We start from the raw sequence: 72089 nt of genomic DNA, 5'->3' as shown, positions 1-72089 counted from the left end.
CCTTGTGGGACACCTCCGATGGAGCTAGCTAATGCATCGAGACCTCAATTGTCAAATTGGGACCTTGAGCTTGCAAGTTGATCCTCGTAGGGACGACTGGTACCTTACATTATGGGGTGGACTTTGGGAAACCTAGATGATAGACCCTGTGCATTCTCGTGAGTGTCAAGAGAAGTTGTCTAGAATAGTTTCCCGATATGAACCACTAAAATGTGCTGCTAGGAAATTGTTAGGTAGGCATGTGACAGCAAATATGCCTATTGATGGGCTAAAATTACAGGATATAGAGGGTGTGCTCTAGAATGAAGAGGTTAGTAGAAAGAATATCAATGCTTCCTATACCTTTTATGCTTTGACAATCATAGGAAATAAATAATGGTAGGAGTGGTAATGACCTCCATGGGAGGGACTCTCAAAAGTCTAATTTTTAGTCACATAGAAAATCTCGCAGTAAGTCCCATGGCCGTAAGTCTGCACTAAGTTGTTACTAATGTGAGAAGAAGGGTCATATTTAGCCACCCACAGTGCCATAAAATGCATGATGACAAGCACAAAGAAAAGGGAAAGGATAAAGTGTAGGGAAAGAATGATGATGATAATATTATCCCTAACAAGTCCAATGTCAAGATTGAAGAGATTAATATTGTGCATACTGATTTTGATGATGACTACATACTTGTAGCTTTTTCTCTTGATGCTTTGTAGTTGATTGATGCCTCTCTACTATACTCAGTATTGGCTGCTTGATTTAGGGGGCTTCATTTCATGTCACCCTTCATTGAGAGTGGTTCCACTCCTATCGCAGCATGATCAAATCTATTAGATTCGGTGTAATGACCTGGCCTTGGATATTATTGGTATTGGAGACGTTAAGTTATAGTTTCCTTCAGGTAGTATCTTTAGTTTATATGATGTACACCATGTATTGGCTTTGAACAAAAGCTTGCTTTTGGTTGGATAGTTGGATGATACATGTTATAGTGTATCTTTTGGTGAATTCTCATGGAAGCTTACCCATAGGAATCTTGTCCTGGCATGAGGTGCCAAGTCTATCACTCTTTATCCTTACTTGTATCTTGGTCTATCAACCATGTTTTGGCAGTGTGGATGTTGTACCACATGCACCATTATGGCATTGTTGCCTTGGAAACATGTTATTAAAGGGAATGGAAATGCTTATCCATTTGTAGTATCTTCTATCCCTTGACTATAATTGTTTTGATTCTTGTGATCATTGTCTTTATGATAGGTAAACCCGTAACTTGCATAAGAAGTCTAGCATTACACACGTGGGTGAGCCTCTAGCTCTTGTTCATTTCATTTTGATGTTTGTGGATCTATACATTGCAAGTTGTTACATGGTGGTAAGTATTGATGACTACTCGCATAAGGTCTGGACATACCTCATAAAGAAAAATTTCAAAGTCTTGGCTATCCTTTTAGCATTGGCTTTCTTTTATTGAGAACTAGTTTGGGTATAGGCTGAAATGCCTATGATTTAACAATGGGGGTGAGCAAGTATCTAAAGTCTTTGAGAAGTTTTGTGATATGAGGAGTATGAAGTATTAGTTGACCACCCCGTACACCCCACCCCAAAATGGTATGGCCAAGCATATTTCAGGAGCGAGTTCATTGTATGCTTAGCCAAGTAGACTTACAATTACACTTTTAAATTTATGTAGTTACTATTGCCATACATTTGATTAATTGATTCCCATGCACTAATCTTGACTATCAAGTTATAGAGGAGGTATGGTTTGCAAAATCTTCATCATATGCTCATTTGCGTGTCTTTGGTTGTGAGGATTTTTGCCATGTTTCCAAGGATAAGCACAATAAGCTAAATCTTAAGTTCGTGAAATGCATTTTTCTTGGTTATGGGGATGTAGGTGAGATGGGATATTTCCTATGGAATCCACAGGCTTAGAAGGTCATTTGCAACCATGATGTTGTTATCCATGAGGATAAAATGCATAAGTATCATTAGTAAGTCATTGAGGTACATAGGGTAATATTTTAGGAGAAGCCTCTTGTTACTGTATAGCTAGCTAGATAGACTGTAGAACTTGATGCTCTAGTGGCCTAGGACTATGATGTTAGCTAGGAGGTATATGCCCCACAACCTATTTTGTGGTGGTCTACTAGAGTTAGATGTAGCCTAATCTATTTATGCTCTATGGATTATGTTATGGGGATAGATGCTAGTGAGCCTCTTATATATGATGAGGCCATGTGCAAAGGTAATAGTCACTCTTAGGAGAGGGCCATATGGTCAGAGTATGTCTCAATACATAAAAATCATATGTGGAATATGGTTCCTTTTCCCAGTGGAAAATATGCTTTGCCATGCAAATGTATATATAAGTTGAAGAGTAGCCTTGGATGCCCCAATACAGCCTATAAGGCTAGATTGGTTGCTACTAAGGGGATTAAGTAGTAGCATGGTGTTGACTTTGATGAATTCTTCTCTCCTATCATCAAGATGATTACCCTATGCGTGGTTTTGGCTTTGGTTACACAACTTGATCTCGACCTCTATCAGATGGATGTTAAGACATATTTCTTACATGGGGACTTGCATAATGAGATTTATATGTAGTAGCCTAAGGGCTTTGAGGGAAAGGGCAAGAATCACCTAGTATGCAAGATGACAAAGAGCCTTTATGGCCTTAAGTAGGCATCTAGGGAATGGTACCACAAGTTTAATGCTTTCAATATTCTTGGGATACGTATCACACATGATCACTCTAAGAGTCTTCTTTACTTGTCACAAAAAGATTACATCCAGAGGTTATTGAGGGGTTTCATATGGAGGATATTAAGTCAATTGGCTATCTTTTTCCTTCTCATGTGAAGATTAGTCAGGTAATTTGTCCACAAGGCCTACAAGGAGGCTCTCTGCTTAGGCTATTTGGTTGTAGACCTTGGTATCACTAATGTGGTCCCTATATTGGATTCAAATTCTATGAGTATTATTCAATTGGCCAAGAATTTGGTTTTCCATGTGAAGACAAAGCACGTCGATATGCGCTATCACTTTATCAAGGAGGTAGTAGAGGACAAGTTTGTTGAGCTTGTTAAGATTTTGATTTATGAAAATCCTATAGATCAATATACTAAAAGTCTCTCAATAGAATAGTTTTCCTTCCTTAGGAAGATAATGGGGGTAGGATGAGATGATGTATATTCCTCATCCTATTGTACTTTGTCAAATTTTTTCTTATTCTCTCCTTACTAATGGCACATTAACCTTTCAATGGGAGATTGTTGGGGTATTGCGAGTGAAAAAAGACTGACATTTTGATTGATTTTTGTTATTTTTGATGCATGAATGGTATATCTTCTCTCTAAAGCATGGATTGATGTTTGATGAAGGTTGATGTATTTTAAAAGCTTATTGAATACTTTTTAATATTTTGGGTTGGTTTTAGTATGAGTTATGAGGTTTTGATGTTCTCTGATAACCCTCTGTAACCTTTTGTAAAGCCTCTGTTTCTGTTCTGTTCTATTCTGTAGATCTTCTGTAAGTGTTCTGTAGAATGTATATGTGACTTTGGGAAAATTTTCTAACTTTTGGAAAGGATGAATCTAAGTTAAAAAGAGCTAAAATAAATGGAAGAAGTAGCTGCCCAGGACTGAAGAGAAAACTGAAGTGAAGTGACAGTAGTGAGCTATGAAGAGACACTGTAGTGGCTCTAGTGCCTTTTCATATCAGACATGCCTCTTGGGAGGTGCATCCACGACCTAAGAAGTATTATTGAGAGTGATTATTGAGTATTGTAGTAAGGAGATGATGTACTATTGAGAGAGAGAGAGAGAGATAGAGAGAGAGAGAGAGAGAGAGAGAATCAGAGATAGCCAATTCTATCAAAACAATGCCTCTATCTATGAGCAATTGAGAGAGAGAGAACTATGAAGACAATGAAGATGAATACTATGTGATTATTTACATTAAAAAATGGTATATTCTTTTGTGTTTCTTATTCTATTGATGGATTCTATGAAGATGTTGAAGATTATGGTTGATTCTATCAAATCCGTGGGAGATATTTAATATGATGCTGTGTAAAGATTTGTTCTTTTCCTTGTTGTGTTCTCAAAAGAATGAATCAAAAGCTGGTTGATGTTACAAGATAGATTTTCTTGCAATAGAAAACCCTTTTCCTTGGTGTTCCTCTTGAGGCTCCATATTTTTTGTGCGCAGCCGGGGAAACTTGCCATCAACAAGCATTAGAAGAGGCTGAAAATGAAGGAAATGGCAAGCCACGGGATAAATGAACTCAGCTTCTAGAAGTTTTAGTAGTTCAACCTTCACTAGAGTAGAATAATTGGGATTCATATGCCTCTGTCTTTGCCTTACAGGGTTGGCATTAGGCTTTAGGTCAATGTGATGTTGGCATATTGTGGGCTCAATCCCCTTTAGATATTTATATGACCAAGCAAACACGTTTAAGTTATCCTTTAGTAGGTCTCGCAGAACCACTAGTTTGTCTTCTTGAAGTTTTAGGCCTACTTTCATGTGATGTTCAGTACCGTCAGCATCCACGAACATCAATTGCCTTTCACCTTCCACTTCACGGATAAAAGTCCCATGGATTGCATCTAGATAGAGATCCGACTTCTTCAAGGGAGTAGTGTCATCATTTGATGTTCCACTAGAACCAGTATTCTCCTTTTGAACAAATAACTCATTTGTCTATTGAGATTTTTGGAAGGGTAATAGAGCTTTGTTCTCCTCTGTGTGAGTGGTGATTTCTTCTAGACTTAGGGATTCATCTTCAAAGGATGCGCCCAGGAATGTCACATAGCATGGACCTTCTATAAGCCATGGCTCTGATGGCTTTGGCTTCTGTTGACAAGGGGCATCATCATCATCTTTTCTCCAGCATGAATGGTCAGGGCAACAAGAGCCACTGGTGAACTTAATTTTTATACCTTTGATCCATTTCTTATGCAGATTCTGCATGCTTTGTGATCCACTGGTCAATCCAAATGGAACCATGGTCATTCTTGATATATGAGAGCTAAATTTTGGGACCTGTTTTTGAAGTGCAGTAGGTGTCAAAGACCAAATTTTCATGCAAAATTGAATGGTGCACTCCCATTTAATCCCCGCAGGGTTTCGCATTATGAAGCAACTACATGATTTGGGAGCCGAAAAGTAGTCATGGGGCCTAGGTTTATAGATTTTGACGTCACGTGACAATCAGAGTTGCATAACCATTGCCAAAAATCCAGTGTTTCATGCGTGCACCAAACATATAGAGATCCAATATCACTATGTGCATGATTTGATTAAGGATGGGATAGTGGAACTGGTCTACTGTCCATGGTCTACTGTCCAATAGAAGAGAATGGAATGGATATCTTCACCAAAGCACTTACGAAGGATTTGCTTCAAGTTCATCTTCAAAGACTCAGCATTGGGCTGATGAGATAGTTCACCTGCGGGTGGACATTGAGGGGGGGTGTTAGATATGCTCAATGCCCCACCCTTAAAAGGTGCCACCAATGATCCATGGTGCTCAAAGTTATAAGGCCCCCATTATGAGGAGAAGCCATATGTGAGCTCAGATATTTGTGGAGGCCTAACTTGTATGTCAGATGAGGTCTATGACCGGATGGCAAAAAAGTTCTCGTTGTGAGTCTAATCTTTGGGTTATACAGAGTAGTTAAGATGGTAGCAACTTGAGGCACATTGCATTGAGTTGTAGGGTAAGCGAGTTAAAACGGGTCCCTATTTTGGGGTCTGGGGGCTATAGAAGTGGCCCCCTTGGTAGGGGTCCATGGGTAGCGCCCTTGGCTAGACAATAAAGAAAATATTCCCTGGCCGACTAGTGGAGGCTCATATGGTAGGTCGGTCAAGCCAACCTAACCACCTTTGCAGGATATAAAAGCTAAAACCCTTCACAACCATCAATAATATATCTTTCACCCAATCAACGTTGTTCCAGCTAGCCTTAAGCTCTTCACCTACCTTCTGTCTAGATCGCCATCTAAGCTTCATAGTGAAAGTGCACAGCAAAGCATATTTGTATCAGTTGTTTGGAGCTAAAGAATTTAACTTATTCTCCTTTTTGTTGTTATGTACTCTCTATCTCTTTCTCAGATTCTATTTGCTGCACTGTGTAATTTTTACATTGACATATGAGAGGATACCTAAAGGCTTGATTCTACTCTAATCAACTAGTCTAATGAGCCACTAAGTGGGTTGCATGCCTTCTAGGCCTAGATCTTTCATTGTTACATCCATCACAATGTTCATTAATGAGAAGAGCCTCCATCTATCAATGCACTTGTAATATAGCAACCTTCTATCCAAATGCCAGTCTCTTGTGTGCCAAGATCCAATAAGGCATCGATTATGTTTACTTCTTTTACAAGCTCTAGGACTCTGTTGGGTTTTTTAATAGTTATAGAGTTCTCAATCCTTAGATCACGTCATTGGATGAGAATACTTTTAAACCTTTTTCAATAACTAGGGAACAACATTAGTAGTTGACAAAATGTCAAGTTAGAATAAACGATGTCTAGGTCCTTCACCAAGTCATATTCCTTTATTGGATCCATTGGCTTTTCCAACTGACAAGGGAATTGTGCTTTTCCTACTTTCATTTTTCCTCTTCCTTCAAGCAAGGATTTCATCACTTCTTTTATCACAGGAGATGTACATCCATATCTTTTGTCTCTTAGACCTTTACCTTTGGTCCTGCTTCTATAATTGTCTTTGTATCCTTTAGTGGCACTGGAATACTCTATATTGTTCTACTGTGTGGCTCTATTGGGAGCTTGAACTTCACAGCTTTGATAGGGGGAACGTTCCCTTTTGGAACTGATGGTTCTCTTTTCTTGGCATATGTTACTCTACGAAAACTTCTAGTTCTACCAGATTTGAGGTAGGTTCTTGGGCCTATTGTTGGTTGTCAATGGTGTTGGCCTTCATAAGGGCTGGACTAGGTTTGTCCTTGGCAGTGTGGCCTTCTCCTTTGCATTGACTACATAAGGGCTTGTAGTCCACTAACCTTCTAGGGTTTGGATAATTTGAGGATATGTGACCCTTCTCTCCATATCTATAGCATTCCACTTATGATATATGTCCACCATCAAACTCTTATCCTTTGTAACTTTGGGCATGGAACCTCCTTTGACCAGAATTAGGGTCAAACTCTCCATGCTTTGGGTCAATATTTTGGGTTTTCATCTTGGATTCTAGTAGGTTGAATCTTTCTTCCTCATCTTTCTTCATTCTTTCATGCATCTCCTTCAGAGAGTAGATACCTTTATGTGGTTCTTTCCTAGGTTGTACAAACAGCAGGCTCCAAGAATAGTTGGTTTTTGGGTACATTCAATGGCTAAATGTCCTACTTGATGGCACTTTCTGCACCATTTGTTTGATTGCATCACATCTCTTCCGCCTCCTGCAGTATTGGATATGTTAGCAATATTCACTTTCAATATCTATAGCTATTCTATAATCACATCCATCAGCTCTTTATTGTTGCTTGCAACTAAATTGAACTAGTCCTTCAAATTTTCTCTTCTTGGAATACTTGCAATAGGGTTTGCAAAGTCTATGTAATCACTGCATAGACTAGTTGGGTTGGGCTAGTAGGTCCTCTGTTCTGATTTTGATTCAAATCTCCTATTGGGATTGTTGGTTGCTAGTTTAAGTTGGTAGGATTCTAGTGTTGAGTTGCTGGTTCAAGTTGCTAGTTCAAGTTGGTAGGATTGTTGAGTTGCCATTGGGAAAATGGTTTGAGGCCACTATTGTTGTGGAGGAACCATTATTTGAGGCACTACTATTTGCAGCCCCTATGGATTCGATGCACTATTTTGCGGTACTATTTGCATCTAAGGGTAGGGGTAGGGAATAGTCCTTGGGACTACATTTTGTGGATATACCATTTCTCACATGAAAGGAGGTAAGACTCCTCTTCTTGAGATCATCAACAACCTTGCTTCAACTTCATTATACAATCTTGCACCTTCCACACTGTAGCATTAGGAAAAAAATGAACTCACAAATGGGCCTTTTAGCCGCCCCTTCCTTAAAACAAGGAAAAGAGGAGAGAAGAATAGTAAAGTAATTCCCTTCTCTCTCCACTTTTGCAATCTTGTTTTACCTTTTTTATATTATCTACAAAGATATACTCATATTCCTTCTCTCTCATCATTTAAGAAGTCTTTTTCAAACAAATTTTATATTAAAAAAGGAGTTAGTTGCGGGAGTGTGGTGCTTCGTTTTTAATGCAAAATGATTAGTAGATACGAGGTAATTGATTTTTTAATCAAGAACAAGGAAAATGAAATTTCAGAAGTTCTTTTTAAGATATTTTGGGGATCTTTTATATTCTAGCTTTTGGTCAAAAAACAAACCAACTGGTCAAATTTCGTGTTTTTTGGAAATGTTTTTGGAGGTAAAATAGAATGTCTAAAATACAAAAAGTCTTGGATACCCCTACTCTCTGAACTATTTTCCCCCATATCTATACTCTCTCATGGCTCTATTGTGACCTCTTCTCTATGTTTATGCAAGCTTCCTTAACAGGGTGAATTGCTTACACCGTCCTTTGCATTGGCACCTTTGTGTGCCTCTCTGTGCATCTCCACTCTACCTCCTGGCACAACCAAGTAGACACCCCATTATTCAAAAGAACCCAGTGTACCAGTATCAACCCTCAAGTTCTGCAGAGCTACAGGAAAATGAGATTGAAACACATGGACTTGTGGGTTGATGGGGGAATCTACCCAATTGACCCCTTAAATAAATAGACCTCCAACTTTCTTAGGAATCACAAATTTGCTGAAGTATGTATGCGAGGGTGAAAATGGATTGCTCAATTACACTAGGCGGCTCAATGATCAGGCATTCAAAGTATTTACAACTTGCCAAGCAACCATAAAAATGTGTCATGATGTTATTGTTGTGCATCAACTTCATATACAACAAACCATAGGACAAGTGATACAGCTGAATGACACTATAGTTCAACAAAACAATCAAATTATTTCAATGCAGGACATTATCCATGACATTGGTATCTCATATGAGGAGGCAAAGGTAAAATTAGACAACCTAAGAAAGATCAACAACAAGCTAACACAAGAGCGCAAACAAAAGAATAAGCTAATTAATGAGTTAATTGTGAATAGCGGCTAGTGGAAGCAACGTATCAAAGCATGTAAGGTAGCTCAGAATGAGAACCTAGATGAGGGTGAGGTTGGATCATGTATTAGCAGATTACTAAAGCCACAATTGGAAAACCTAAGAAAGGTCAACAACAAGCTAACAAAAGAGCACAAATAAAATAATAAGCCAATCAATAAGTTAATAGTGAATCGCAGCTAGTGGAAGTGACGTATCAAAGCATGTAAGGTAGCTCAGAATGAGAACCTAGATGTAGGACATTATCCATGACATTGATATCTCATATGAGGAGGCAAAGGCACAATTGGACAACCTGAGAAAGATGAACAATAAGCTAACACAAGAGTGCGAACAAAAGAATAAGCCAATCAATGAGTTAATTGTAAATAGCGGCTAGTGGAAGCGACGTATCAAAGCATGTAAGGTAGCTCAGAATGAGAACCTAGATGAGGGTGAGGTCAGATCATGTATTAGTAGATTGCTGAAGGAAAGTAAATTGGAAAACACTTTGAGCAATCCTAAGTTTAAGGCTATGAAGGAAAAGGTGATTGAGTGCACATTAAAAGACATGTCAAATGATTTCTCAACTGTGGATACACAATCCATTTGTGACAGGGCCGGTATTAGCACAACAACTTACTCAAAGATATTCAAATGTGTGAAGGCTGGGTTTAGTCGTGTGCTGAAGAGAAATAGAATTGTGCCTCTTCCTCAACCTTCAAAGTTAATAAAGGCCTGACAGTAACTTAATACAAAGGTTTTGGAGCTGATAGGAGATCCCATGCATATTCAATGTGTGAAAATACTAAAAGTTGGGACCAAAATGCATATGAGGTGAAGTTCACCAAACTCAATGATTACTATTTAGATTTGTACAAGGTGCAGTCGAAAATGGTAATGTACTACAATATGTCTATCGAGGAGTGTAATGGTTAATTATAGTTTGTTATAAAATTGGATGAAAGTGAGGTCATCAAAGGAGCAAAGCTTGAAAGAGTTAGTGTAACTCTAATGAATAGAGCTTTACAATTTGACAAGAACAACCCAGGGAACTTTAGTGTTTAATCCAAGTGCCATGTGTGGTGGCTCATTGCATTTGAAGTTCTTAAGGAAACGTTTGAGGTGATGCAGTTGTTCTTTGCACACACAAGCATTCCAAGCATCATCGATCATTAGGAACATGGTGAGATGCGATTGGTTGAAGGATATGGTCAATACTTGGTTGAATGGAATCTTGCGGAAGACTTGAAAACTTTAAAATGCATGTGTGGAATCTCCACTAGTGCAAATACAAAGAATCCATGCCTATACTGCTTAACAAAGATGGTGGAAGGAAAGGATGGAAAGAAGAACTGACAAAGGGTGACAAGTGCTACACCGACGAGCAATAGAGAAGATCCCACTTGAAAGCCCATCTTCAACATTCCATTGGATCGTATTCACATTTTTTCATTACATGCTTTTGTCAGAATCATGGGTAAACTTGTATATGAATACATTTTATTTGCTTATAGGATGCAACTAGAAAAAGAAGCCATTGCAACATGTAGGAATGTGGAGCGAGTGCTATCAGAAATTAGGCTGCACAAGCATCAAGTGAAAATTGAAAAATATGAGAAGAGATAATGAAAATCTGGTAACTATCAAAAAAGCCTTACTTTGGAGGATCAAAGGCTAGGAAGTTTCTCTCAGTACCCATCAATGAGGAAGGGAATGTCATGGTTCGTAGGCCACAGGACTACGATGGGTGGAAAATGTTACATTCTACAGTTCCTGATCAAAGTAATGGAGAGAAAACAAGGTTGGCCAAAGCTAAGGTTTGGATAAGTCTTAACAAATTGGCTCCCTTACTTTGCAAGATGGTGTTTAACAATGAAGATAAGCAAGAATTTATCAATGTTGTGTATAACTTCTACGAAAACATGGTGGAAGCGTGGGGCAAAAGCTCTATCACACATTACATGGTGCATACTAAGTTAATATTTAAAATTGTATAAACTAATGAGCATAGTTTTACTCATGTGTGATATGTGTCTTTGTAGCATATCCTTGAGGCACATAGGCCATACTTTGCAGAAAAGGGAAGCATCGGAGTTTGGTCCACACAAGGGATGGAAAATTCACATTGGATAGCATGTGGTGCATACCAAAGAAAAATTGATCATGGTGGAGGGGTGAATGGTAGCAATCTAATGATCTAATTGCTATATTGGTGGTATAGGATTATAGTAGCGGATGAAGCTAAACTCTCACAAAAGAGAGAAAATGAAAGTTCTGATGAATCGGCTGCAGACATGATGAAATCACGTCATGTCACTAAGAGAGTGTGTTATGAAGCCTCAGGTGCCAAAGAAAACCATGCCAAGTGGCTAGAAACAAGGCTTCGACAAGGCAACAAATGGATTCGAAGAGAGCTAAGATAGTAAGATGAACAATATGCCCAGTGTGAATGCAATTCATAGTTTAAGAGAGAAAGAAAGAGTGTGCATCTATATGAATGAGTCTTACAATTTAGGGTTATACAAAAGAGGGTTTCACTTTCTATCTTATTCATTGAGTTCTTACATATCTTGTGCAGGAAAGATGGCTAGGCCTAAGATAGTTGCAAATAAGCTTCCGCTCAAAGCCCCATATCGTCTTCAACCCCTTGGAGCATCTACTATCTCAAATGCACCCCCTTCTTAGCCTAACCTAGCTTCCTGAAGCCGCCCTCACAAGGGTCCTCCTCAGCATCCCCACAAGAAACACAAGTGGAAGCCAGGTACAATGGCCCTGAGAGAAATTAGGAGGTATCAACGCTCTTTTGATCTCATCATTCTGAAGGTGAGCTTCTCGAGACTTATTCACAAGATTATGCAAGACCTCTACCACATAGAAAGCAAGATGTGGTTTTTGGCACAAGGTTAGGATAGACATGATCACTTCACAAAAGAATGTCTTCATACTCTACAGTGTGCTACAGATGCCTTTTTAGTTGACTTAATGACTGATGCTCATCATTGTGCAATACATGCGAAGCGCATCACTGTAACTCCCAAGGACTTCCAACTTGTAAGAAATCTTCAAGCAGTGAAAGATGCATTCATTCTAATGGAATGATCACAGTTTGTAATGTTATCATTTTTGGCAGAGTGTTCTCCTCATGCATTGGACATATGACTATGTCCCAGTGCAAAACTGTTGTACGCGCCCTTAAACTGTGAATTAAATTTTTACTCTTGTCCTTCACTCTCAATTTTGACTGTGCATCTTTGCTGTATTTTCAAGTTTTACTTATAGTTTTTGCTAGCATTATCAATTTCAATAGGAAAAACATGTAAAAATTTACTATTTCTTATGCAGACTTTACCCCTAATGCCTCTGTATTGTCTATGTGGTGCGAAGTTTCTAAGGGCGAGTAGTAGTCATGATGTTGATTTCTCGATTATCAATCCAGCCATAATTTTGGTGTGGGATGATTTTTAAAATACTAAACTGTATATCGAAATGTGATAAAACTTCACACATGCACTCGTTAGGTGGCCAAGAGCCCTTTTTTTGGGAAAAAAAGCATACAAAAAAGTGGCTCCAAACACCAGACTTTGAGAGGTCCGCATGCTTTTTTTTTTCCAAAAAAATAATTTGTACTATTGGCCATCTAACGAGTGTGCATGTGAAGTTTCGTTGCATTCCAATAAAAGGTTATGGATTTACGATCACACGATGGACAATGCGTATGAAGCTACATTAACCTAATTTTGGAGTTTAAATGGATTAAAAGTTCATTCTTCTTCTCATTTTCATATCTTGCTTTCTTTGCTTCCTCCATTCTCATACCCCCAATCTCTATCTCTTCTCCATCTTGCCCTCCTTAAGCTTGCATGGCATGCATCGAGCAAGCATGTCATCGTTTTGGCCACGAGAAGGCCTCACACCAAGGCCCACCACTTAGAGCACAGGGTGGAGCCTCCTCTAGTGCAGCAGTAGGTGCTCCCCATAGAGCACAACGACTACCACAAAAGAAGAGGAGATGGAAACCGAGCACTGTCTCCCTTCGAGAGATAAGGAGAATCCAACGCGGATACAAGTCTCTCATACCGAAAAGATCTTTTCATAAGGTTGTTTGAAAAGTCATGCAAGACTTGGAGCTGAAAGGGATGGGCAGATTTTGGAAACCAGTGTGGGATGGCCCACCAGCAGGAAGGTGGACTGCTGCAGCTATAGAAGCCTTGCAAACGGTTACAGAGGGGTTTCTCATCGACTTGTTTGATGATACATAGCTAGCGGCCATCCATGCAAAGCACGTCACAATCACAGATAAAGACATAAACTTTATCATTCGGCTTCGACACCGCAAGGGGACTCCTCTATAGGCTATGAGATTAATGATGCAAGGTTTTGTAATGAGTGTTATAGCACCATAGCATCTTGGAAGGCCCAAACATTTTGTATACTCTGCCACATTGGAATATTTATATATATATATATACATAATATCTCATGCGATGTGTGCTGAATTCAAATAATTGAGTAAAGTTGTTTTTGTTTTGTTTCTTGAAACGCATGACTCTTAATTTTTGTTTTATGTATGCACACATCAAAAACAGTAATACGTACGGATATGAGTTACATTATTGCCTATGCACAATTACAAGTGCAGTACTACGCATTGACATAATTAAATTGGATAATGTTAACAAATGTGAATGTGTCATTCATGTACTACACATTATCATCGCACTTACATGAACCACACATTTATTCAATAAATACTTATTAATAGGGACAAAGTAAAATATCTTATATTCATCAAGAAAAATACATGCGATGGTTGATAGTGATGGAAAATACAAAAAGCCAATGGCCAGTAAGAGATCTCATTCATTCCTTGTCTTTTTCATCAATGGAGAGGAGGGGCCAGCTTCCGATGAAAATAGAAGTTCCTTCTTTGCTTCAAAAATGACACGCTCCCCCTTCAGCTCTTTCTCCGGGAGAAGCGGATCTGACACTTTAGCAAGGTCACCTAATGTAGCAAGCACACACATTGCTCCACCACGTGTTTGGTCAAACAAGTAAAGAAGCTTTGACCGCTTGACTAGCACCACCTTCTCCAAGCTAGATGTCACAAGTATCACTCGAAAATGTCCAAACTTGGTCAAAGCACGAATTTTCATGATTGTTTCTTACCCTCATGGTGAGCACTTCTTATGGAAGACCACCAAGTCTGCAATGAGGTTGCCAATGTACTCCTTCAGAGTTGAATCCTTCCGTTGATCCACATGCCGAGTTCCTCCTTGCCTTGATGCAAACTCATCTATATATAATATGTCTTGAATGACAAAGTCAAATCAAACAATATATTTAGCAACTAACCTAAAGTTATCAAAAAGTGATGAAACTTGACGGTAGGGTGCGTCGAGTTCTCGGAAGTCCACCAATGAGATCTTGGCCAAGAAAGTGGTCCCAGATGCTAGACTTCAGATAGGGCAGCTGTAGGTATCATTTTTTGCCAAGATCTCACCGATGGACTCCGAGGGACCCGATGCATCCTACCATCAATTTTTGTCACATAAAAATATATGGTAGTTAGAAATCTCACCTTCTCCAAATCATCTTATATCTTGATTTCCTCATGTGCCAGTGAGGCACCTCTTTGGGCAGAGGGATCTATAAACTCCTTGGTAGGAAGCTGGGGTCTTAGTCTCGAACAGATCATGATGTAGTGCTTCAAATTCAGCATCCAACACAAGGTAATCTTCTTCAACCAAGGTAATATGCTCTTGTGCTACTATGATGGCACTCACTATATCTAAGCTTGTGTCATCATATCTTCTAATCTCTGCCATCGGATGCACATCCATGTAATCATAATCGATCAGGTCTTCCATCAAATCCCTAACTAGGATGGAAAATAACTCTTCTTTCTTCATTTCCAAGTATTGCAACACATCTGATAGAAGAAAGTATTGTACACCATCTACTTCAATGGATGTCAAGGAGGCAAGGTTGGGTTTGTCGACTTATGGCTGTTCTGAAGAAGATGGCACCATGAGAATCAACCCTTGCTTTGCCACCACCTGATGTTCCTCTTCAACATTTATGAGCTCTTCAATCGGCTCTTCTCCCGTGTATGTGATAGCAATAACATGTGGAGTTGTATCTTCATTGCTCTCCTCCTCTAGAGTGTATCCAATGCAAGGAGGTAAATTTCCAATGCACAATCACACTCCATGAGATCCAAAGGTATTGTACCTGGTGCACTGCCCATGGGAACAGTGCATACTCTGTGCACACCTATATAAACCCCCCTCCTTAAGCGAATGGGGATACCACCTCTTGCCCCCCCTTTTTTTGCTGCCGTGTGTGTGTGTGTGTGTGTGTGAGAGAGAGAGAGAGAGAGAGAGAGAGAGAGAGAGAGAGAGAGAGAGAGAGAGAGAGAGAGGAGAAGAAGAAGAAGAAGAGGGAGAGGGAGAGAGAGAGAAATGGAGAGAGGGAGTGACAAAGAGCAAGAGAGAGAACCTACCAAGAAGGTTCTCCTTTTCTTCCCCTCCTTAGAGGGTGACCACACACGTCCTTTCTTCTCCCATTGCATGTGAACCCATACCCCGTTTCTGCAAGATTATCCTTCAATCCTCCCCAACTAGCCCTCGCTAATCGAGTACAAGGCGCGGAAGTCTTGTGCAAAGTATCTCTAAAAGAGAAGAGATTGGGGATGGCACCCAAGCAGAAATTATCGCATGCAAATGGCAATCCCTCAACGAGCAACAAAGCCTCAAGAAAGGGCATCACCGCTAATCCAACTACCATAGCTGTCGTAAGTAATGTATTTCCAAATTAATAGATGCTTGTTTTGATTCTCGCATGAAGTACATTAGATACCACACGAGAATAGGTCATGGAAAGGGATAGGTTTCATCTCATACATTCGAAAGATAGAGTTGCAAAGCATGGGTATCAAGAAAAGTTAATTGTAACTAGATGCTATGCGACAAACTCGCACATAGCATAATAGCATTCCAAGGTATTGTCGACTCTCCTTTTTGTGAAAATAATAGATGGGTATTTCCCCACACTGAAAATATGTTGTAGCTTGCACACTTGAAAAATTGCATGATAAGTAATCTAACCTAGGGGAAATTCAATCTCAAATCTATTAGTTCATTGGGATCTTGATGGTGTGCGTACTTAACACAAACAATGACCATAAGGACTAAGACTAAGATGCCTTGAGATCTGTCCGATAGCGACTATGTTATCAATCCTATTTGGGGTTGGGCTAGGTGCAACAACAACTCCAGGGCAAATGAAGAGCTCAAGGAATTAGGAAACCCTAAGTTAAAGGAAAGACCGATGCTTTTGTACTTGTTGAAGAAGGCTAGGTTATCGATCAATGTAAGTGATTAATAGAACTTAGCTCTAGTACAGTGTTTGAAGCCTTAACATATGCCTTAGCCAAAAGAAGGGTGTGTTAAGTAAATCTTACATAGAACCACTCCTGATCCCAAGGGGGAGAGCGAATATGCGATGGAAGGTTATCGCGGCTATTCCTGCAATGTTGGAAAAGGGTATCATTGTTTTGTTGAATGATCTAACATCATCTTAAATGCTTTTTGCATTAAAATTATTGTTGGGATGTGATTTGGAAGATTATTCCATGTGCTTGTGCTTGATGGTAAATGCATGGCAGGGGTCTGTGATGACAAGTTGCCATGGGAATAAAGGAATGTTTTATTAGACAATGATATTAGGGCTAAATGCCTTGTTCATACTTGATTCCTAAATGGATTAATTAATGAAGGATATTTTGCATGGGTGGATGATCTCCAAGATCGCACCACGGATTGCCCCGAGAGGGTACTGCTTGACTCATGGGCCAAAGGTCAAGTGGTGAAAAGGCCAACCACAAAAATTGTGTTTCACTCCTAGGTCACTTGGGGTCACGTGGAGCTCTGGATACCCCTTTCCAGTCCAGAACGGAGTTAAAGGTTGCCGTGAGCCCAATGTCTAGGGCGTTGGAAGATCCTAATAATGGATGGAAATTATGGTGCCATGTGATTTAGACCAGGTACTTCTATTGGATAGAAGGGATACATAATTTCTCGTGTATGGGTAGGAGACAAAGATTAACTTGAAGATAAGTCAAGGAACTTGTTTGTCAAAAGGACTGCTTGCTCTATTTTTGTGTCTGTGTTGTAATTTACGCAAACAAACCATGTTTTCTAAAAGGCTTAATTAATGAAGCTAATTTTAAATATCACACGTAAATGTGATAAGACCTAATTAGATAATTAAAGAAAGCCTACCGAGGGAAGCATGTGGGTGGAACCCCCGACGGGTTTGTCCTATGGCAGGATAGTCTCAGAGAATTGGGAGGCTTCTCACAAGGTTCTACAGTCATATGACCTTTAGGTATTGTTAGGTTAGAGTTCTGATTTATGGCGTTTTAGGGGACCGGGATGGGACTATGCCCTACGGGCAAAGAGGTTGAGCAGCACATCCCTCTTGTTTCCCATTCTCTTTAAACCAAGTGTGGCATGGATCTGCTTTGACTTGGGTATCTCTGTGTAAAGTAGGATGTCCATAACCCGATGCTAGAATGTTGTTAGGAGACCCTGATGCCTAGGGTTGATCCTAGTGGGTTTGTCAGCCGCGAATATTCCGTTGCAAGGAGAGAATCGAGAAATCCTAGGTGACAAACCTTGGAACATTCCATGGGAGTGTTGGGCAGCGATGCTTAGATTCTTCTCGATGGACCGCCAAAATGTGCTTGGACAGCCGATAGGTGGGCATGTTACAATTGGTATCAAAGGGAAACTTTGTAATGATATGTGATAGATTAATGTATGGTTCATAAGCACATCCTAAACAGAATAATCTAAGTGGTATGGCTTGACTGTCAGGCCCCTTCTGCGCCCACGAATGTTGACATGCAAGAGAAGAAATTCCTTCTCAAGTAGATCAAGGCACCCAAGTTTAGATGGAGAAGGGATAGACATCACATTAGAGGCAGAGATATGGATTGAGTCGATGGATGACTATTTCTCTACTTCGGGAACTGCCTCTACCAATGAAGCAATGATATTCATGCTCGGATATGGTGGAAGCAATGGTGCAAAGATCAAGGTGTTTCTGAAGTAGTTGTCACTTGGGCTCAGCTTAAAGATGTTGTACACGGACAACACCTTCCGCCAACCTACAAGACTTTGAGAATGAATGAATTCTTCAAGCTCAAGCACTTGTAATTAACCTTGGAAGATTACTACTCAAAGTTTGTAACCCTACTAAAATATGCACCACCTATGGATATTGCGTAGCAAGTATCCAAGTTTTGCCATGGCCTGAACACTCCTCTGAACCACCGTCTTGGAGCAATGCATCCAACAGACTTGCAAGATGCATTAGTTTGAGCGGCTCCAATCATCCAAGAACTTAAATTGGGCAATTGTAGCAAAGATGATTCTCGAGATCAGGACAAGAGATGCCACATGTGTGGAGAGATAGGGCAAATACGTAGGAGATGTCCCAACCGTCGATGTTTCCATTGCAATGAGCTAAGGCACATCCAAGCACATTGCCCTAACTTAAGTCCAAAAGATATGGGGCCTCCAAGAAAATGAAGCTACACCAGTGCTGTCTTCCGATATATAGAGGAATCAAATGAAGATGAAGACTTAGAACCCACTACACCTCTTTAGGATGACTAGAAATCCTGAAAATTTAATCGACATGAAATACAACCTGTATTGGAATAAATTTTACTCTTGTAACTACAGTTTACCCGAGTCATATGAGTTGCATCAATTTTGAGCTTAGAACTTACAAGTGATTAGAGATACTATAGCAAGTATGACAGTTATAACTTACAATGAATTTCTCTTAAGTTGTTTCTTCTCAACTAATATAGATTAGGTCTTACTAGAATGTCGAAGCTTGGAAGTATTCTTTAGTATCACAAGCAAAGCCGATTGTCCATGGAGCTCAGCCCCAAACTAAGAAGAGGATGATCTAGGAACAGAGTTTCCAAGATAAAGGACCACTTCGATCTGCTAAAAGGATCCCAAGACAATTTGGTCTAAATAAGAAACTCATGCCAAGGACAACCAAGAATCTTGTGACCCCAAGTGATAAAGCTCCATGCTGTTCTTATTGCAGGGAGTTAGGTCATTTCAAAAGGGAATGTCAAAAAGCACCCTAAACACCGATGCTCCAGGTGCCACAACATAAAAAATAACTACGTCAATTGTCCCAATAGATTTCAAAGAGAACTTGAACTTACAAGGAATGAAATTGTACAAGCTCTAGTGATCCAGAATATACCAGTTACTTAGAAAAAACCTAGAGGATATTCATGAGATATAACTACAATAAATTGTCTCTTGTAATCGAGACTCAGATATATCTAATACAATAATTAGTTGTCTTAAAAGACGGTATGCTTATGAGTAATCAGAGTGTCACAACATATGCGTGATGGTCCCTACCCCACAAGTTTCAGAACAAAATCCCTAGTCTTCCAAGATGAGGACATCTCGAGTTCTCTAAGGGGGAGAGGATGTAATGTTCCATTCATTGTAAACCCCCTCTTTTTTATTGAAAATATTCCAAAAAAAATTTGTTTTCCCCCTATCGCTGCCGCGAGGGGTAGGAGACAAAGATTAACTTGAAGATAAGTCAAGGAACTTGTTTGTCAAAAGGACTGTTTGCTCTGTTTTCGTGTCTGTGCTATAATTTATGGGAACGAACCATGTTCCGTAAAAGGCTTAATTAATGAAGCTGATTTTAAATATCACATATAAATGTGATAGGACCTAATTAGATAATTAAAGAATGCCTATACTGAGGAAAGCGAATGGGCAAAACCCCTGACGGTTCTGTCCTATGACAGGGTGGTTCCAGAGAACTGGGAGGCTTCTCATAAGGTTCTACAGTCGTATGACCTTTAGGTATTGTTAGGTTAGAGTTTCGATTCATGGCATTTTAGGGGACTGGAATGGGACTATGCCCTACATGCAGAGAGGTTGAGCAGCACATCCCTCTCATTTCCCATTCTCTTTGAACCAAGTGCGGCATGGATCTGGTTTGGCTTGGATATCTCTGTGTAAAGTAGGATGGCCAGAACCCAATGCTAGAATGTTGTATTGAGACCCTGATCCCTAGGAACCCAGATTTCACGTTGATCCTAGTGGGGTCGGCGGTGAATGTTCTGTTGCAGGGCGAACTCAAGAAGCCCTAGGTGACAAACCTCGGAACATTCCATGGGAGTACCGAGCAACGATGTTTAGATTCATTTCTTGATGGATCACTAAAACATGCTTGGACAGCCGATACACATGCATGTTACAGTCTACATGCATATTAAATGTGTTGATGTGAAAGTTTATAGCAAGTGTATGATTTTACATAAATACGATAACTTTTAAATATTGCAAGTTTGCGAGCGACAATATTCTATTGGCCAAAAAAATCTGAAAATTTACAAGTGTTGGATATTACAACTTGTGGTGTTGGGATTTTTAGGGAGACTCTACAAATTCTAAAATATGCGAAGCCACACACATTCCACTGGTAATAGTATTCTCAACTTGGCTTCGAATTTTCCAACCATCTAAAGCATACCATAACATATCGGGAAGTATACATAATAATTGAAGTAGTGGTACATTCATTGAGTATACGTATCAAGAAGTATACATAATAGTTGAAGTAGTGGTACATTCACTAAGTATCCCGTAAAGCATTAATGAGCATTAAGCATAAGCTTTTCATTGATAAATGCTTATTGCCATGATATTACAATACTAAAATGATAGTGAAGCCTAAGCTATTTCAAGCTCAAATCGGTCCCAAAAGCATAACCATACTATTCGAGCACCAGTTAGCATCCTCAAAGCATCAAATATGAATTATGAAATGTATTGTTTGTTGTCCAAATCAAAATTGCTCTATTTTGTATAAAATAGAGAACAATAAACTATGCAGAATCAACTCTATGAGTGCTCAAATTTGTATTTCTCATCGCACTCTTCTTTTCTAGCTATAAGACTTCCATGCAATTAAAAGTTAGTTGGTTAGTTCAAAAGTTAGTCAACTAGTAAGTCGGTAAGGTTACTAACTAATGTTAATAACTAACTAACTAACATTTTTTAAAAAACTAAGGATTGTACCTCGACATTTTTTCTAGATTGACAAGAATTGTAGCCACCCATCACGAAAGTTACCACATGAATAAGAGTTATGAGCCATATTAGTCATTAGTGTCAATATCTATAGTGTGGATGGTCCAAAAAATACTAGATTTTTGGACAAAACTAACATAGCTTTGACATTTTGGATATTAGATATTGTAAATATCCTAAAAAGCTATGGAAACTTCTAAAACAAGGTGTCATGTAAAAAAATCAAGTGGCTTTTTCAGCCAATTTTGGAGAGTTAATGAAAAAATGAAGGATTGGCAAAATCGCACACATCATGATCACAGTTTACATGTAGCAAACAGTGTGAGTAAAGATGAAATTCCTAATGACGTTGTTCCAAACCAAGTTGTTCACCATTAAAAAATATACTTTTATTTTCATAAAAGAATAAGGTTTTTCCTAAAATTAAGTACACAAAATGTTAGCTTTTATATTTACAATTACACGAAGTGACAGCTTTCATCTAGAACTCATATTATTACACTCATAAACCGTTAATTGCTATCTGTGATTTGTAGCTAGACTAATCAAGATTATAATCTGCAAAATTATGATGAAAATAATTGTAGATAGATGTTGCACGAAATAAGTAAAGGATTATATGCACATTCAAGATTAGTTAATAAAATAACTTGATATATCTACGATCAAACATGGCAAGGTTAAGTATTGATTAATGCTTGTGAAACTCTATTTAAAAGTCCTGTAAATCATCTTGTCGTTGCATTTTCACTAGGAAATTTGCTATTTCTTAGGAAAAATCAATGTTAAAGAAGATATTGGATGGAATCTAATAAGATGAAGAACTACTTAGACCCTCCCAATCTATCGTATTACCTACAAACTCCCAAAAATTGAAATAGAAGGATATTGCATAATCTTCACAAACAGTTTGTAAAATGGTATCGCTTATGTTGGATAAGTTAATCCCCAAATGGAAAATTCATGTCTTGCTTAACAAAGTTGAAAGAAATGTACTCAACACTTCTTATTGGAGAAGAGAATCCTCATTAGATTGTAAGGTTACCTTAGATTAATGCCTACCTTGGCTATGTGAAGTTGTGAGCTGCACAATGGTATGATTGCCATTACATCATTGATATATGTTTAAAAGGATTGTTTGTGTTTGCTAGAAACTAGATCTCTAATTAAAAACATTGAAAAACATGATAAAAGAAAAGATCGCAATAGGCTACCCCAAAGCTAGCTGCGAGACTCTACTCTAAGGGGGTCATGGTTAATCCCTTTGAGAGGCTTAGATCGACTTCGTAGAGAAAGGTATGTCTGCAAGGATAGCCTGGGGTAGTAGAAGATGTGGGTGCCACGGGGGATCTAGCCGTAAATTCTGCATTATTCCTAGAATTTGACAAGCCCTGTCATGATCCAAGATGGGATCCTAGAACCCTAATACTAGTTACAAGGGTGAAAATCTTGGTAGGCAGAATACCCTCATGGAATTCTGTATATCTTCCGTAGGGTGGAAAAGATGAAAATTGTAATAAACTTCCAATATAATAAAGAAAATTGTTTTACTCAAGGGTTGTTTGAATTGTGTGTGTGCATGAGATAAATTATGTGAAAGAACATGTGATTTAACTGACTAATTAAGGAAGTTGGTTGTATATGTTCAAATAAATGTGTTGTAGGTAATTAAAAAACTAAAGATGATTCTGTCTCATCAAAGGAAAGCGGGTGGGCATGACCCGTGAGACGGGTCTGTCCAACGATAGGGTGGTCCCGATTAGCTGGGAGCTTTTCTAAATCGACAAAAGAAATAGGAAGACGATAAATTGACCAATTAGTCGTTAGGTAGAACCAACTTGCATTGTTTTAGGGGGCTAGAATGGGATTTTGCCTTATGGGCAAGAGGCTTGATGTATTGCACACCCCTCCGTCTCCCATTCTATTTGAACCAAGTGCAATGGCAAGTCCACTTTAGTCCAAGCAATCCTGTAGAAAGTGGGAACTCAAAATTATCAATGCTAGCTAGCTATTAGGAGACCTGTTTGATTTTCGAAACCTAAAAATTAAGGTCGATCCTGGTGGGTTTAGTCGGAACTCTTCCATTGCAATGTAGACTCAATAGGGCCTAAGTAGCAAACCCCGTGATACTCCAAGGGAGCGCTAGGCAGCATCATTTTGGAAAACCTACTGATGGACTACTAAAAGGTGTGCCTTAGATTGAGATTTATGAACACCTCACAGTTGGTATCAGAGCACATGTTAGTATAGAATATGATGTAAGCTTAAGATTTATTTATTTTTGGATTGTAAATACATCCTAGGACATGTTTTCTTCTCTGTGTTAATGTACGTTTTTAAATTATGGCAAAGTAACGAATCTTGGAAACAATTCTTGATCTTCCAAGTAATGTTTATGCCAGCTATGCATTCATCTAGTTTTGCTTGGAGAAATCAAATGATGTGGATATTAGATCAGTTGTACAACCCCTCACCTCTATATCCTGAAAGACGGTGGATGATTAGCAAAGGATACTGCTATATCGATGCAAGTTATCTAACTTATCTTTAGAATCATCTAAAAATGAGAAAAATGAATGAAAGATCTTAAAGTTGTCGAGATCTATCTATTTTATGAGGCCAGTGTAAACTCAACCCTATATACTGGAGGCAAGAAGATCAAAATAAACCAGTATATCTATGAGGAAGTTATCAAGATCCTTCCAGTCAACAAAGTAAAAGTCGTAGGTCGCTCTAGCCATCGCAACTGCAAAAAAGACAGATTTTCTAAACTCCCTAAAAAATATAGATTCCTAGATATCTACTCTCAGAATCCAAGTTACTTCATAAAGGATGTATTAGAGTGTCATGCGTAGATTGTAGTAGGATATCCTTTTCTTAAAAAATAAGACGAACCTATGAGCTATCTAAATAATGTATTTCTTTCCATTTGATTACCTTGTACATCCACTGTAATAAAGATTGATTGATACTTTATCAATCAGAGAAATAATGGAAACCTACTTTTCCCTTGGAACCTTTGAAATTGCAGTTTAACTTTAGCAATGGGAAAATAGTTTTATTTGAAATTGTTATAACAAATTAAGTGAGAAATAATTTGAGTATCAAACTCTAATATTAACACTATATCATTTTCATAAAATTTAACTTGGAAATTGTTGGAAATTTCCTAGAATTTCACACCCACAATAATTTCCAACGAAGCCCAAGAGAAAAGGAATCTTTTGAGGCAAGTCAAACCTTTGAAATTTGACGGGAAAGGTGAGAATGTGGAAGCCAATGCAAAAATTTGGATCGAATCCATGGAAGATTATTTTAGTGTTATTGAAACTATCCCAACCAACCAAGCCATGATAGCCAAGCTAAAATTAATTGGCGAAGCTCGACTCTGGTGGAAGCAGTGGTGTCAAGATCAATGTGTCCTTGAAAATATCATTACTTGGGATTTGATGAAAGAAGATATAAGAGGAAGATATTTACCTCTAGCTTATCGCACCCAGAAGATGAATGAGTTCTTTAATTTGAAGAAAATGGGACTGACCCTAGAAGCATATTACTCCAAGTTGTTTCACTTCTTAAATATGCACACTCCATGGATACTGCTCAACAAGTGTCCAAGTTCTACAATGGGCTAAATTCTCCTCTAAATACTTGTTTGGAATGACCTCCAAGATGCTTTGATTCGAGTTGCTCATATTGTGCGAGAAGTATAATCACAGCCTAAAAATAATAAGTTCTGAAGCTACAATAACTAGAACAAAGGAGGATTCAAAGGTTAAGTAAAAAGAACCCAAGGCCAATTTCACCAAGGTCTTAAGAAAAAGGCAAAATCCAATTCAGTTGGAAATTTTGTTCCTACCCAGGGAAACAGGGATGGTCTTAGGTGCTTCCATTGTAATGAGCCAGGACATTTCAAGAGAGATTGTCCAAAGCTTGGTGGAAGCCATGGCCAAGGCCAATTTCAAGGTCACAACAAAGCTGCTCAATGACGTAGTCAAGTAGCTATGGCAAGAGGAAGAATGTCAAATATTACCTGTAAACATATTAATAAGGAGGAAGACCCTACTATGAAAGAAGATATTGAAAAAGTATTTGTTCATGTTGCATTCCACAAGAAGGGTGCAAATCATCAATATTTGGTAATACAGACATCAGGTAGTCACCAAGATAAATCATTTAAAGTTTTGATTGATTGTGGAAGTACACACTCATTTATTTCACCCAAGTGTGCTAAAAGAAGTTAGGAATAGATACAACAAATGCATCAAAACTGCTTGTGGAATTAGCAAATGGAAAGGAAGTACTTTCTACACAACAAACTACCAAGGTAGAGTTTAACCTAGGAGGAAACCTTTCAAGCATGAGGTTCAGAGTAATGAACTTAGAAGCTTATGAATGTTTACTGGGAATGGATTGGCTGATTCCCAATGATACTCATATCCATTGTGGAAAGGTCAAGCCACATTATATGAGGCAACGATAGTGGATCGAAATTCTGCAGGAGTATGACTTTGAAATTAAGTTCAGACTTGGTAAAGAAAATATAGTAGCAGATGCCCTTAGTCATAAAGCCTTCCTTAATGCTCTTATTGCTAAAGAAACATCCAGGGCAGAAACTCTGGCTACAATGGTGTCAATGCCAACTAATCCTATCCTCGAGTTGACTAAGGATAAAGCAAATAAGAACCTAGACTATCAACAATTGTTTTGGGAAGTTCAGAATAAGGAACAAAATTCCAAATTCAAGAATAAGTATCAAGAATTTTCTACAGATGAAGACAAAGGACTTGTTTATTTCTCAAAATGAGACTATGCATTCCTTCAAGTTAGACTCTCAAGAGAAGGATACTTTGGGAGGCACATGACTCTCCTTTTTCAGGACACCCGGGGTATGCAAAACTCTTAATGCTGTCAGGAAAAGCTATTATTGGCAAAGACTCAAGGGTGATGTACTTAAGTATGTCACTGAATGTCTAAATTGCCAAAGGGTAAAATCTGAATGTATCAAGTTACAAGGGAAAACTCTAGCCACTTGACATTCCCCAGATGAAATGGGAGTTTATTAGCATGGACTTTGTAGTTGGGTTACCTTCTGTGCAAGGAGGATATAACTCAATAATGGTAATATTAGACATGTTAACAAAGGTTGCTCATCTTATTCCAACAAAAACCAATTACAAAGCTTCATATATTGCAAGAATTTTTGTAAAATAAATTTTAAGTTACATGGGTTACCTAAAAGGATCATTAGTGATCGTGATTCTCTTTTCACATCACATTTTTGAAAGAGTTTGTTTGAAGCTATTGGAACCCAACTTTGTTTCAGCACTACTTATCATCCACAAACTGATGGGCAGACAGAACGAGTTAATAAAGCAATTGAGGATATTTTGCATGCATATTGTAGCAAGGAACCTAAAAGATGGATTCAGTATCTACCCTTAGTAGAATTTGCTTATAATGCCTCCTATCATCGAAGTATTCATATGACTCCATTTCAGGAACTATATGGTCAAGATTCTCGTATGCTACTTAATTTTTCCGATCCTACTCTAAGGGTAGAAGCTTCAAGAAAAATGTTAGAAGAAATGGATGATCAAATCAAGATTATCAGACAAGATATTCAAACTGCCAAGGACCGACAAAAGGCATATGCTGATCTGAAAAGGCAAGAATGAATCTTCAAAGAAGGAGACACACTCTTCGTTTGTGTCCATCCAAAGAAAAGTTCTTTGTCCTTAGGAGAATTTAAGAATCTAAGTCCAAGATATTGTGGGCCCTATAAGGTTCTCAAGTGCTTATGGACCAAGTGCTTATAAGATACAACTCCTTGAGAATATAAAAATCCACAATGTATTTCATGTTAGCTTATTGAAATCATATGTAGCTAACCCTAACCATATCCTTGATGATCAACAAGTTGAAATATCTAGCCAAGGAGTCCTTGAGCTACAACCTGACAGAGTAATTGATGTAAGGGAGAGAAAATTGAGGAGCAGAACCCTTAGAGAAATACCTTGTCCAATGGAAGGATTATTCTAAAGAAGACACAACATGAATAGATGAGAACGTTCTTTATCAACAATACCCACAATTTCTCTTGAGATAACGACATCTCAATTTCTCTAAGGGGAGGAGGATGTAATACTTCCATGCAATTAAAGGTTAGTTGGTTAGTTCGAAAGTTAGTTAGTCAATTAATAAGTTAGTAAGATTACTGACTAAAGACTAACTAAAGTAAAAACTAACTAACATTAATAACTAGCTAACTAATAATTTTTTTTAAAAATGAGGATCTTATATTTTTTCCAGATTAACAAGGACGGTAACCACCCATCACAGAAGTTACCACGTGAACGATGGTTATGAGTCCTATTAGTCATTAATGCCAGTGTCTATAATATGGATGGTCCAAAAAATACTAGATTTTTTTACAAAACTAGCATAATTTTGACATTTTGGATATTATCTATTGTAAATATCCTAAAAAGCTATGAAAACTTTTAGAACAAGGTGTCATGTAATAAAAGAAAGTAGTTTTTTCAACTAGTTTTGGAGATTTAATGCAAAAAAGAAGAATTGGTGAAATCAGGTACATCACAATCACAGTTTGTAGGCAGCAAACAACACTCCAAATAGGGAGAAGAAGAAGGAGTGATCTGGAAGATTTCTAAAGCAGGTCTCCTAAAGTTTTATCCCCCTTTCGAAGCTAACGAAACCATTAGATTTATGATTTGAGCATCACATTGCATCTTAGAAGTTTCAGATTGCTGATTTTGCCAAGATCCCCTCCATAAAGAGCTCTTCTTCTTAGCCACAACCCTTCTTCTCTAACTTAGCTATAAATAAGAGGCATGGGAAACAGTTGAGGGAGGTTTGAGCAAGAGGGGAGAGGCCCTTCTCAAGAGTATATAGGCTGCAAGAGGGAGCTAGAGAGGGGGAGAATTAGAAAGGAAGAGAGAGGGAAGAAGATCCCGAGAGGTTGCGAGAGAAGGAATTAGAGAGGGGGTTAGAGAGGAAACGAAGTGACTCAACCTTCCCTTGCCTCGGTCTTCATCTCGACAATCTTCTCTCATGCTCTCCCATCTTGAATTCATTTCACCTTCTCCATCTCTCGAACCTGTTTGCAGACTTTGGCTCCAAAGCGACGAGGTGGAAAGACCATGAGATCTACTACAACCGGGCAAAAATGGGTATTGCCAAAGATATGGGAGTACTTGAGATTGCTGGAGTTGCCACTACCAACGGAACACAAGTGTGGTGAACACAAGTGTGAGAAAAGACGAAATTCCTAATGACGTTGTGCCAAACCAGCTTGTCTACAACTCAAAAATAGGATATTATTTTCATAAAATAATAAGGTTTTTTTAATTAAGTACATAAAATGTTAACTTTTGCATTTACACTATGACAACTTTAATCTAGAGAGCATATTATTACACACATAAATGGTTAATTTCTATCTATGATTTGTAGCTGGACTAATCAAGATTATAATCCATAGAATTATGATACAAATAATTATAGATGGATGTTGCACAAAATAAGTAAAGGATTATAAGCACATTCAAGACTAGTTAATAAAATAACTCGATATATCTACTATCAAATGTGGCAAGGTTAAGTATTGATTAATGCTTGCAAAAGTCTATTTAAAAGTCCTATAAATAATCTTGTCACCATTTTTTTACTAGGAAATTTGCTATTTCTTAGAAAAAATCAATGTTAAAGAAGATATTGGATGGAATCTAATAAGGTGAAGAACAAATTAGACCTCCCAATCTATTGTATTACCTACAAACTCCCAAAAATTGAAATAGAAGGATATTGCATAATCTTCATAAATAGTTTGTGAAATGGTATTGCTTATGTTGGGTAAGTTAATCCCCAAACGGAAAATTCATGTCTTGCTTAACAAAGCTGAAAGAAAGGTACTCAACACTTCTTATTGGGGAAGAGAATCCTCATTAGATTGTAAGGTTACCTTAGATTAAGGCCTACCTAGTTTTTGGAGGTTTAGATGGAGTATGCTAATGTGTATAGTTGATAGTACATTAGTGTATCCCAATCTGATTGGTATAAATACAAGATCGAAGGATAGATAGATGCACAAAACAACGGTATCATGTTGTGTGATGATTGCAAAAGCCCACATCTAGTGTGTGCATAGGAAAACATGAATGTAATTGTCATCTTTGGTTGTATCGTCCCTCAACCATCACCTTTCAATTATTGGAATAGAAGATCAATCACACTTAATCCCCCCTCCCCTCTCTCTCTCATGCTCTATTGATAGATATAGGAGGGAAACCCGTATCCTGACACCCATTCATGTATTCCTCACTAATAGATACAAAGGGTGACTTGTGCTCACATCCCCATCTAGTTAGGATAAAATCTCACGTCATTCAATAGTTATCAATGAAGAGGGGTATATTGATGATATTAAATGTTTGCTAATGAAGAGGTGTACCCAAGGAGGTAGCCAATACATCAAGAACTTAGGTTGTTTATAAGAAATTCCATCTAATGTAGGAGTCAAACATTTGGTGGAGTCGCATGATATAGCACATCAAGGAGATGGCTTCGAAACTACATCCTTGAAGGATCCACTAATGATTGAACCCATCTAGTCTATAGTGTGTTACCACCTTTTCCACACCCAACTTTCCACCCAAGGATATTGCCACTCTTTCTTGGAGCAAGGCTTGTAATGACAGGGAATTTTAATTTTCCTTCTCTTCCATAACAATTTTTTTTTCTGTCTTTGTTTGTTGCAAGGCATGTTATGATAAGAAAATTTGTCATTTTCTCCCATTATACTTTTTTTTTCTTTTTTCCTTTTCTCTACGTGCTCCCGAGGGTATTTCCACCTTTTCTCAAAGAGTAAGTCAATATGGTAAGGATCGAAACCCTTTTCTCCCATAATTAATATTTTTATCTCTCAAGAATACCCTTTGTCAGAACCACTCGTGCCATTTCCATAGGACTAAAGGATAAGTCCAAGGAGTAGTAGCGAGTGTTGGAGACAAGGTTATAGAAAAACTATGCCACTTCATCAAAATAAGAAGGAAAGCTACTACCATCTCAACAACATGGAAAACAGTAGTAAGTGACACCCAAGGGGGAGAGGGGCTATCCTTTGTGATTGTCATGATTCCTAAGGAGAGAAGTATATTTTCAAGCAATAGTCATTGATCACATGAAAGAATCATCAAAGGCATTGACGGCTTGTACTTGGACAAGGCTGTTAGGGTTGATAGTGAGTACCTCATAAGGGCTCATCTAGCATTGTGGAAGCATGCTAAGACTCTTTCCAAAGTATGAATCGTAAGCTAGAATGAGGTTGCCCTCCTTAGATTATTTATGCTTGATGAAGCTATCATGATAACTTTATCTTGAGTTTGTGTGGCTTCCATACACTATAAGGCCATTCGTCGAATCTCATCTAGTCATTTATGCTTGATGAAGCTATCATGATAAGCTTTATCTTGATCTTGTGTAGCTTCCATACACTATAATTCCATTCATCGAATCTCATCTAGCCATTCTAAATGCAAGAGATGGCACTGCAAGGACTCATCATCTCCTCGGCCCTCCTTAATAGCCACTCATAGAGAGGGAAATTCGAGCTTAATAGGAAATATATCTTTTATGTTATATACCAACTGGAAGGGAATCTATCATATGGTGACCTTGTGGGAGGTTTTATACACCCATAGGGTCTTTATAAGTCAATCATCCCAACCACAATGATGGGTAGCGATTGTCCTTATCAAGATCGAGCAAAGGATATAATTGGTGACTTTGACTTGAATATTGTTGGCTCTAGGGTAGTAAGATATTGAGTCGATCATTCCAATCATACAACTGGTAGCAATTGTCCTTATTAGGATCAATCAAAGGATGTGATTGATGACTTTGACTCGGCCATTGGCTTCTTTTGGGTAGTAAGATGTTGACTTGCGATGGTAGATCTTATAGATCTCTCTCAATTCTTCCATGATCTTGTTAGGAATTAGGTGCCATGATCACTTACCAACTTTAGGGACTGCCAAAGCGAGTGATAATGTTCTCGTATAAGAATAGGGCCACGCTATTTCCATCATCTCACCTAAGGGATTTGGCTTCATACCACTTTGTCACATAGTCAGTACATACTAGGATGTAGTGGTTCTGCTTCCTTTTGGTGGAAGGGTTGATAGGACCAATAAAGTCAAGACCCTATTTTTGGAATGGCTTAAGGGGAAAGGATAGGTTGTAATGGCAAGGCACTAATTTTGGTGGGCATACCATTTGTTGATAGGTATCACAACACTTGCAATAGTCGTAGGCATTCTTACGTAAGGTCGATCACCAATATCCTACAATGAGAGATTTTTTTGCTTTTTCTTCTCTTGCAAAGTTTCTACCACATGGTTTGTCATGGTAAGCTTTCAGAATGATCCCAATATCATCTCTTGCAACATATCTTCACAATACTTCTTCCTTGCATGTCTTGTATAGTGCACCATCTAATAAGATGTAGGGAGTTGATTCTGATAGAAGCTTCTTCTTTTCTTAATTGGAGATGCCAAGATGATACTAGTGGGTAGCCAAGATATTAGCAATGCATGCATACCATGGAGTTACTTCACCTTAAGGGATTCTTGAGAGAACAAAACATGGAAGTGGCCAAGCTTCGTTACCACTTCAAAATCAAACTCTTGAAATGTAAATAACCACCCCACCATTCATCTTTCACATCGCCTTTTTTCATTAGGAAGGAAGAGCCTCATGGTCCACATAAGACTTGAAATGTGTTGATAGAAGGTAATGTTGAAACTTCTCCAAGGCAAACACCATCACCACAAGCACTCCAATTATGTCACTACATGGTTTCTTACCCTATCAGTGATTGTAGTTTGCATAGTGAATACATTGAGCGAATTTGGTTAACGCATCAATATATACATGAAACTCTTTCATTCAATTAGAAGGTGAGATGTGTACTTTGATGAAGCATTGCTTTAGAGTTTTGAAAGCTTCTTCACAATCAGCTTTCCAAATGAACTCTACATCTATCCTTAAGAGCTTGTTCAAAGGGGGGGGACTAATGTTGTTCCAAAATTTGCAATGAACCTCCTACAATAGTCCACATGGCCAAGAAAACCTCTTAACTATTTGAGATTGGTTGGTGTGGTTAGAGTTACAATCTTATTGATTTTTACTATACCATATGTAGAGATGATATGGCCCAACAAAACACTTGTAAACACACCAAAGGTGCATCTATGAGGGTTTGGGGCGATTCATACTCTAAATAGTGATCAAAGCACTGTTACAAGTGTCCCCGATGTAGAGTAGGCTAAAGACACAAAAATCATCTAGGTATACCTCAATGAAATTATACATATGGTGTTGGAATATGGCCATCATGACTTGCTGGAAGGTGGCTAGGCCATTGCAAAGTCCAAATGGTATTGCTTTGTGGATGTTGGTGTCCCATTCTATAGTAAAGGTTCTCTTTGACTTATCTTATTCTATGATTTGCACTTCATTATATCTACTGAATCCATCCAAGAGAGAATGGAGCTCATATCCTATGGCAGTATCCAGCAATTGATCTATGAAAAGGAAAGGGAGGTTATCTTTCTTCATCATGGAGTTCAATTTGTGGAAGTCCACACAAATGCAAAGCTTCCCATTCTTCTTGAATATAACCACAATGGACAAAACCCATTTATTATTGGTGACTTGATAGATGAATTCAACTTCCAAGAGTTTTAGTAACTCTATCTTGACCAAGGTTGAATAGTTAGGATTCATGTGCCTCTGACATTGTCATACAGGCTTAGCATCAGACACTAGATTGATATGATGCTATCATACAACGGGATCACTCCCCTTCAAATCCTTGCATGACCAAACATATCCAAGTTCACTTTCAATAGGTCATGGAGGACTAACTACCCACTTCGGGATGACATTCAGTCCCATTTTCATTAATAAAAGTCAACTTCTTTTCACTTTCTACTTCTCTGATGAAGATCTTGTAGAGTCAGACACCTTCAAGGGAGTTGCCTCTTCTTCTGATGTTCCATTGGAATCAACTTATTCTACATTTGGCTATGATGCCCCTGATATTGTTGGATGCTGAAAGGAGACAATGGTTGTTTTGGATTTTTTTTAGAAAGGATAGTCACTTCTTGATGCAAGGATTCATCATCCTGAGGATGCATCTAGGAATATCACATGACAAGGACTCATTGGATTGCTTTTTTATTGTGGTACTAGCACTTGTTGGCATGGTGTATCATCATCATATTTTCTCGGGAAGGGTAGATCAAGACAACAAGAGTCAATAGTGAAGGAAATCTTTGTTTGCCTGATCCATTTTTAATACACATTTTGCATACTTTGTCGATCATTAATCAATGGGAAAATGACCATTGTCATTCCATCCAACAAGAAGGGATCTTCAACCTCTGTGGCATCATTGTCATTGGTATTCTCTTTTGATGGGAGAGATTCTTCCTCTGCACTCTCAAAATCTTACTCTTCACTTTTCACCATCGTCCCTTTTAGACTTAGTTTCTACTTTTGGAGAGGCTTTGTAGGAGAAAAAGAAGCTCTTTGCTTCAAATTCTTCTTGTGTCTCTAGTGCAGCTATGGCCATATAGCAAGGAGAGTGATACTTCTAGGTCTCTATTTTAGTGTTAGAATTGATTTCAAAGGTACTTTGGGCTCATGCAAAAGGTATTCACCCATTGATAGCAACTTTGCTTACTTAGGGAGTTGTCTTATAATGTCTATTGTAAGAGACAGTGTTGTTACCTTCTTTGGAAAGATTTATTTTATGGCTTCTTTGACAATTGATGTTCCTTCTACAGCTTCCTTGGAAGAGTCAAATGAGACCTCAATGGAAGAAGACCCATTTCCTTTTTGCAAACCCTATAACTTCAGTACCCTATAGTAGCAAGGAATAAGAAATCCCGTAAGAATTTGGCTTCACCACCAAATAAGTCAACCAATAATCTTTTCCAACCAAGGTAGTCTTAACATAGGGAAGAATATCTAGAGTCTCGATTCTACTTTGATCTACTAGCTTGCATGCCTTGTAGTCCCAAATCCTTCTTTGTTATATCATTGTGTTCACTAAGGAAACTCCATCTATCATTGCATCTGCAAAATGAAGCAACCTTCTATTTGTATGCTAGTCTCTAGAGCGCCAAGATCTAGGAAGGCATTGGCCACATCCACTTATTTCATAGGCTTTGAAGCTTTATTGGTTTTTGATATAGATATGGGTGGCAATCCTTAATCCATGTCTTCATGTCATAATGCTTTTGAATCTTTTGGGGCAACTGGGAGACAACATTAGCAGTTATCAGAATGTCAAATTAAGATGGAATGTATCATGGGGTCCATTAGCTTCTCCAATCAACTAGGGAATGGAGCAACACCCACTTCACTCTTTCCTCTTTCTTCAAGAATTGACCGCATCTCTACTTCTTCTCCCACTAAAGGCACATCTATCTAATCTGTTTCATAGACCTTTGGTTCTACTTCCTAGACTATCTCTCCATCCTTCTTTGGCTTTAAAGCGCTCTCTACTACATTGTACTACTCTAGGACTCAGTTGGGAGCTTAAACTTCATAGCTCTTGTAGGGAGATCAGTTTCTTTTAGAACTAATAGTTCTCTTTTCTTGACATACATAATTGCCACAACATTCAATTCCACCAAATTGGAAGCAAGTTCTTGATTCTTCGACTGATTAATCAATGGCATTAGCATTCACAAGAGGTGGACTAGGATAATCTTTCACAATATGGCATTCGCCTTTGCATCTACTATACAGGGGTTCATAATCCATGGACCTTCTAGGGTTTGGAAAGTTTGGGAAAAAATGACCCTTTTCTCCACATATGTAGCATTCCACTTCAGATCTTTGAGCACCTCTTGACTATCTTCCTCTATAACTTTGAGATGGAAACCTCTTTGGATGAAAATCAGATCCAAACTATCTAGTATTTAGTCCAATGTCTTAAGTTATCATTTTGGACTCAAGAAGATTGAAAACTTACTTTATTATCTTTCTTTATTCTTTTATGTATCTCTCAAAGAGCAAATGTCTTCTATATATCTTTATACCCTCATAGCTAAATGGCTTAATCTACAATTTCTTTACTAAAACTTGCCATATTTGTGCCTTCCAATAGTTGTAATTAATGTCATCCAATTTATCAATGTTAAAGATAACACTAGCATTTGATCCACCAACCATCATGCAACAAATGAAAGCACAATATAAGAAGACAAGATGTTGCAAATGACCCTAAATTAGCCCCAAAGCACAACCTAGGAAAGGTTTAAATGGAAGAAAATGCCAAAGTATAGGGTTGTCCACTAACCGCCAGTAATGAACTGTCAAATTAAAGCATCTGCTCTCATAAATAATGCATAAACCTGCAAGTGTAGCATTGCTGTAATAAATGTAGCAGTATGAGAATCCAACTATGGGCAAATCAAACAAAAAAGACCAAGCTTCCATAGCTAGGAATATTGGCACCTTAATACATCACCATAGTGTATTGCAAGCATTTGGGCAACCAATGAGCATTAGTAGAAGCAAGAAATGAGCTCCAATCACTAATGAAAGATAGTTACATGCTTATAATAGCAGGTTTGTTGTATATTACAACAAAGAACAAAGGTTGATAGCTCCAAAACTCGTGTCCAATGCCAGAGAGTCTGCTAGAGGTTGCCCAAGTGTGCAAGAGAAAGTAGAAGTGGAGAGGACTTGCTACAAAGCAAAGGGAGTGTTGTTTAGGAACATGCATAGCTTGTGATAGCTCACAGTATTGCTGCAAGGCTAAATGTTGGTATGGCTAAAGAAAATGGCCACTATAGATCACTCACAGATGCTCAATACAACCTTTTTAATCCTTGGAGCAAGCTCTTGTAAGCTGAAAGAGAGCTAAAGGTCAATGTATACCTCAAGGAGCTAAAGAAACGAATGCCACAAATCTTAAGTTGTAGGCCTTTACACACTAAAGAAAAATTGAAGAAGAAGCTCCTCAATCAAGGGCTCTAATACCAATTGAAGTGAGAGTGGGAGCACGAGCAAGGGAAACCAAGGTGTGAGCTACAAAGAATGGGGAGAGAGAGAGAGAGAGAGCGTATGTGGAGACTCCAATAGTCACAATGTGTGGCCAACCTTCCCTTATTGATTAATCACTAAAAGAATAAAGAATGAAGTGATAGTGACGGACACCCTCCACTTGCAATGTATAGGTGTGTGGGCCACCACCTATAGTGTACAAGTGTGCAGGTAGTGAAGTGTAGTGAATACATAGGTAGTGTAGGCGCATGTGTCTTTACCCCCAACAGAGATTGATGCTACCTCAGTTGTGAAATTCTAATAATGAGTTTGAGGATTGTGGTTCAAGAAATATGGAATGAGAGTGAGTAGATTGAAAGGCTTTGTGAAACTAGAAAGACTCACAAAAACCCTACTTCTATCCATACATGCAATAATTGTGAAAAAATATTTCATCAGAATCCTCATATTACAAGCATGTCCAACAATAGAATTAGGAAACAAGAGACTTGGTATTCTTAAATTGAGGCAAAGGATACACTTAGAAAATTAATTTTCATGGCTTAGAACCCTTCCAATTATGTGATATTAGCACAACATGGAATGCAAAGCTAGAAACCTTGGAAGGTGAATGCACTGGATTCTTAAATAGAAGTAGACTCAAGAAGTATGTCCCTCCGAGCAACATGTTTCATTAACTATCAATACCACTTGTGTATCTCAATGTTAGAGTACTTGCAAAAAGGTAATGTACCTTAGACATGCCCATATATGAGGAAAAAGTTCATAACAACCTCACCTGTGAAGCTTGGGCCCATGTAGATGACTAGAGCTAATTCTGAATGACATTAGAATTGGCCATACAATAGCAAATCAAAGTCATTGCTAGCTAAGTACAAAGTATTGATTGCATCAACATATAAAGCATACCTATGATTTTCTAGTGCTTTTGAACCATAGGGATGTAGGAAATAGGTCTTACTTGGCAAACACTTTGAGCTTCAAAATATATTGTCATGTTGACTATGCAATAGAATACATCTTGCTTTACCAAAGGTAATAATTATGGCAACCTTCAACTAGGTTAGCCTTGTGAAGCAAAAAAATATTCCTAAGAAAAGAACTCTTTGGCAAGGGGGTGAAGACTTGGTAAAGAATCTAGAAGCATCATTAAAGACAAGCATACTATTGTGAGTCAGAGTCAATATTCCACCTATTACAATTAAAATAGAACCATGACAACTAAGAAAGAGCTATATGCACAACCAATCACCCAAAAATATTATTATTGGAGGAAGATGTTACAAGAAGAGGTACACAAAATAGAGATGAGTAGCCACATGGATCCTCAAGGCCAAGGGTACTACAAAGGTAATGGAACTATATGGCTTCCAAAAGCCGATCCATTAACTCCTCTTGTTAGCAAAGTTGTGCCACATGAACAAGAAATAGCACTCAAGAAGATTGCTCCAAAGATGAAGCAACAAAAGACACCCCTCACCCCTCAAAAGTGTCTTTATCAAAACAAAGGTAGAGTCAAAGAAGCAAGAAAGAAGAGGTTGCATGTCACTAAATTGATTGCTTATTATGCATTCTCTATTTAATAAATTCATGTCAATAAATTAATGACTCACTTTTCTTTAAGTGTTGATGATGATCTAGCATGGCCATGAGACCATTTAGAGACCAGTATTCCTAGTGCATCACTTAATGGGGTGATCAGAGCACTATGACAGGGATATCTGGTACAGGCAGTACAAGTTATGAAGGGGGAACGAAGTGTCTGCCAAGTGTAAGAGTGTACACAAGAACCAAGGAGTTGCACATAAATGAAGATGGATTGAGTTCTAAGAAGAGGAAGTGCATTAGCATTGTGTTATGTATTTATGTGTGCATCCAGGGACGCCTGGGAATGTTTTACTTGTGTGTAATGAGCATTGCATTCATTTGCGGTCATCCTCTCCCCTACAAGTCAAGGTTTAAGGTCTTTTCTTTCATTAAGAAAGACGAGAGAGGGAATTCTCTCACTAAGAAAGACGAAAGAATATGATCCTCTGGAAGTGAGGAGAGAAGTGATTTTCTCTTTCTAAGGTCTAAAATGACATAAGATTTTGTGTGGAATTCAATCTTAAGGTTGAGGCCCAAGGCAATCTAATGAACTCTCCTTATCTATGACTCAAAGTGGTTGCATGGACCATAAGTTAAGATTACAGTTTAAAAAGCTATTTTTTGGAAAATCCATTTTTAAAATATCTCGCAATAGAAAAACAATATCTAAAAACAAGCTGTGAGGCTTATCGAAAACAGCGAGATCTACAACTTTTGTGTTGGACGTTTTTTCATCCAAACAACGCACAAAGAGATATCTCGAAATTAGTGTTGTAGAGTGGAACAACCACATCTTGCATGAAGAACAACTCAACTCTCTCTCCAAGAAGAGAAGCTCTTGAAAGCCTATAAAAGACAAGGCTCTCTTTGGGTGTAAGGGAGAGGTGGAAGGAAGCATCACTTTGCATGTATGCAAGAGGAGAAGAGAAGGTGCAAGTGCTGCAGAAGCCCTGCTGAAATCAAGTGCTGCAGCGGAAGCCCTACTAAAATCAAGTGCTATGGAAGCTCTGCTAAAATCAAGTTCCAAGAGGAGAAGAGAAGGTGCAAGTGCTACGAAAGCTCTGCTGAAATCAAGTTCCAAGAGGAGAAGAGAAGGTGCAAGTGCTACGGAAGCTTTGCTGAAATCAAGTGCCGAGAGGAGAGCCCTACACATATTGTGTAGGAGAGAAGGAGACTCAAGAAGGATCAAAAGGTGCCAACTTCCAAGTTGTACAAGTGTTAGCCGGTTGTATACCGTGCAAGGAACCATGATCTTGTTTCCAAGATCTACAAGTAAGAACTGGCTTATGTGTAACAGAGGAGCTTGCTCCTTGTCAATAATATAACTCCACAAGGGGGGAGACTGGCCCATCTTCCAGTCCCTAGTGTGTTGCCAATTTCTCTACCTCTCTCTCTACATCTTTCTTTTCTCTCATCTATTCTCCATCTGTGCCAACATAATATTCACCATATATATTTTAATTATATAAGAAAGTCGAGTGTGTATCTCAGATTTTATAACAGTGGTATCAAAGCAGGTCTCTTTGCATCTCAAAGTAAAGGTGATCTTTGCAAGAAGAAGGTAAAGATAGCAACTGATGAAGCACCTACAAGTGAGCAATTACATGCTCAATTGCCAGAGTATCATAGCTTGTTGGAGATTCCCGAAGTACGTCAACTGATTGACAACTTAAGGGCAAGAGAAGAAGCTACTTATGAAGGACCAAATCCTCCAAAAGATGGTGATACTGGAGGAAACACCATTGCACCAATTGATGGTGAAGATGCAAAGCATCCAATTGCTGAGAAGCTTCCTAGAAGGAAGAACGATTCTCGGGTCAAGAAGAGTAAAAATAATTCACATCGAGTGAGGCGGATAAGGAGGGAGTCATCTCCCTTAGCAACCAAGTACTCCCATGATTACTCAAGTTCCTTCTCCTCCTCATCATCTTCTAGTTTCTACTCTCTTGGTTCTAAGTCTAGTGCAATCCACAAACGGACAAAGAGGGACCATAAGAGGAGCAAGCTTAAGAAGACTAAGACTTTCAAGTTTGGGGATAAGGACATAAAGTTTGACTCTTACTCCAGTAAGAGAGATCCTGCTAAGGCATTAGCCTTTGTGTTAGGCAATTTGAAGTTGCTTTTTCTTATGGTAATTTCTTAGAAAAGTCCAAGCTAAGGCATGTAGGCATGCACTTGAAAGACACCGCTAGCAATTGGTGGTTGACTCTCATTTTGGAGGGAAGGAAACCTACGACTTGGGAAAAGTTCAAAAAGAAGTTTTATGCTCAGTTCTTGCCTCCTGATTTTGAGAATGATGTCAAGAAGGAGTGGGATTGGCTAGGCCAGAAAGAGTATGAAAAGGTCACTAGTTATGTGGACAAGTTTTGGTCTACTCTTCTCAAGGTTACTCCTTTCATGGAGATCAGTGATGAAGAGAAAAAAATGAAGTTTGAAGCTGGCCTACTCCCTCATTTACACAGAACCATGAAGGTATATCCACATGAAACCTTATCTCGCATGATGGAGTCTGCCATCATAGCTGAAAGTTTGCATACACCTAGTACATCTCGAAAGTTGGAGATGAGTTCTTATAGAGCTAGACAAGAGTAGCTCTATGATCAACCAAGAGACAGGACTAATCAAAGAAGACCTACCTTTACCCATGACCAATATTCAAAGCCAGAGGGTAATAAGAAGAAGCACAAGTATCTCTCACCCTCTGAGATACAAAAGTACAAAGAGGAAGGAAGGTGCTTTCTTTATGGTGAGTTAGGGCATATGAAGCTTGATTGTTCTCACAAAAGGAAGGAAGAAAATGTGGTTAAAGATCCTCCTCTGCCATCCTCAAGTTCTGTTCTAGATGTGCAAGCTAACACTCATTCAAATGAGAAGAAAAGACAACTCTTAAAGGGTTGGGGGACACTCAACAATTAACGAGTTTTGATACTCTTCGATCCAGGGTCCACAGATAACTTTGTGTCAGCAGATACTGTTGAAAGGCTATAAATTCCACCAGATCGATTAGGATCACCAATTGGATCAGGTTCGGCATTTAAAGGACTTACAACCAATTCTACTCCTATTCAAGGGAAGTTGAATCTTAGAATTGGGGATTACCGCGACCAAGAATCTTTTCTACTTGCACCCATAGGTAACTGTGATGTTATCTTAGGCATGCATTGGCATTACAAGATTAGAACTCTTCCCGATTTTGTTAAGAAGACCCTTGCATTTCAATTCAAGGGTCGGAACATAGTATGCATTGCTGATGCTGGAGATTGACCTGTGCCAATGGTTAGTCATGTTAGCATTTCTAAAGAAATGAAGAAAGCTATTTCTACACCCCTCTTTTTAATTGACCAAGCTAGACATGATTTTGTTAAACAATATGAAGATTATTTTAGTGATTCACTCCCAGGAGAGTTACCTCCTAAGCGCCCGAAAGATCACACAATTGATCTTATCCCAGGCAGTTCACTACCTAACCAACCACCTTACCAAGTAAGTGCAAGACAGCAAGAGGAAATCCTAACACAAGTAAATGAATTGTTGGAAAAAGAGTTAGTTCAACCTAGCTCTTCTCCATACTGATCTCCAGTCTTACTTGTTCAAAAGAAAGACGGTTCTTTCTATATGTGCATAGACTACAGATCTTTGAACAAGATCACAACCAAGAATCGTTTTCCTATCCCAAGGATAGATGATATCTTGGATAAGTTGCAAGGGGCTAGTATCTTTAGTCGCATTGATCTCAAGAGTAACTATCACCAGATACGGATAGCACCTGAAGATGTTCATAAGACAGTTTTTCGTACAACATTTGGACTATACGAGTTTTTAGTCATGCCATTTGGTTTGACTAATGCACCCGCCACATTCAATCGAATGATGGAGAGAATTTTCAAACCTCAAAGTTCACAGGTGTCTTCTTTGATGGCATTCTAATATTTTCACGGTCTGAAGAAGAGCATAGAAAACAAATATCTATTTTTTTTCAAGAACTTCGCAAGCATAGACTACAGGTCAATGCTAAGAAGAGTGAATTTTTTCTTTTGAAAATTCATTACTTAGGCCATATTGTTTCTCACAATTTGGTGAGAATGGATCCAAAGTTGATTCGAGTCATTGCTGAATGGACTACACCTACTTCTGTACATGAAGTTAGAAGTTTCTTGGGCCAATGTTCATACTATAGGAGGTTCATACGAGGTTTTGCATATGTTGCATCTCCTCTACATGACCTTACTAAGAAGTGAATGCCTTTTTGCTGGGGATCAAGGCAACTACAAGCCTTTGAAAGAATTAAGTTTCTTGTGGCTCAAGAACCAGTTCTCATAGTTCCAGATCTTCAAAAACCTTTCGAAGTTCACTACAATACTTCTAGTGATTGCATTGGAGATGTGCTTAACCAAGAGCATCATGCAGTAGCATTTGAGAGCCGATGCCTCAAGGACCATGAGCTACATGCTCCAGTATATGAGAAAGAGCTTATGGTGGTGGTACATGCCCTTCAAGTATGAAAACACTATTTACTTGGTGCAGATTTTGTTATTAAAACAGATCGCCAAAGTCTAAGATACTTCCTCACTCAGAAGAAGCTCTCAGAGAAACAGATGCGTTGGGCAAATTTCTTATCTATGTTTCATTTTCAAATCCTTCACACATTTGGAACTAAGAATGTGATAGCAGATGCTCTATCACGGCGACCTCAAGTGAATGTGTTCACAACTCTTTATCATAACGAGTTCATGGATTTACCCAAAATGTATGCAACTGATTCCAACTTCACAACCATATGGGATCAGCTTAGCTCAGGTCAGTCGATTACACCTTACTCGATTTGAGATGGTTATTTGTATCATCATCAAGCAATTTGTGTAGCATTACCATTGCAACACAAGGTAATGGATGAAGCACATGCATCTCCATATGCTGGACATAGGGGTATCCTACCCACTACTCAAGCATTGGAAAGATATTTCTTTTGGCCCACTCTTAGAGCTGACATTGAAAGATATGTCCGCAAGTGCAAGATATGCCAAAAAGTAAAGTATGACAGGCATAAACCACCTAGTCTACTGAAGCCATTACCTATTCCCAATGAGCCTTTGGAAAGTATAGCCATGGACTTTATCATGGAGCTTCCTCGCACACAAGCAGGCAATGATGTAATCTGGACTATCATTGATAGATTCAGTAAGCAAGCTCACTTTATATATGTGCGAAAGACAATCAAAGCCGATCATATGGCTAAGCTATTCATTGCTCATATTTTCAAGCATCATGGCATGCCTAAGTCCATTATAAGTGATTGAGATCTCCGCATGTCCAGCCTCTTTTGGCAAGCTCTCTTCGAGAACCTCGGGACAAAGTTAAAGTTTTCATCCTCAAACGGATGAGCAGAGTGAAAGTGCTAATTCTATTGTTGTGGACCTTTTGAAATCCTATGTCTCTGATAATCAAAGAAAATGGAAAAAGTATTTGCATTTAGTAGAGTTTGCATACAATAATACAGTGCACTCTAGTATTGGTAAGGCACCCTTTGAGATCATCTATGGTAAGCCTCATTTACCACCCATTCTTCTTACGAAGGATAAGATCTTTGCAGAGCAGATGAGTTTGTTAGAGACATTGATACAACTTTCACTCAAGTAAAAGCTGCTATCCAAAGGACACAAGAGAAGCATAAACACGAAGCAGATAAGCATCATCGTAAGAAGTTAGATCTCAAGTTGGGACAGTATGTTCTTCTTAAGTTTGAGAAGGCTCACTTGAAGAAGAAGAAAGGTCAAAAGGGTAAAGTGGTTAAGCTTTCTAATCGCTATTATGGCCCTTTCAAGATCACAGATAAGATAAACGATGTGACTTTTTGTTTGGATCTACCAAGTCATTGGAACATTCATAATGCTTTCCATATAAGTTTGCTACGTGCCTATATTGGAGAACCTCCAATGGAACCAATCAAGGAAGATTTACCTAACATAGAAGAAACAAAAGAGTTCCTTATACCTGAAAGAATTTTACACCATCAAGACCATACTCTAAGGTCAGGTAAGGTATTACGGAAGTATCTGGTTAAGTTTAAGAACTATCCCCCATTGGACGTTCAGTTTATAACAGAGAGAACTACAAGACTTTCCAGATCTTCTTAAGGACTATGTATCCCCTCTACAGTTGAGGTCAACTGTTTAGAAGCCAGAGGGATGTCACTAAATTGATTGCTTATTATACATTCTCTATTTCATAAATTCATGTCAATAAATTAATGACTCACTTTTCTTTAAGTGTTGATGATGATCTAGCATGGCCATGAGACCATTTACAAACCAATATTCCTAGTGCATCACTTAATGGGGTGATCAGAGCACTGTGACGGGGATATCTGGTACATGCATTATAAGTTATGAAGGGGGAACGAAGTGTCTGCCAAGTGTAAGAGTATACACAAGAACCAAGGAGTTACACATAAATGAAGATGGATTGAGTTCTAAGAAGAGGAAGTGCATTAGCATTGTGTTACGTATTTATGTGTGCATCCAGGGACGCCTAGGAATGTTTTACTTGTGTGTAATGAGCATTGCATTCATTTGCGGTCGTCCTCTCCCCTACAAGTCAAGGTTTAAGGTCTTTTCTTTCATTAAGAAAGACGAGAGAGGGAATTCTCTCACTAAGAAAGACGAGAGAACGTGATCCTCTCGAAGTGAGAAGAGAAATGATTTTCTCTTTCTAAGGTCTTAAATGACACAAGATTTTGTGTGGAATTCAATCTTAAGGTCGAGGCCCAAGGCAATCTAATGAACTCTCCTTATCTATGACTCAAAGTGGTTGCATGGACCACAAGTTAAGAGTATTGTTTAAAAAGCTGTTTTTTGGAAAATCCATTTTTAAAATATCTCGCAATAGAAAAACGATCTCTAAAAATGGGCCACCAAGTTATCGAAAACAGCAAGATCTACAACTTTCGTATTGAACGTTTTTTCATCCAAACAACGCACAAAGAGATATCTCGAAATTAGTGCTGTAAAGTGGAACAACCACATCTTGCATAAAGAACAACTCAACTCTCTCTCCAAGAAGAGAAGCTCTTGAAAGCCTATAAAAGACAAGGCTCTCTTTGGGTGTAAGGGAGAGGTGGAAGGAAGCATCACTTTGCATATATGCAAAAGGAGAAGAGAAGGTGCAAGTGTTGCGGAAGCCCTGCTGAAATCAAGTGCTGCGGAAGCCCTGCTAAAATCAAGTTTCAAGAGGAGAAGAGAAGGTGCAAGTGCTGTGAAAGCTCTGCTGAAATCAAGTTCCAAGAGGAGAAGAGAAGGTGCAAGTGCTACAAAAGCTCTGCTGAAATCAAGTGCCAAGAGGAGAGCCCTACACATATTGTGTAGGAGAGAAGGAGACTTAAGAAGGATCAAAAGGTGCCAACTTCCAAGTTATACAAGTGTTAGCCGGTTGTATACCGTGCAAGGAATCGTGATCTTGTTTCCAAGATCTACGAGTAAGAAATGGCTTATATGTAACGGAGGAGATTGCTCCTTGTCAATAATATAACTCCACAAGGGGGGAGACTGGCCCATCTTCCAGTCCCTAGTGTGTTGCCAATTTCTCTACCTCTCTCTCTACATCTTTCTTTTCTCTCATATATTCTCCATCTGTGCCAACATAATATTCACCATATATGTTTTAAGTATATAAGAAAGTCGAGCGTGTATCACGGATTTTATAACATTGCCTAATTGAAGAGAAGTTGGCCATGGCAACTTCTGAAGAGCTTGAAGAAGGAAAGAGGACTAATTATTATAGCCCTGAGTATCATCCCAACTAACAAGCCAACCATTTTAGGAGGTCACGATCAAGTATAGAACTAGATTTAATTAGTGAAAGATCATTGAATGAACTTGTAGTAGGGCTCGAGGAGCTACATTGTGTATTGGCAAGGACCTATAAACTAAATGATATTAATGTGGCCAATGAGAATGAGATTTTTGCTATTGTCACATTAGGATGAGTATGATCTCTCATCTTTAAGAGGCAATCAACTATATCATGGAAACACTTGGCAAGAAAAAATTATTGTTGAAGAAGCTATTCGAATCATTGTCCTACCAAAAATGGCTTCATAAATCTTCAAAGAAGAGTATGAAGACCAAATGCACAACTATACCAAGCCTTCTTGAAGAGATGATACACCAATAGTGCCCTATTTTGAGTGGAAGGGTGTATTGAGTGACTAGGCAATACTATACCAATAGCACTTTGGACTAAGTTGAAGGGTGACTTGAGTGACTAGACAATACTATTGATGGGTGGAGGGGCACCTCTAGATTAGAGTAGGACGCAATTGTATAATCCTAGATCTTTATGAGATTAGATTAGAGTGAGACATATGTACATAAAATTAGATCTTTATATGAGATTAGATAGAGTGAGATATAGGTACATAAAGTCAGATCTTTATGACACTGTTCATGGGGGAGAACTCCTTCTGTGCATACATTTATTTATCAAATGCCAAGGTTTAGCCTTGAAGAGATCCATATGGGTGAGAAGCTAGAAATTTCAAGTCCTTCACATTGCTAAAGATAACCTAAGATTCTTGCACCCTTGCTAAAAAGTAGCGGGGTCATTACTCCCTCCTATAGACAAGTCACTTCCTAAGCTGGTAGCCAAGTGGTAGATTATAAGCTTAAAGAAATCGAATGCTAACACTAGCCCTCCATCGCCCAACCAAAACTCCCTTATCTTCTGTGGTAGGTTTTATAAGACAGGCTTGTGGGCTAACGCCAGAGCCAAGAGGCTCTGCATTGGGGATGGGCTGGCAACATTCAATTGTGTGTTCAATATAACAAGAGACTCCTCTTCTTCTTCAAAATGTGGAAAGTGATGGGATGCATAACCGATGTGGTGCTCAACCGTGAAATTGGAAGCATATTGCTCGAGAAGCTTGCTTGTTTGGTTGAAAAGATCAAGAATACAGTAGCAGTAATTGCGACAGGAGCCAAGTATTGGGCAACAATCCAAGGATACATGCAATCAAGAATACAGTAGCAGTAATTGCGACATGAGCCAAGTATTGGGCAACAATCCAAGGATACATGCAATTGTTACATGCACAATTGAACCAGGAATCCATTTACCGTCGTAGTTCACCTATCAATGGAGCCGATTCAGATTGCCTCAACAATTCACACACCCTTTGACCCGTTGCTGTATGATCCCAACTCACCCTATTGAGATCAGAAGCAGATCGCATACCAGCTTAATCTCCTTTTCTTGTGAACATAATCCATGGCCTACTGCGGAAGAGTAAGACAGTAGACCCTATCTAGAAGCTCCACAGGCAATGCCCAGGGCCTATCGTGGAATACACCCCATCTTGTCCTCCTAATTTCGTGAGTACTTCAACAAACGACACGCTTCGAGAGCATATACTGGTATGACCGGCGATCCTAATCGAGATCCTAATCGAGAAAACCATGGTGCTTTCTCGTCATCGTCACAAGGCCTGGCCGCGCCAACAACTAGTGAGGGTAACCTTACGACAAAAGGCACCGATTATTAATGGTCATGAAAGAATTGGTCCCGATGGGATCGATCCTGATAAGCCGGCAATGTGACAATTGCTCTCTCTCTCTCTCTCTCTCTCACATTGGTGTCTACGCTTCCCTGCAAGGCAGATGTACATTGGTATCTACGCTTCCCTACAAGACAGTTGCACTGGACAGGGAGCTTACATCTCTTGCTTTCCAATTATATTCCATGCAATCGGCAAGCGGAATCATCAATTCAACTGACAAAAAGTATTTTCACATTAGCTCTCTCTGACATTGATGAGTTTATCACTGATCTAGGGAGTTACTCGATCGCTGATCCAGGGATCTCTCTCTCTCTCTCTCTCTCTCTCTCTCTCTCTCTCTCTCTCTCATCCACTATAGAACCTACAACTCTCTTTAGAGGGGGATGCAGTTCACACTCGTGATCGCTCGTCACTGACGGGGAGCTCACCACTCTTGTCAGCTTGACTTGCCTCTTCTTGATTGTTTCCTGCACCTCCTCTTAGTAGAGAGAGATGCAGTTGATCATTTTTGCCAGCTTGAGCTGCCTCCTCTTCATCATTCCCTCCTCAGCCTCACCATCATGCCACATTCGCCTTCTCCCCGGAGACAGTACACTTGCGCCAGGCTCGTGTCTGCAATCGCAGCCATCTGTTTTCGGGTCTGTGTATGAACTTGTGGCGGAAGCTGGGGGCCTGGTTTTGTATGTGAGGCTCAAGGGCTCCAGTTTCCCACGCCCTTACTGGACATGGAGCTATTACGGCGTGACAAGCATATGGGCAGTGAAGCGCACGTGCCAGCATCCGACTTATTTGTTCTTCGACAAGAGGGGCCTGGTGGAGCTTGCCCAGAATCGATCAGCTACGGTCATGTCTGATTACCACCGGTGGTCCGTACTGTGTTCTTCCAATAATGCAGTGTCCGCAAGCAGCAGCAGCGCGGATAGCAGCAGAAACCAGTCTCTCACGTTTGCCACATTCGGTCAGGATGTTCCCAGAAGGCTCGACCTCAGGAACGATGGCAGTTTTGTAGGCAATTTCTGGCACGAGCACCAGAAATCATGGCATCTAGACTACGATTTCCTCAACCGCACCATGTGTCTTCCAGAGACCTGCGGCTGGAATGGGATCTGCAAGATTCTCCCCAATCGCAAAGGTTCCATCTGCGAATGCCCCCCTAGCTTTACCTTCACCAATCAATCTGATCACAGCAGAGGTTGTCACTATGCTGCTGGAATTCAAGCTGCTAACTCAGACACCTGTGCCACAGGTGGAGCCGAAGTTTTGGCCATAGAGATGTCGTATGAATTGACTCTGCAGGAGTTACCGCGCGGAGCGTCCTATTTCTCCAATAATTTTCTCTCTGCAGAAGAGAATGTCACCACTCAGTCTTATTGCACCACCCTCTGTTTGGCTAGATGCAATTGCACTTCGGCTTTCTTCGATCACCTCAAAGGGAGTTGCCATCTGCTACATGAGCCCGTCGCCACGATTCAGGTGAGACCGTCGCAGAAGCATCTGCGAGGTTTTCTGAAGGTGCTCCAATACAGCAATAGCAGCAGCAAAGGCACCGCCGACCGCACTCCCAATCCTGGTGGTGGCAGCAGCGGCGATGGCTCTGATTATGGTGACAACTCAGGGGACAACAACGATGCAAACGCCACAACCACAACCACAAACAGCAACCCTGAAAAGAATAGTAGACCAAGTCACTCTCCGGTCTACTGCTCCTCAAGTGGTTGTTTGGCAGTGATGGGCAGCGTGGCGGGGCTTCTGCTGGCAATTGTGGGATGGCTCCTTTGGGTGATCTGGTCCAGGAGGAAGCAGCATCTTGCGATAATAAGCACGGCGCTGTCATCGGCAAAACCAATTACCCAAGTCCATGGTACCCGATCCGGCAAAGAAGAACCGTTGCAGTATCATATTCGGAAGGGATCGTCAGGGTATAATAACTCGGACGCCGTCGAGTACGAGCAGGAGGCGCAGAACAACGTCAAGAACGAGGATGATTCTTTTCTGCTCCTGCTATCGGGGCTGCCGATACGCTTCTTGTACAGGCAGCTGCAGGAGGCGACAGCCAATTTCAGTCACAAGGTGGGGGCCGGGGGGTGTGCGGTGGTGTATCGGGGGGTGCTGTCCGATAGGCGGAACACGGTGGTGGCAGTGAAACGACTGCTGCAGCAACGCAGCGACATCGACTACGACGACGGCGGCGACGACCCGAGTGCCCGGGAGAGCTTCCGGAGGGAGGTGACGACGATCTGCAGTATCCACCACTTCAACCTGGTCCGCCTGGTGGGCTTCTGCTCCGAGGGCCCGCACCGCCTGCTGGTGTACGAGTTCATGAGCAACGGCTCGCTGGACACGTGGCTGTTCCAGCGGCGCAGGGCCGGCGTGGAGGCGGCGGCGGCGCAGCAGCAGCAGCAGCGGGCGGCGTTGGCCTGGAGCGCGCGCTTCCGCATAGCGCTGGACACCGCCCAAGGCCTGGCGTACCTCCATGAGAAATGCAAGAAGAAGATCGTGCACCTGGACATCAAGCCTGAGAACATCCTCCTGGATGACAAGCTCGGGGCCAAGATCGCCGACTTCGGCCTCTCCAAGCTTCTGCAGCGGGACCATGAGGAGGCCTCCGCCTTCGTCACCCGGGTGCGTGGCACCCCTGGCTATGTCGCCCCCGAGTTCATCCTCGACTCTTCCATGACCGACAAGTGCGACGTCTACAGCTACGGCGTCGTTCTCCTGGAGCTCGTTGCCGGCCGCCGACACTATGACCCCCTCCTCCAAGGCCGCAGCATCTCCCACCTCCCCAAGTGGGCCTTCCACAAATGGTCCCAGGGGAAACTGGCCGACATCGTCGACCCGCTACTCAAGCAAGACTATGATGCCGCAGAGTGCGACCGCATGGTCACCGTGGCGTTCTGGTGCATGCAGGAGACGCCAGACGCCAGGCCATCCATGGTGAAGGTCTTGCAAATGCTGGAGGGGCTCGTCCACATACCCAAGCCCAGCAAGGCACCCTTGCATCTGACTCTTGGCGTCCCAGCACCCTCCCGCTCTTGCAGCGGCATCTGCAGCGCAGAACTGATAACCCAACCCTCTAATTGTATCTTGTAATAAATACTTGTGCATTTTGACAATACATCTCTCTCTCTCTCTCTCTCTCTTTTTTCGTAAATCTCTCTCTCTCTCTCTCTCTCTCTCTCTCTCTCTCTCTCTCTCTCTCATGCTTGTCTGCACGCGTTTGCCGTAATACCAGCAACACACTTTCTGAAACATAATGGTTAACAAGTTAGAAATATATTTACAGGGCAGAGCAGGCATTCGAAGTAGCATTGATCTCATAGCTGCAAGAATAACAATCTTCTTTCAGTCTTGGAACGATATCACAGTTGCTCTTGGAACCATATCCTAATTGCTTTGCTCAAAGTGAATAGGCAAGCAACTGTGAGACCATTATCCTAATTGTTCTGCTCAAAGTGACTAGGCAACTAAACAAACAAGTGCACCAACAGTTTGTCTTCTGACTTACACCTAGGACAGAAACCGTTACAACCTGACATAAGGCATTATGTCTTAGGGACAAACCTGCATTCGCACTGATTCCTGCTCCAATTCAACTAGTTCCAACCGACATTTGTTGATCCTACTGTAGACGTTTCTAAGTTACAAAAACCCTTCTTCACCCAGGTAAAGACTTTGATGGAAAAGCTCTGGCTTTGCTACCACCTTTTTTGATCGGCATTGGAACTACTACATCCTTTTCTTTTTTCATTTCGATCATGTTGAACATTTCCTTAGTTGGGTGATCCACCTTACCTGCCCACCAAAAGCTACCCTTGAGTTTATTGCCCCATATGCATTGAAGAACTCACATGTCTGAGTTATCAAGCATGAATTCAGTTTCAATCCTGTCAAGGACTTAATGAATAAATCATTCAATTTGGGGCCAGGCCACCCCATTTTGAACACATCAAGATAAGTCAATCTCATCATGGAGGTTTGTGACTGAGAAAGACAATGGATTTTTATACCACTTCCAACTTCCAAGTCCCCTAAAAGCTTCAAACCACCTGTGCCTAATTGAATCTGACTAAAAACGAGAGAGCTAGAGTTAGCTTTTTATTTGATCATAGTCCCTTCATAGCCCTCAAGTATGAAGCTACTGTTATGTCTGTGAAGCAGAAGTACGGCGTACTTTTCTCCGTATTACATACAATTCTGCAAAGGCTAACAGTTTATCAGCTAGAGCCCAAGTACCGTTGGGGAGGATGAGGCGACTATATTGTTTCAATGGACCAAGGCACCTGGGGAATTTTTAAGCTGTCACGGTTTCCTCCATACTAGATTGCTGCACAGAGAGTCGAAGTTAAGATCAGACATGGAAATCCAACAACAAGACCAAAAATTGACCATGGAACACATAACTATAAACCTTGTTGCATTCCTTTCTGGGTTGCTAGTTTCTTCCTAACTTATCCCAAGGACCCAGTTCCATCTCTGATGGAGGTAAACTCCAATCCCATGGGTATTCCTAGAACTCGAAGAATCTAGCCATACACACATCTTCCATACAAGCAAAGATATTAAACAATGAAGTTCTTGTGGGAGCAGCTTATCTCACAATTCAGCTATCCCCTTGAGATTGTGAGTGACAAAGGTACACATTTCATCAATAAAGTCATTGTGCACTTGTTATCCACATTCATTGTTCATTTACCACAAGTTCTCTCCCTACTACCCTGAAGAAAATGACCAAGCAAAAGCCACAAATAAAATCTTAATGAATGTGCTAACTAAGACAATCTCAGCCTCTCAAAGTGACAGGCACAACAAACTCATGGCAGCCTCGTGGGCACATTAAACGGCCTACAAGTCAACAACAGGCCAACCTCCGTTTAAAGTCACCTGTATTGCCAGCTGAGTTCTTCATCCCTAGCTTGAGACCTAGAAGACATCCCTAACTACTTGATAGACTTTCTAAGGTCCAAGTAAGGTTACTGCCAACAGCTCATTACATTCCTGTTTATGACACTCTTTAAATTGCACCTTCAAAGTTTGGTGCACAATAAAGCAACTGCAGCTACATGATGCTTGTTTAGGTCACTGTTTCTGATCTATAAACCAATGTCCTCAAGACATATGCTTTCACCAATGCCTGCACTTATGACAACCAGCAGTACTGTCAAATGACAAATCTATTGCTTGCTGCAATGCTAGCCCCATATATCCACAACCCAACTTTCACTGGGTTCTCTTCTCCTTTCTTCTCTTCTCTAAGTACCACCTAGAAGTGACCTAGCAGTAAGCCTGGTACTGCAAACGTGCCTTACATGTGAATAAAAATGGTGGGACTTATTACAAAGGATGCTCCGAATTGGAAAGGGTGTCTGCTTGTAAGTTATCTCAGCTTGCTGTATAAACCCAGCACCAAGAAGGGAGTCTGTGTTGATTTCAGTTTCACAATAGCTTGGATGCAAAGCAAAAGCCTTTCAATAAAATTATAGAGGGTTTTAAACCAGCCTAATGCCCTGCTTGAAATGCCAAAGACTCTCAATGCATCTCTGCATGTGCTTGAAACCCTCAACCATATAATGTATTCAAGAATTGCAGAGACCTGAAATGACCCAGACTAACTATCTTGATGCATCATGACAAACGGAGGTATACTCCATCTGCAACATTTCGCCAAAGCTGTGCGCGGACCGTTTGGGCAACATCACACTAGTCTGCTTCTTGTGTGCCATATCCAGCTTTCTTTCATTAATACGGTGTTCAACCAGCTGTGCCAGCACATGCATCTTTTCACCCAGTGGGTGCAGTTTGTTCAGCTAGAAGCTAACCAGCTGCCAGCAACAGCATTTTGCCAGTATGTGTTACTTAAGCCTCAAGCAGGCCCCAAACTGAGTTGGCTTAGAGGTATAGAGCAGGCAGCAAAACGCAAATGTCTGTTATGTCAGATCAAACCAATCAATGCTTTCTCCATTCACCACATCAGCAGGTAGCCAATATCTGTTAGTTGACGATGTCTGAGGCTAAGGACTACCCGCAAGTGCATCTTGCTGCTGGATTTTGCTTTAGCTTAGGCTTGAGCAGCCCGTCTATCGGCACGTCCGTGTAGACAGTTAGGCACATTCATAGACGCGTTTTGACACACATCGACACCATATCTCATTCCAACAGCACCTTCCATCTCTCGCTCAATGTCTGCTCTCATTCCAATCATTGCAGGAGCTCTAACAGTAAAGTGTGAGAGGCTCAGAACTGCCTCAAATTCTGCATTTTGATCTCATGTTTTGGTTCACCTTCGCCTTGAGCAGCCATGGAAGCTCAATCTTGTGTGTGCCCGCGTATCAACTTCCATAAGTCTATCGATCGCCAGAGACAAAATACAAACAGGCTAGATTGGGCTAGTGTGGACAGCCGATGTGTTCACACTCTTTCACAATGGCCCGCGTCATTTCACACTCTGATACATCTATGCGATCGACCATCTTCATAAGCTTCGTAATGGGAACCCAACAACACGCACTAAGCTTCTTGTTTGTCCGATATATCTAGCCTATACACACACACACACACACATTATATATGTGTGTATATGTGTGTATATCTATGTGTGTGTACGACCATGTATCAGTTTTTTATATGATATACACATGCATATATGTGCCCATTGGCCATCTTCGTAATCTTTTGTAATGGAACAAACCTAGTGAAGCTCTTGTTTCTTAGATTTGTCCCATTCCTATTCACCAAACCTTATGAATCATGATCATTCTCAACCAGCATTCATGTAAACTAAAGGTCTAACATAAAATAAATTGCAAAATTTTCAAAAAAGACTTTCAAATCTTAAAGAAGAAGGTTCAAAAATCTACAAGTTTGTGTGATTTGATTTAAAAATCACTCCGAGTTTCTAAGTTCAAAGTTTATCTAATCTCTGGGGGCCAAAAATGTTTTAGGTGAACATTGCATTGAATATAGTTTCTAATGTGTGTGACCATTGACCATCTTCGTGAGCTTCATAATGGGAACCCAACAACACAATAACCATCTTGTTTGTTGGATTCCCATTGACCAAGCCTAATGATCACATTCACATAGTTTCCAATATGTATGTATGCCCATGAACCATCTTGATACACTTAACAAACACAAAACCCACCTTCTTTGTTAGATTATGGTTCCAAACCTTCTCATGGTAGTTAAGCAGTCATTAGTATAGTGGCAATGTCAATAAGCTTTTTAATGGGAACCCAACAAACACGATGTCCACCTTGCTTGTAGAATTATAATTTCAACCCTTATCGCTCATTTTTTGAACTTGGTAGATGACCGATTCTTAGTGAAAATGTACAATCACAAACTTAAAACACATAGTGTTCCATTAGTCTTTAAACTTAAGCCATTGTTTGCAAAAAACTAATCGGATGTGTTGGATTAGATTTGGACTCTTTATGGACATGGTTTTGCGACAATTTAGCACACATAGGAGTTCATGTTCTTAGATTATGGACTCATATTTTGTTGCTTTTCTAAGTGTGAGGTGTTCTTTCTCATAACCTCTATTTGCAACGTATAAATGCCTGTGTATGTGACCGAGTAAGCTTGAAGGCTTGGCATTGGTCTTGGTTGGCTTAAGCATGGGCCAATTTCCATGAACTTCTTTGTGCCAATGTAGCACACATAAGATTCTATATTCTTAGATTATGCACTTGCACCTTGTTGCCTTTTTAGAATAGATGGTAGTTCTTAGGTGCTTTTTTCTTTTGGGCAACCCACATTTGAATGTACATACAAGCAAAGAAAACAAAGCAAGCATAGTGTGATGAAATCATGACAGTTTTCCTTATTTTGCAATCCAAATACACTTGTCATGAGAAGCCTTAAGAGAACACACTTGTCATGGAGGTTATAAAAAACCTCATTGCTTAATTTGGTAAAACTACAAAAGAAGCACAATGGCCATAATGACCAAGTGTTGGGAAGATGTTGGCAAGATAATCTAGGTCAAGTAAGTGATGCCATCTTGAAGGCAAAGCTTACAAGGTAGACTAACAAGGGCCTTAGCCTATGGGAGATTATGGTTGTGAACTTTGGGTAAGGATGATGAGTAGATGCATCTTATAATCTCCTTTCAATGAATTTTAAGTGACTAGTAAAGTATACCTTATGTACTCTTATAAGTTAACTTGATGGTAGCTTAACATGAATTGTGCAATCTTCAACTTGATGAATGATGTTGTCCCACTTAGTGAGGTGTTAAGGGTGTAAATGGGGTTGTCCCACTTAATAAGGTGTTAAGGGTATATGAGGCTATATTTCTAACAGGAAGTGAGCTACAACATATCCTAATGGGCATGGATCAAACCATCATAATCATATAAATGCTTGTTAAGCATTTATAACTCTCTCTCTCTCTCTCTCTCTCTCTCTCTCTCTCTCTCTCTCTCTCTCTCTCTCTCTCTCTCTCTCTCTCTCTCTCTCTCTCTCTCTCTCTCTCTCTCTCTCTCTCTCTCTCTCTCTCTCTCTCTCTCTCTCTCTCTCTCTCTCTCTCTCTCTCTCTCTCTCTCTCTCCCCCTTTAAATGTGTGCACATCTGTATCTATGGGCATGTGTTTGTATATAATGGTTTGTTAAGGGAAATCGTGGATACATATGCTTTAAAGATGTTTGCATTTGATTGACTTGACTTGCACATTTGCATGTATTTTCCATCAATAGGTGTTTACATATGGGTATTACATATGCATCTTAGAGGCCTCACAAAGGATGTTAAATAAACTTTTTTCTACTCTCTTATGCAATGGTGAGGTGGCAATGCAATGTCGTGCATGTGAGTTTAATAATGTGTACACTTCTAACTTTCTCTCTCTTATGTAGTGATAAGGCAATGTCTTACATGTGAATTGCAAATGTGTAGTGGATTGCATGTGAGTTGAAAATGTGTAAACACTCATAAATCTTCCTTTAAACATGAAAATATATATACACTTAAAAGAGCAAGTATCAAACAAATAGAGCAACTTCATATTCAAGCAATAAATTTCTTGATATGCTCGCACCTAAATCATCACACTTGACTATTCCAAGCATAAGGCATAGCAAAAAAAATCTAGGAAAGTAGAACTCGAGCACACCCGATTGGCCTACCAAGGAGTATTGTTGAAACAAATGTACACTACATGAAAAATGGGACAAATGTACACCACATGAAAAATGAGACAATTTCAAAGCATTATTTGTTATCTAATTCGAAAATTGAAAACACCATAAAGTTGAGAAAGTTCACTTCTTCTTTGCACATAATCTTAGGCCTAAGATGTGGGCTTTATTATACATGAGGGTGATAGAGCTCTAGGGTTGGCTCAACATTGAAGGTGCAAGGGATGGCAAGCCAGAGCTTTGCTTAGGTGTAGGGGGGGACTACTACCACCATTGCTAATGTTGAAGGCCATGTTGGTAATGGTAGGTTGGGTGGTTGCCCACACCTCAAAGGCCTTCATTAGGTCCACATTGAAGTTCTCTAAGTGAGAGTCCCACATGGTGCACTTGTCGATAAAGGCAACTTATATAGTCATTTTCTATTGCTACATTTACTAGCTAGTGCAAATACACCTAAGGGTGTGTTCACACTTGGATGATGGACAAAAGGGTCAAAAATCCACTTTTCTAGCTATCCACAAGGGAGCTATTCATGTGAGGGTTTCTCATGACAAATTGTTTTCAAGTGTGTTTCTCGTTCTGATTTCCCAAACTAGTTCACGTGGAAAGGTTTTTAGAGACCCCTTTAATTCTTTGAATTACAAAATGTTTGAAATGTCAGTATTATTTTCTTTTTTTAGTCAGTTACAAGGTTTCTTATTTAAACTTTTAAAATAAAAACCTTTAAAAGGTGTCTCGTTAACTTTGGGGACATCTTTTCTTCTTTGGGCTAAGTTTTTTTTATTGGAAAATGAGTATGAGTGGTTTTCCCTAAGAAATAGGGAGTTTTCAAGAAAACTCAAAACTCCCCCAAGTGACCTTGGGGGTTTCCAATTTTTTGCAAAAACCTTTAAAAACCCCCAAACTCCCCCCTATAAGGGCTTTGTAGCTATACCATCATGTTGTTGCGACAAACACCTAGATAGGGAGTAGTAGTGACTTGATTTCCACTCTATGTGTGATTCCCTATGCCTAGTGGGTAAACCCTCACATGTGCGGCATCATGAGGGTGTAGTCTTGGGACGTGCCTATGTTGTAACATTTTTTTCATTGAATAATACAAGAGTAAACATTGCTATCACATATCATGTTTTCTTTCTATGCGGTGTCAAGTGAGTGATTGAGTGCAAGTGCATTACACTTGGTATCAAAGCAACTATTTCTTGAAGTGACAGAGTGCTCACAAAAGCAAGAGAGAAGATACATCACCCCAAAATCATGTTGTGACAACCCACGTTGCAATGCCCCATGTTGTATCATCCCATCTCGTGTCGCTCCATGTTGCATCGACCCTCCATGTGACATCCCCTAGTGTGATGACCTTGACACAAGTCACCACTTGAAGATGTGGTATAGCTTTCCCACAGCACAACCACCATTCGAAGGTGAAACACAGCTTCCTTGCATCAACAACAGTAGGGTCGAGGTGCAACTCCCCCCAACAATATGGAGGACAATGAAGAGAATGCACCCATCCCAGTTATTGAAGAGAGGAAGAAGAGCCGAGGTCAAGAATGGAGAGAAACTCATGAAGAAAAAGTAGTTGGATTAGAGAGGCAGGTGGAGGGCATGCCAAGCTTGTTAGACTCAATTTGGAGGAATATGCAAATGAAGGAAGAAGAGAACGAAAAGAGAAGAAAGTCTGAAGTGGAGCAGGGGTACAGGGAGTGGTTGATATAGCAATAGGCCCAAATAGAAGAGACAAACTATAAGAAGAGGCAGATAGATTGGCAGATAGGTTAACTAGAGAGGAAACATCTAGGAGAGCTCAAGATACAAAGAAGGAAAAGGAAAAGGAAGATGAAGTAGCAAGCAAGAAGAAGGACAAGAAGAAAGACATGAGGCAAAACAATAAGGATGAAGAGGAGAGTGAAATTTTAGAAGACAACTATGGCAAATTCAATATGCCTCAACCCACCAGGTATAAGGGAGAGAGAGATGAACTGATTTTGAAGAAATTAATTTCAAAGGTATATAAAATCACTAAAGATAGGAAGGGAGAAGTGGCAGCCATCTATCTGGAAGAGGACGCTACTAGTTAGTACCTACTATAATAGGAGTAAGGATGCATTGTCTTCTCATGGGAGGAACCATAAGACAAACTCGAAGATTACTTCATCCCGAAGATGGAAAAATTCAAAGTTCAAGATGAGTGGAGAAAATCTCAAGTAAGCACAAAGGGAAGATGAAGGAGTATGTTAGCAAGTATAGACAGTTGATGCTTCAACTACCCAACATGGACATAGACACAAAGTTACCTAGATTCCTATTCAGCATGCAAGAGTCGGCCAAGAGAGACATAGAATGACAAGAACCAACAAGTTTAGTAGAGGTCATGTGGATGGTTGAAAGATTAGTAGACTTAGAAGAGAGGAGGATAGCCCAAGGGAGTCAAGCTAGATTCAACACAAACCCCACCATCAACTTTTGGACCTTGAGATCCAATCCCCAAAGACACCCCATCCCAGAGTTTCGGAGTCAAATCTCAAGAGGAGTAAACCCAACCACTTCGCAACCAACCTTGGTACCAAAAGGAGCATTTGGATGGTGGGAAAACAACCACTACAGACCAACCTTTAGTACATCTTATGAGTCTATAGGTTCAAACACATCATGGTGGAGACCCCAAGCCTCAACCATAGGGGTTAGATGTTTCAAGTGCGGGGCACCACACTACCAAAATAGATGCCTCATGGAAGATATAGCCTCAATAAGTGGGTCTGGGGTAATAGCCGCAAGTGCTTATGGAGTAGAGGAGCCACAACGTCTGTGCATTCAAGATATCCCCGATGAAAGTGAAGAGAGTGTAGACCACCCAAGAGTGGGGATAGCTAGCACACATCCCCAATGCATGGCAGCTTGAGTAGTAGTAGTACAATACTTATACCTTAAGGGAAGAGTTAGTAAAGAGGATCAAGTAATCATGATAGATATGAGAGCCACGCGCAATCATTTATCACTCCAAAGTGAGCAACAAAACATGGACTAAAATTTTCTAAGGCCCCAAAAGGATTAATAGTGACTTTTGAGCAGAGAGAAGCAAAGGAAGTAAAGCAAATATTTGCAATACAAGTGGAAGTTGGGAGATGGAAGGCTAGGCTCAATTTTCTAGTAATACCCATGGATGACTTCGAAGTCATTTTGGGCCTAGAGTTCTATGACAAGTATGTCATTGCCATGTTTGATAATGACATACAAAGGAGTTAATAAGATGGTGTTGGATATGCAAGGAGAGGATGTAAGAGTACTATGGATGCAACTCCCAGGTAGAATGCCAATCAAAGTGCAGATGAAGGAGAGTAAGCATAGAGTCTCTTGCCAAACTCAACGGCAAGATCTAGTAAAATAGGAGCTTTAGTTCAAGCAACACCTCAACAAGTACCAAGCAAGTGGAGAAATCAGTGAACCAGGGAGATATGGTGTACTTATGCATGATTCAACCTGTGGAGCAAGAGGTCACCAAGAAGCCTAAACCCATGTTGGCAACAAAGAAGTGGAAGAGATACTCAAGGAGTATGCAAATGTGATGCTTGCAAAACTACCCAAAGTCTTACCTCCCAAAAGAGAGGTAGACCATAAGATTGAGCTAATCCCAAGGGGTTGAGTCTCACAGTTAGTGCCCCATATTGCATGAATCACATCAAATTGATGGAGTTGAAGAAGAAGTTGCATGAATTGGAAGAGCAAGGATTTATTCAACCAAGCAAGTCCCCATTTGGTGCCCCAGTGTTGTTTCTCAAGAAGAGGAACGAGAGACTCATATTGTATGTATACTATAGTGCTCTTAACAAGATCACTATCAAGAACAAATATCTTATGCCCTTAGTGGAAGACCTATTAGATAGACTCCATGGAGTAAAATACTTTAGCCATATAGAACTTAGGTTAGGTTTCCACCAAATCCATATGGCTGATGAAGGCATTCCTAAAATAGCTTTTTGTACCTGATATGGAAGTTTCAAGTTGCTCATTCTAGGGTTTGGACTAAGTAATTGGCTAGGTACCTTTTATGGCCTAATGGATGGACTATTCCGACCAGAGATCAATGTATTCATCATTATCTACATAGATGATCTCCTTGTGTATAGAAAAACTTAGAGGAACACAATCAACATCTAAGATTAGTCTTTGAGAAGTTGAGACAACACAAACTATATGCCAAACTCGAAAAAAGTGAGTTCATAGTGAAGGAATTAGAATTCCTAGGATTCATCATAGGCAAGAATGGCATTAAAGTAGATCCCAATAAAGTTGTCACAATGAAGAAGTAGCCAGTACTAAAGACCGTGAGAGAAGTTTAGGAATTCCTAGGGTTCATTGTGTTTTGTAGAAGGTTTATAAATGATTACAACATGGTAACAGCTCCACTATCTCACCTAACCAAAGGAGACAGAAATTTCACATGGAGGAGTGAGCAACAAGCCGCTTTTGAGTTGATGAAAGAGTGTATGAGCCAGAACCCCATACTCAAAGTGCCAGACTTTACCAAGTCCTTCAAAATCTCCATAGATGCATCGGATTATGGCATTGGGGGAGAGTTAATGCAAGATGGACACCCCCATAGCTTATGAATCCAAGAAGTTCATAGACATAGAAACTAGATGGCTCACATGAGAAGGAGATGCTAGTAGTAATTTATATGCCTTGGAAAATGGAAGCACTATGTTCAAGACAAACACACAGTTGTGTTCACAAAAAACATCGCACTTAAATACTTCCAAAGCAAAATCACCATGATCACATATGCCAACAAGAACTACAAGGCAATCCTCTTCACCAAAGGAGACATGGTTCTCGTCAGCTCCAAGCATATCTCCCTGCCAAACAATATGAGCCCCAAGTTCAACCATTGATATTATGGATCCTACCGCATTACCTAGGTCCAAAATGACATCACCTACAAGCTAGAACTACCAAAGAGCATATGTATCCACAATGCATTCCATGCATGCCTCCTATGCAAGTTCTACCCCCTCGACACACAATCGGGGCTACACGTTCCATTACTTCATTCCAATGACCCCTTCAAAGTTGAAGCAATCCTTTGGCGCCGAAAGCACAAAGGTTACTCTAAGTACCTCACCCAAGTGGAAGGAGCACCCTCTCAAAGAAGCCACGAATTTCGAAAAAGCGAACCTACAAATGTAGCTACTCTAGATGATCTAATTGTGGTGAAGAATCAGATGCATATACAAGGCTGTGTTTTGATGTTAACCATGAAAAAGTTTTGAGTTTTGTTCCTTTTTGGGTAAAAGTGTGTAACGTGCGGCTTATCGGCTGTCCAAGCACGTTTTTAGCGGTCCGTCGAGAGAGGAGTCTAAGCGACGCCGCTCGACACTCTCATGGAATGTCATGGGGTTTGTCGCCTAGGGTTTCTCGTGTCCGTCTCGCAACAGAATGTTTACGGCCAAACCCACTAGGATCAACCTGAACTTGATTCTCTAGTGGTCAAGGTCTCTTGACAGCTTTCTAGCGTCGGTTTTGGATATTCTACTTTGCGTAGAGATAACCAAGCCAAAGTAGACCCATGCCGCACTTGATTCAAAGAGAATGGGAAACAAGAGGGATGTGGCACTCCATCTCTCTGCCCATAGGGCATAGTCCCATTCCGGTCCCCTAAAATGGCATGAGTCAGGGTTCTAGCTGGAGCCCCAAGAGGAACACCAAGGAAAAGGAAATTCTCTTGCAAGAAAATCTATCTTGTAACATCAAAAAGCTTTTATTTCATTCTTTTGATCATCAAAACAAAGAAAACAACAATTCTTCATGCAGCATCATAGTAGATATCTCCCACGGATTTGATAGAATCAACCATAATCTTCAACATCTTTATAAAATTCTTCAATACAACAAAGAACACAAAGGAATACACCATCTTTGAATGGAAATCAATCACATATTATCATTCTTCAATGTCTTCATAGTTCTCTCTCTCAATCTCTCATATACAATTACACTGTTTTGATAGATTTGACTATCTCTGACTCTCTCTCTCTCTCTCTCTATCAATAGTACATCATATCCTCACTACAATGCTCTCATAATAACACTCAATAATCCTTCTTAGGTCGTGGATGCACCTCCCAAGAGGTATGTCTGATATGAAGAGTCACCAGAGCCACTACAGTGTCTTTTCACAGCTTACTACTGTCACTGTCACTTAGTCTTCTCTTCAGTCTCTTTAGCAGCTATTTCTTCCACTTGTTTTAGCTCTTTTGAACTTAGATTCATCCTTTCCAAAGGTTAAAAAACTTTCCCAAAGTCACACATACATTCTTCAGAACACTTACAGAAGGTCTACAGAACAGTCACAGTATAGTACTAGAACAGCTATAGTACAGTTACAGTACAGAGACAGAGCAGAGACAGAGGCTCTACAGAAGGTCATCAAAACCTCATAACTCATACGAAAACCATTCCAAACTCTCAAAAACTATTCAATAAGCTTTCACAAGATCTCAATCTTCATTAATTATCAATCCATGCTTTATACAGAAGACAATCAGAACAAAACAGAAGCTATACGGAAGGTATACATAACCAATCAAAACCTATCAGAACATCATAGAATCTCATATCTCCACTGAGAATCATCATGAACTTCTAAAACATAATCAATATCATCCAAAAAACTCTCAAATACTTCCCTTACAACCATACATCACTCTAAATCCATCAAAAATCAATCATTCAGACCTCAAAAACAACAAAAATCAGTCAAAAATTCAATCTTTTTCCACTCTCAACATATCTCCACACTTAGAAAGGAAGTGTCGTCGTGACCTAAGGAAAAGAAGAATATAAGTTCACTAAAGAGCTCAAATTTTTCTTTCGTCAAATCTTCAATAATCTTTCCAAAACACGACCCCAACTTATCACCTGTATCTGATAGAAAAAAATACTACTAAAGGAAAACTTTATTATTCAATAACTCATCTAATTAATTATTTAAAGACCATAACAAATTTTTAAAGGATATAAGAGGTTCTCTTCAGCTTTCCACCATAGGCTTTCCATCCACCAGCAATCTTTTGAAAAGAGCTCTCGAACAAGTATTCATAATCAACACGAACTCATCACATACAATTAAGACAATACATACACAAACACTAACACAACCATCTGAATGACACCTCCAAAAAGAGATATATCATTAAAAAGCTTCCAAGATACATTGCAAAGGCATCAATGAAGATGATCCCTTTTAAAGACTTGGTGATTTCAGAAGCGATCCATGGAGAAGGATTCATCTACAAATGTCTTTGGAGGATTTTGAAAAAACTGCAAGCAGCACATCCTTTCTAGCAAGACAAGGTATCTGCTAGGGAGACATAGGGCATGAAAATACATGACATCCAACTGGTGGGAGTCAATGTTTACATTGACATTCATACAAAGTTTTGGAATGGCCTTTTGATCATTATGGGAATGCCTATGCATGTATGCTAGATACCAAGCAAAATGAGTTGTCAATCTTAGCGAAGGATCCAAAGATTGTGAATATTGGTGAGCAAAATGAATATAGTTCTGGTATGCTTGACTGGCAGTTGTCCATGGCAGTTGTCCAATCTCCTGGAATTATTGGCCAGTTTATTTGAGGTCCTGTAAGAGAATCACTCGAGCTCCATCTCCTTCTTCTTGGAATCTGCTGATCAAACCCTTCATATTCACTAACCAACTGAGGGGATTGAGAGATAGAAGTGGCAGGAGATGGAAGTGGAATAAGTAAAAGTGGATGAAGAGATGGGTAGGCAAAATCATAAAAGGAAGAATAGGTTAAAGAAGGAGTGGCTGAAAATTTTAGGGAATCACTTAGGAAGGGTGTTAATTGATAAATAGGAAAGGTAGAAGGTACATGAATGGATGGAGAAGGACATGGTGGAGAAGGGGAAAATACTCTATCTTCAATAAAAGAGCAATATATAAATATGGGAATTTGAGGAAAAGATTGAGGTTGGAAAAGAAGGGGTAAGATGGTTGTGGAATTGGTTTGATAGAGGAAAAGATAGATATCATAACGGTGAGCCATTTATTGGTAATACAGTAGGGTAGGAATAGAGGAACCTAAGATAGATCTTCTCTGATAGGCATAAAAAAAGGTGGAATCAAATGGATTATTTTTGGAAAGGTAAGCTAAGAGATCCACCCTCAGTTGGTTAGTACTCTATACATAGGCAGAAGCTGTGTTCTGTCGTTGATTCATGACCACAGAATCAATCATGGAATGCTAGGAATTATCAGGGCAAGTAGCCACTTTTGAGGAGTAACTCTGGAACATGTCATCGATTCGCAACTCCAAATAGTTGACATACAAAATAGCTTGTAAAACCACATCTCCCACATACCAGGCCATATCCACTTCATCTAGAATCAACAAGTCTCCCTGTAGATACATATATGACATCAACATGGTATCTGTCGTGACAGAATCTTCAAACACCATGCGGACCACTTCTGTCAGCAACTCAGGAGACCAAGCCCCACTCCAACCATCCTCTGGAAGAGGAAGATCCATAGTTGAAAGCTTCATGTAAAAGGCCAACTTGTGTAGTTGATAGTGGATAAAGAAAAAATGGTCTGGAGGAACATACTCTTGGAAATGCTCAAAGGCAATCTTTCCACTTTATCTTGGAATAGAGAACATAAGGTAGCCTGTCTCTGAAGAACTGCCAAGTCCTGCTGTGAGAGAGAAGGGATCAGGGGAACATTAGGACTTGGAGAAACAGATCGTGACTTTGCCATTTGGTCTTGCAACTACTTGATTTGGGAAGCTTGTGATTCGACTGTGTCAGTAGCAATCTGTAAGGCTGAAAGTTTGACATCTAAGAGAGTTTGGAACTCTTGCACTTCCTTGGACATCCTCTCCTTCTACTCTGAGATTCTAGTGACCTCTGATTGAGCCTTTGTTAATAACTGAATCTTCAAAGAAGATAGCTCATCTCGTTGGGTTTCAATCAGTTGGGTTTGTTGCTCCATCTGCTTAAACAGATCTGGCAGGGTATCCTTAGCAGAGGCTAACTCGGATGTTGCCTTATGCAACTGGTCTTTAGACTGCATCAGTTCCTCAAGACTAACCTGACCTGCCTAGACTTAGCTTACTTACCTGACTTTGACTAACCTAGACTAACCTAGTTCCCTTTGACTAACCTGACTTGACTTAATCGGACTTACATGATTTACACAGACTAACATGACTTAGCTCACTTACTTTGATCCTACTTACCAAACTAAGCTGATTTTTCTGATTTAATTAATTTATAATTTTATTTCCACTCATAATTTTTTTTTTTGAAAATTCCCTTAGATTTTTGCCAATTTTTGGAAATTCCCACCCCAAATTACAAAAAATTCCATATTTGCCAATTTATTCCAAAATTACCTTTAAAAATGTAAAAAATTCATTTAAAATTAGTAATAAATACAGAAAAAATTCAAAAAAATTCCACCCACCCCCTAACATTTTTCTATTGATTTTTCACTTTACAATATGTTCATATAAGGCACCAATTTTTTTTTAAAAAAAAAACACAAACAAACATAACAGATTAAATATAACAATCTAAATCTTATTTTCATATAATAAATTGTGGATATTTCCTAACTAGCTGAAATTTTCTTTTTCCTTTCTCCCATATCTATATTTAATTTATCTTCCTTTTGAAAAAACAAAAGAAACAGCCAACCACATACAAAAAAAAAAAACCAAAAAACAAATAAAACAATAACTCCAACAACCACATCTAATACCCCTAACATATCAAACCCACCAAATCTAAAAATTTAATTTTAACACAAAAAAAACATAATAATACCTCATAATACAATAAAACAAATATAATCATAAAAATCAACACACCCACTAAGGTTTTGTCTTTGTTGTTCAGTCAGTGGTCTTTCCTTTTGTTTTACTGGATTCATTAATTTTGGGGGGACTCTTTCGTGCGCCTTCCGGCCTTGCATACACACCCCTTCCAAGTATTTATTTTATGTACTTTATTTTCATTTTTTTTCTAATCACAAATTAATTGTTAAAATGAACTATTTATTCATCCACATTTTCCACGTGCATTCGTGCTAAACACACAATTTAATAATTTTAAAAATTAACCAGCCGTTCACTTTGCACGCGCTACGTACGCTTAAGAGGCACTTTAATTTGTAATCAAAATGAACCAGCCGTCACAAGAGCACGCGCTGGCAAAAAAGCGCTCCACATCACTCTTAATTTTTAATTAAGGAATTTGCATTTAGAGACCCAGTCTAGGCATCGAAGTCCGGGTTGCTCTCAAGCACCGTTTCAACTTAATAAGTTGTAATTAAATTTTTAAGAAGGAACCGCCGTTTTCTTATTAAGGTTTATAACCTAATTAAATGTCACCCATTGTTAATAATTTATTAAAATGAACCCTTCATTAAAGTAATTCCCCCTCACTGCACTTTTTTCCCTCTTTTTAATAAACACGCTTCATGGGATGGGCGCGTAAAAGTCTATTAGTTGACATTGATGGTCAAGTTATGGTCTAGTCTTGATGTCCATTTTTATGGTAGTCTGATTTGTCCATGTGTTACGATTATGGGTACGGTGTGTAGTTTTTTCTTTATTGCCTGATACGGGGATTTGGGTGCTTGAATGTTGCATCGCATGAAGCTTTCGGTCGCATCTGTGTAGAGGTCATGCTGAAATTTTTCTAGGCTGTGTATTGCCTGGGGTGGTAACTGGGTTAGTTATGTCTATGTTTGTATGTGTGACATTCTTTTTGGATTGATTCCTTTTTGATAGCCCTTTGGTTGTTTTGCAGGCATTCTTTATGATTGTCTGTGTTGTGGTGTGTGTGTTTACCATCTGAATGGCGCCTCACGCTTCTCCCCCTATCCAGTATATCCCACTGGTCAGTAGGGATTACACTTCCCTACTTACTTTTGAGCCTCTGACGAAGGCGAGACTCGTGACTTTTGTGGCTGCCTCCTTTCCATTGCTTCTAGAGGATCCATCCATGTGTGATGAGTTCCTGGCCTCATACAGCAAGAAGTCGGGACTGGTCCAGGGTACTTCCATGACTTTGACACCTCGAGGCTTAGGGAAGGCTCTGTCTCTTCCCTACAAAGGTGAACCCTTTGTTACAGCTCACCAGCTATTCTCTAACGATGAGATTTTGAAGCTATTACAAAAACAGACCAAGGAAATTTTGGATGTCAAGAAGGTGATCAATACTTCAAGAGTTTCCTTTTCCATGATCACTGATCCTGTGTGGAAGTTGGTCTGTCAGTTTCTCCAAGACAGGTTTATGCCTGCCAAGACACCATCCCATTACTTGTCAAAAGAGCTCTTTACAGCTTCAAGGATGGTGTTAAAAGGAGTAGCTATTGATTGGAGCATTTACCTACTCACTAAGATGGATCAACATTTCGTAAAAGTAACCAGGGACAATGTTACCAATGTTACCAATGTTACCTATGGATCCTACTTGTCTGCCTTCTTGACCTATTCAGATTTACAGAAGAGTGTGCCTCCACCTCCTCCATCTGATCCAGTACCTCCTCCTCCACCTTCAGATGAGTCAGAACCAATTGACATAGAGGATCTGGATTCTCCTCCTCCCCTGGTCATACAGCACAAACGCTTGAAGCAAGTAGCAGATAAAGCTCCTTCAGTTCTTCCTTCAGTGCCCATTTCTGCTACACCTGGCAGTGATCTCCCTACTTATCTCACATGTAACAACCTGTTCAAAGCACATAGAGAGGGTTTGTTGGACATATTAGTCCCCTTGCTAAACAGTCTAGTATCTGGAGATGCCATTCCTTTCCTATGTAAAGACATTCAGACTTCCATTAAATTGTTAGTGACAGCCTGTGTTCAATAGGGGGTTAGTTAACTAAGGGGGTTAGTTAACCTAGGGGGTTAGCTAACTAGGGGGTTAACCTAACTAAATTAGGGTTAGTTGACTGGGGGGGGGGAGGTGAACCTAACCTAAGTAAGGTTAGTTACCTAGGGGGGGATTAACCTAACCTAAGTAAGGTTAGTTAACTAGGGGGTTAATGAACCTAATTAGGGTTAGTTTAACCTAACTAGGGTTAGGTTAAGCCAATTAGGGTTAGTTTTAGTTAATTATGGTTAGGTTAAGTGAATTAGGGTTAGTTAATCCTAATTAAGGTTAGGTGAAGTTAACCTACCTGTGGTGACAGGGAGGAAGGAGGAGGAGGAGGAGGAGGAGGAGGAGGAGGAGGAGGAGGAGGAGGAGGAGGAGGAGGAGGAGGAGGGAGGGAGTGGCAGCGACGAGGGCGGCGGAGGCGCGGTGGATGCGTGTCAATCGGCGGGCGGCGCTGGCCGAGGCACGCGGATTTCGGCGGCGGCGGCTGTTGACAGAGTGGAGTCGGGGCTCAGCGTAGGGGAGCCTAGGGAGAAGGGGAGGAAGATTGTGGGCGGCGGCGCCGTAGGAAGGGTGAGAGCGCCGGGGGGAGTCGAGGAGGAGACGCAAGGGGGAGGTGCGGTGGGCGGCGCTGGGGGGGCCGAGGAGGAGAGCGCCTAGGGGGCCGAGGAGGAAACGGCCGAGGTGGAGGCGTTGTGGGGAAGGAGGCCGGGAGGAGACGGCCGAGGGGGGGGGAGGAGTGGGAGGAGGGTGAATGGGGGAGGGTAGGCACAGAAGGGGTGGTGCGCCCGGTGCAGGAGGGGTAGAGGGGGCGGGAAGGAGGCAGAGGAGGGTGAAGGGAGGAGGGGATGGAGAGTGGAGAGAGGAGGGGATGGAGGGTGGAGAGAGGAGGAAGGGAGAGGAGTAAGAAGAGAGGGAGGGGAAGGGAGGGGGAGGAGGGTGAATGGGGGAGGGTAGGCATAGAAGGGGTGGTGCGCTCGGTGCAGGAGGGGTAGAGGGGGCGGGAAGGAGGCAGAGGAGGGTGAAGGGAGAAGGGGATGGAGGGTGGAGAGAGGAGGAAGGGAGAGGAGTAAGAAGAGAGGGAGGGGAAGGAAGGGGGAGGAGGAGATGGGATAGGCAGGAGAAGCAGAAGGTGGGGGAGATGGTGGGGGAGGGTTGGGGAGAGAGAAAGAGGGGTAGGAGAGAGAAAGAAGAAGAAGAAGAAGAAGAAGAAGAAGAAGAGAGAGGGGGGGTGGTTAGAAGGCGGGGAGGTGCCCGTTGCGGGTAGGATTTAAATAAATAAAAAAAGATAAAAAATAAATTAATAAAGGAAGTAATTAATGAAGAAAAAAAAAGAGGGAAAGGTGGCACGCCCTTGTTCCGCGCGCATGCGTAGGGCTGGAGTAAAAAAATTTGCGGTGGTGGGACCTGATGGGGCGGGGACGTCGACACGCAAGTCGCGGACACGGTGGGGGTGTCTCGCGAAATGGAAAAACGAAAACGCATGCGTTCATGCGCAAGGAGAGGCACGTGAGAACACGAAAAAACAAAGAAAAATTAATAACTCATAAACAGTTCGTCGAAACGAAAAGCCATAAAAAGGAAAAATGGGCCGAGAGAGGAGGGGAAAATAATGGAAAAGTAAGACGGGGTGTCCAGAGAAAAATTAGGCCGTTCACATGGAAAAAATGCAAAAAACAGGCCCGAAAACACATACGAGGATTAATATCGGAAAATCCGCTCGCCGGAATGCAAGGCGGAAAGAAGGAAAAAGGAGTAGAAGAACGTGGCCAACAACCTATCACGTCAAAACATAGTTTTGACCGAGATAGGATCCGTTCACATGGAAAAAACGGAAAAATGGCACACGAAAACGAGGTCGGAAATTAATAACAAAAAATCGGTTCACTAGAACAGAGGTTAGAAAAAAGGAAAAATGTGCGAGGGAAGGGGTTGCACAAGTGTGTCCATAAAAACTGAGTTCCGAGGGAATTAGGAGGGGTTCACATGCAATAAACACAAAAAATGCATGAAAAAACTCTCGAAAAAATTAATAACTAAAAATTTGGCAGTCGGGAAAGGGGGAAGAAAAAAGAAAAAAGTGGGCGGAAGACTGGCAGGACACGAATGTCAAATCAAACTGGAATTCCGGCGAAAATGGGGCAGGTTCACATGGAAAATTGTGAAAAATAAGCACGAAAAAGACTCGAACATTCACAAAAATTAATAATGGATGAACCGTGCATCGAAATGACACGGAGTAAAAATAAAAAATGTGAGGGAGAAAGGATAGGATAGGGCTATCATGTCAGATCACCGGTCTGAAGCAAGCAAGACGCGTTCACATGGAAAACTGTCTAATTTATGCAAAATATGTCAAAAATTAATAACTTGAGAATCATTTGTCGGAACAGGGATTGGTAAAAAGAAAAAATTGTCAATTCAAAGGGATGAACAGGGCCATTAGTCTGGATTGGAATTTTGGTGATCATAGGGTGTGTTCACATGGAAGGACAGCAAAATTAGGGAATGAAGAAAAACTGCAAGGGAACGGCCCCAAGGGTGGGCTAAAAATGGACGGGTGGGTGGGGAAGGGACCCCATCAAGGGAAAAGTAGGGCATGCATAGATGTATTATTAGATTAAGGCAAATGCAGAGGGGTATACAATGTAGACGCGCAGGGATGCGTCCCCACACTTAAAACCTTAATGGACATGGTTGACCGAGCAACAAGAACCTAGTACCACACAACAGACCAACCACTAACGTCCCCACACTTAAAACATAACCGTCACTGACAATAGAAGGTGTAGGGATAGAAAAACTTGGCCCATGTTGTCGAGAATCAAGGTTGACTATCGATGGCACGTCCACTGTCGTTGTCGGCTGTAGGAGGTACCAAGGTATCTTCACAGTACACATTCTTCGTGGCAGGGACCATGCGGCAGCACCCAGGGAGGTAGCTGGTTGAAGGAATCGCAGGAAATTTGTCGATGATGATGAATATTACACTCAACTCACAATCACTCATATGGAATGAAAGAGCAGTCACTCACCCCATGACTAATATCACTCAAGGAAATCATGATAAAAACCCAGATCTCACACCCGGTTTAAGAAGTGATAAAGGAATGGTGTAGAGGGAGTATGCCAGGGTGCACAATTGATGGTGCATCAGTGTGTTCCATCCATCTGGCATAGGTGCAAGAAGAAAGGCCAGGGAGCCTTGTAGGGCAATGTATAGAACAGAATGATGTTCATGTGTTGATGGCAGAAACCCAGCCCATGGGTGCATAGGGAAACGGAAAACGTACCTGACTCCAAAGGTCGTAACGTCCCTCAATCCTCAATTCTGGTAATTGATTGAAGAAACTCTAGTCACACTCAGCCCACCCTCTGTCTCACGCTTTGTTGAAAGATACAGAGGGCAGCCATGTCCTGAAACCCGTTGATGTAATCCTCATGGTCACTTGTGTAAAGGTTGTATGTCTTGTGTGCATTTGATGGTGCAACTGTGCA

At 40.1% G+C, this 72089-nt stretch overlaps 1 protein-coding gene across 1 annotated transcript; it reads left to right on the top strand.

The window, feature by feature from the left end:
* Nucleotides 1-47568: 47568 nt before the first annotated feature.
* On the top strand, nucleotides 47569-50635 carry LOC148028461 (G-type lectin S-receptor-like serine/threonine-protein kinase At5g35370). Its single transcript, XM_087689963.1, has one exon. The coding sequence runs from the start codon at nucleotides 48038-48040 to the stop codon at nucleotides 50633-50635; it is 2598 nt and encodes an 865-aa protein (XP_087546089.1). The 5' UTR covers nucleotides 47569-48037.
* Nucleotides 50636-72089: the final 21454 nt, after the last annotated feature.

This window comes from Lygodium microphyllum, chromosome 12 (assembly GCF_053477565.2).
Source record: "Lygodium microphyllum isolate KBCC chromosome 12, Lygodium_microphyllum_v1.1.10, whole genome shotgun sequence".
NCBI classification, from domain to species: Eukaryota; Viridiplantae; Streptophyta; class Polypodiopsida; order Schizaeales; family Lygodiaceae; genus Lygodium; species Lygodium microphyllum.
The sequence above is the reverse complement of the archived record's forward strand: the minus strand, read 5'-3'. Positions and strand labels throughout refer to the sequence as shown.

Coding starts and splice junctions, on each gene's coding strand:
- LOC148028461 (XM_087689963.1), top strand. CDS start 48,038: ATGCAGTTGATCATTTTTGCCAGCTTGAGCTGCCTCCTCTTCATCATT.